General features: G+C 31.4%; 2 protein-coding genes across 5 annotated transcripts; both read left to right on the top strand.

The window, feature by feature from the left end:
• The first annotated feature begins 7,931 nt into the window (after positions 1-7,931).
• On the top strand, positions 7,932-16,987 carry LOC127704950 (ETS homologous factor-like). 4 transcript variants are annotated; one of them, XM_052209192.1, is made up of 5 exons: positions 7,932-8,097; positions 13,432-13,621; positions 14,342-14,452; positions 15,381-15,573; positions 16,061-16,987. In XM_052209192.1, exons 1-5 carry the CDS (start codon positions 8,035-8,037, stop codon positions 16,143-16,145), a joined length of 642 nt encoding a protein of 213 aa, XP_052065152.1. In that variant the 5' UTR covers positions 7,932-8,034; the 3' UTR covers positions 16,146-16,987. The 4 variants fall into 4 exon arrangements, with proteins under 4 accessions (XP_052065152.1, XP_052065154.1, XP_052065153.1 ...); XM_052209194.1 differs by lacking the exon at positions 7,932-8,097 and adding an exon at positions 8,155-8,259; XM_052209193.1 differs by lacking the exon at positions 7,932-8,097 and adding an exon at positions 8,167-8,418.
• A 26,513-nt stretch (positions 16,988-43,500) lies between these two features.
• Positions 43,501-51,319, top strand: LOC127705434 (ETS homologous factor-like). The gene is made up of 5 exons (XM_052209747.1): positions 43,501-43,640; positions 44,703-44,840; positions 46,506-46,622; positions 50,078-50,270; positions 51,165-51,319. Exons 1-5 carry the CDS (start codon positions 43,547-43,549, stop codon positions 51,244-51,246), a joined length of 624 nt encoding a protein of 207 aa, XP_052065707.1. The 5' UTR covers positions 43,501-43,546; the 3' UTR covers positions 51,247-51,319.
• The last annotated feature ends 9,629 nt before the right edge of the window (positions 51,320-60,948 follow it).

The raw sequence follows: 60,948 nt of genomic DNA on the forward strand, positions 1-60,948 counted from the left end.
AACTTGGATTTCCTTTACAAAGATTAATTGAGTTCCTCAAGCTTCTCTTCAGAGAATGCTACTTTAACAGTATCATAATATTTTCTAAGATGTTTAAACAAAAGACGAAAAATGACAGCTGCTTGTTTGAAGATTGAATTATAAGCGATAATGAGTCTTTTTACTTAAAGTGATATATTTAGTTCGAGTGTTCAGTACGCACTCAGTACATTTGTAATACAATTTTTTTGTTTTTGTTTACTGTTGTATATGACTGTTTGTATACAACGCATGCTCATCAATATCATTATTATATAATGTATTTTAATCTGATTTTCATCCTATTATATGCTTATGAAATGTTACCAATGCTATAGTTGATTTTGTCCAAAATAATGTTGTTAGATTGCGTTCTAAGTATAAAGACGTCCAGAGACTTCAAAACAATTCACCGCTAGGATTGAACAACAAAATCGGTTCAACACACCAAAACTTTTTTTTTTAAATTAAAGACGATCTATAAATCTTCTCTCTATCTCGTAATTAAATTTACCGGCTTTTTTGATTTTAGTATAACGGAACTGTTATTGAACCAATGCACATATATATAAACGCCTAAAAAGTGTACACAACAATACCAATAACAAAAAAGGAACTATAAATGTAATTATTTATAAATATTTCGGATAACAGATATCCTTCATCAGTAAATATGATTGTGATGTTGAATGAATCATATATCAGTCTACTTAGATTAAACTATAACAATCTTGAAATTTATTTTAGGGTTGCGGAAACAAACGATGTCTGACTTGCAAACAAATATTGGTTACCCAGACTTTTAACAGTCACTCCACTGGTACAGAATACACCATATTTTGAAATGTTAATTGCAAGACTACAAATGCTGTGTATCTCCTACAGTGTAAATGTGGTAAACAGTATGTTGGCGAGTCAGAACAGCCGTTTCACAAACGAATGAACGGTTATCGTAGCGACTACCAATGCAAGCAAGACCTCCCTCTCAGTCGACATTTGAGATCCCCTGGCCACACTAAGGCAGATCTCACTCGACTGACCATTACAATCATTGACCACAACTCTGCTTGGTCTAGGGAGGATAGACTCACTCGGGAAAGATTTTGGATAAGAAAATTAACAACTTTGGCACCAAATGGGATAAATGAAAAGATGCAGTTCGACTCCATGCAGTGCTTCACATTTGGGTTATATTACTTATTATTACAGTCTCTGTTTCTATCTCTTTACCTTACTCATCTCTAAAATAAATCTGTTGAATATACCAATTTAAATTGCTTAATTTTTTGAGGGATGTAAAAGTACCAAGCCACGTTCAACTAGTTAACCTTAGTCAAAATTTATTATTATATTTTAACGGCCGTTTGTTTGCGATGTTTAAATACACAGACTCTGTTGTAACTACTCTACCGTTGTCAAATTTGAAATATTTACAAATTTAGATCGTTCAGTGCTGTTTATTTGGAATTCTTATTGACGCAATCGTTATTGTAACATCATAACTGTCGTCTGTTAAAACTTTAGAATTTTGCTAGTTCATATCGATCTAGCGCCCTCGTGGGAAAAATCGTTGACAATTATTCAGACGTTTTATATATATATATATATTCATATTAAATTTAGTCCTCTGCGCACGGGTTTTTGCATTTATTATGACTCCATACAATATAATCAACGCAAAATATTTGCTCCTGTTATTGTAGCAGAGTGATTATTTATGCTTCATAAATTATGTAATTTGCACTTTGGAAATCATTGATTTATATTAAAAATCTACTTATCAAATTCTTATTGGAGTCTTAGTTTTATTATTTCACTCTTGCAAAGTATTGTTACTAAAGGATATTTATCCTTTAAGATTTGATTTAGTATATAATTTACGTATTGAGTAATATTACTCATTCATATTCATGAGGGTTGAAATTGAACTCCTGTTTTGATTGGTTCTTAGTTATTGGCGGTTAAATTGAGTTTTTCCTTTGTGCTCTTTGTGTAGAATTTACCTGGACATTGGTCAGTGAAAGACGTCCATTTATTTATCCAGATGTTATAACTTAGAAACCATATTTACAGATTGTATATTACTAGATTCAGCTTTATAGTTTTGTAGACATGACTAGTAAGTTGCACATTATTCTTTATTAACATTTTGACACGAATTAATAGATTTGGTTAACTTTCCTATTTTCGAGTAAATACTCTTCAGATCGCATGTTTATAACACCGGGATGAAAGATTTGAATGAGCGTATTTTGGTAAAGAAGTTAGGTCATATTTTTATAGAGTAATGTAATATTTGCCGCTGATCATAGCGTAATTATGTAATGTTTAGAGATATCGTAATAACAGTATTTTACGAATACTGCATGTAGAAAAATGGCGGCATGTATGATAAATTAGAGTATATTGTGAAAAGAATATTCGAGTTACATGTTTGCGTAATGCTATTTTTATATAGACGAATTGAATACAATTGTCATGTGTTTAGTATTTTATATAATTACTAAGAGTCTGTTCTTATTATTGTATTTTGGTTTTCAGGACTCTGATGTAGATTACTTGTTTATACTTTGTGCCAAATTCCTAATTTACTGGAGAACTCACTCCACAAGTGGTAAGCGCATAATTTGTAGTTTGTGTACTTTTTTATACTATAGAAATAATAGTAAGTCATGGATTATCATTATTTACTTTGACGATTTGCGAATTTTTAGCAAACCAGTTGTATAGAATTTATATGTTGATATTCAGACATAGTAAATACTTTTTGAATGTTGTAATATTTGTAAAGTTTAATTGTAAACTTTCATGTACTTGCGAGAAGTAATTTTAAGGATACATCTAACTCTTTTTTGGTTGTAAACACGATGAAACTGATTAGCGTTATATTTAAATGTCGGTCACAGAAACCGGTTTATTAAAGTACATGTGACATGTGATGTACATTTCACTACACAATTGAATGAATGAACATTCCATAGTAAATGTGTATCTACTGTTTATAGTAACACTATTATATTAGAAATTGTTTAAACTGAATTAAAATTGTCTGTGTTATAATATGTGTATAATATATTCTATGTGACATGAACTATCATTAATGTTTATAATTTTGTTATTTCAGAGTTTTTATTCTCTGGTAATAAACCATCCGAACTCTAGAAAGTCTTCTGTTATTTATACCGAAAGAGACCCCTTTCACATTATTGATGATCGAAAATGTTCGGGTCTTGGTGCCGAAGTTTCATCTCTTTATTCAATCCTAAATCAAGCAACGTCTGTGATTATCCCAAGTTTTTTTATGAGGTCGTTACTCGGTCTTTAGTTTTCCAAGGAGTGTTATGTGAAATTGTATGTTTTGTTGTTTTTCTTTTTTTGACATGGAATTGTCAGCTACGCTCGACTTATGAATTTTGAACGTACTCTTGGGATCTTCTGCTTCTTTTTTAAAGACATTTTACAAAAATGGGAAATGCCTATATGTGTCGTAAGCATTTGAACGTTTTAAGCTATGGGTGATATCCGCTTTTTCCTGTTATTGCAATCTTAGTTTTATTTTTAATTCAAATTTTGGTGCTGATACCAAATATTTCGTTAAAAATATTCTTCATGTTCTTAACTTTTTGAACCAGGGGATTTTGAATTTAAGATTTGGTTTTGACGCTTGTCTATTTTAGAAGGACAAATGCTGCCATTGAGATATTCTTCACGTTTTGTGTTGAGTAAAACTACTCCACATCGAGTATTTATCGTTTGAAAAATTAAATAAGCGAAACACAATTATAATTTGGTTGCTTTCCGACTTTCGTGCATTGCAGTTTCAATTAAAAGGGTCCTTGGTGGCCGAGTGTTCTAACCAACAATAAAAACTCTCCGCCACGAAATAGTTCTATAGTGCTGAAAGTGTCGTTAAACACCAATCAATCAATCAACCAATTGAAAACAAAATACTTATATTATTCTATTTCTTTATTTTCTGTAAAAAGACTGAAGTTAGCCTGCATTATTGTCTGCAAGCGTTAATTTTAATGGTAATGTCAGGGAAAACCACGTTGTAAGCAAAATTGTTTTTTTTATTTATTCATATAGACTTTTTTCATATTGTTGTATAATAAATGTAGTAAGTAAGCAAATTAAAGAAGGAGGGACTTTCACCAAAGAAATTCAAAATACAGACTAAAATCATAGTTAAGTTTTCAATAGTAAAACTATTTCAAAATGTTTGTTGATACGGCACTTTTTGGAATTGCATTATGCATGATATAATGATTATACGTAATTTAAAATAAAATGTACATTTAAAACAAATAATTTGTTTAATTTATTCAATCGTAGAAAGATAGTTTTTTACACTTTAAAATCTTTTTTTACAATGCATTTATTGATGTCAACTTAACAGCTACGTTTAATTCAGCAAAAATGATTCAAAAAGAATATGTAAAAATAAACAAATCACTGCATCACTTTCTTCTTGCTACAACAATTTAAAGGCGTAAAATTCAACAACAGACGGCATATGAAAAAATATAATATTGAAAATTTTCACCTGATTTCGTTTTGACCTAAAATATAGGTAAAGGTTATTGGAAATTTTTAAATCTATTTTAAGATCTATTTTGACATTATTATACCCTGTAATCAAAATCGTAACGATATTCATAATTCATAAAATAATTAAAATAAAGCGTCTGACCTTTCGGCGCCTTTAAAAACAATTAAAACAAACCCACGGTACTAAAAATATGGATAACTTGGAATTTGCACTTTGGGATAGTCTTCAATGTATCCTTTACTTGATACATGTAGTAAACCTTCACGGAAGTCTCTTGTAAAAAGAAACTATACCTCTATTTAGAAAATTTGAAAATTTCATACGTTTTACTAATTACAGAACTTTATTTGTTTCAGGTTTCCTTGTATTGAAGAGTGTATATCTTCATTTTGGTCATACACTCATAATGTAAATTTATAAATGAAAACGAGTTAAATAAAATGAAAAGATAGGGAATAGAAATAATATACAGCATGTCCCCTTTTTATTTACATCTTTTTGTGTCTAATGCAGGACAAGAAACTAAATAAAAGAGAAAAATGAGATGCTATGTATTCATGTATGTGACAACAACCCAACGACACAAATAAATCAAAAGACACGTTCATTTAATGGTCAACCCACGATATTCAACAAAGAGAGGTGGATATACAATATGATAGTATAAGAATACAAATATATAGTTTGATTGTCAATGAAATTCATTGCCCGGCTTTAGCCATACATTTTGTCTATTTTGGTTTATAAGCTCTTAAACTTATTTGTTTGGCTTCGAGTATGACTGAAGAGACATTTATTGTCAAAATGCGCATCTGGTGTAGTAAAATTGTTACCGTTAATGTTATTTTTGTTATATATTATATACATATTATATATATTATATATCAATTTACTTAATGTTAGGTAAGTTATCATTAAACATGCATGCATATGGACGTTTTGACAAATTACTATAATTTTTACAGACCAAAATTTAAAACAAATGGCTTTACTGCAATAGACTTAATATCGTTTTTTCAAAGTACTGAAACAATGCACAACTGATTCACAATTTTCCGAATAAAATTATAAATTGACAAGTTTTAATTGGTCTAAAAAGATAGCTAAAAAGATAGAGGTATATGTTTAAAAATGAGGCGGAGGAAGCCGTGTCTGTTGTTTCTTTAATTTCTAGTTCTGGGGGATATATTAATGGAACCCAATCAGAAAAGTTCGGATTGTTAATGGAAAGTACATCATCAATATATCTGAAAGTGAAATTAAATAACCTGGCTTCTTTGATTATCTTGTTTTTTACAAGTGTCTGAAGGAACCAAGTGGTGTTATAATAGATGTTGAGGAAAGAACTATTCCACAATTGAAATTTTATTTATTGATACATGAAGGATGAAAGATGCCATCGTGGTAAATAATAAATATGGGAATCTCCATGTCTAGCTAAGGAAATACCATAATCATTCGAAAACAATACCAAAAATATATCCCACAAAAGGGTAGGTGCACCACGATATTTTATAATATATTTTTCATAAAGGTGTTTATATAACATAATATCATACTGGTTTATCCTGCAATTTGATTGGTTACCTAAACAGTGGAAATGAGCCCAAATCCCCATGTGAAGAAAAACAAAGATAACAATGATAATGAGTGTTGAAATCTGATACACTCCAGCATAATATAATTGTTGTTCGAACTTCATAGGAGATTGGGCTCATATTCCCTGTCAGTGCCTTATATCCCCTTCGTCTTACGGCTCTGGAGATATAAAACACTAACAGGGAATATGAGCCCATATCCCCGGAGAAGATCCCGATTACCATTTGATATCTTTATCAAATACTAGTCATAGACAGTTAACAGGAATTTGCACAATAGCGGGTTTGATAGAAAGTCCCTACAGTGAGTGATCTATAGATGTTAACTTACATGTCATTTGGTCTTTGTCGAGAGTTCTCTCATTGGCAATTATACCACATCTTCATATTTTTATAAGAAGTTGGAACTACAGAGTGTTCTTTAAAGGACCTTGATATTGATATTTGAAAAGGTTTATTAAATTGATCGTATCTTGCTTAACGTCCTGTGGCAAATATGTCACAACCAGATCAATTAAAAAATAAATACAATAGGTAGGTTCTGCAAAGTAAGTCTACCAGGCTGAAGGGCGAGACAATTGGATTTTCATTGGAAAATCAGGGTTAATGGGAAAGGCGCAGAATTTTTGCCTTGCAACAATTAAGCTCCGGAAAGTCATTGCGTTAAATTCATCATACACGAGGCATGTTATTTAACGTCCCCATACCGACCCAAGGTTACCAAACAAATAGCCAAAATAATATCGTACAAGGAGTGAATAATGACAAATGCAATACCCGTTTTTTAATATACTATATACAATGCGTTTAACATTTGATTTAGGACCATTTTCGTCAAGTAAGTTCCGTTAAAATGGTTTTAATATATACATTTTCAAGGACTTAAACAAATGGCACAAAAGAGGACTGGTGCAAATTATTTGTAGCGCCAATGATTCCTTTTTTGTCAGAAAAGGAGAATGCTGAAAAAAACGTGGTGAACGTCCTATAGATTATATGTTCACATTTAGGTATTCTATGATGTAATTTCTCTTAGATATATAGACAATAACTGTTTACGGTCTTTAATTATCAGCTGTCTTTGTATGAGGCTAAGAAACAGGTGTAATTCGAGCTTCAGATTTTGAAAGAAATCGACAAGACTTAAACGCGGACCGCAATGAGGACACCAAATTGAACTGTGACGTAAACAGTAATTTGACATAACCGTTCGCTCGCAACAGAAGCAGGATTCCAGGAGACTATATAAGTCTAGTATACGTATATCGCTTCGTGTTATCTGTACACCTGTATTAGTATAGTAGAAAGGTCGATTGCAGGATAAAATTAAATATATTCGAATAACGTTTTCAGTATAAATCAAGTGGTGCTATTAAAATTATATTAAAAAAACTCAGAAATCGGTGGCTCTTGGGCTGATATCATAACCTACGGCTGATAATACATCTGTTATGGCAAATATCATGTAATAATCTGCTAATATTGTCTAAAACTGGAACAACGAGATTTATATGAAAGAATTGTACAAATATAAGAAACGAAGGTATGATATATATTTTTTATTTGAAGTATCTTATGCACATTTTATTTTCCCGTCTTTTTAAAATATAGTTACACATATTTCAATGATTTAAATTACATTAATTCAAATGTAGAATCAAGTTATACGTGACGTAATGAAAATTGTCTTTTCACAAGGAAGTAAATTTTATCTGATAAAATTTTTCTAGATTTTATATTTAAATATTTTTGAAATACATTATATGTTTTGTGTGAACCTTTGCTAACATCAGTTGATATTTTTTTCTTCTAATATATAATGTTGAGCATTTATTGAAAGTAGTTGATATTTGAAAACATTTAGATATGGACAAGAAAAATTTAAAAGTTCTCTGGACTTTTTCTTGTATGAGCCCATGCATGAAACAGGTAAGCTTTTATACATACAACATCTATTCACCTTGTTAACACGTGTTTTTTTTTAAACAGTGCTGCTGTAGAATTATAAGGCAAAGTAGGAATTGAAGACGAGCTGCGCATGATCTTTTGTAGGGAAGTACCCAGAGAGAAACCAGGTTTGGGATCAAAACGGTACGAGATTACCTTCTCGTATTAAGTTTTATGAAAAATAATTAGCAAGCATTGTACTTTAAATCCATCGTTATCTAATATCAACGTAAATCTTTATTATCATATGTCGCAGCTATCATAAACACAAGAGGATTATAAAGCATAGTGATATTACATAAGGTAAGTTATGTTAAGATAGTAGGAACTTTTCATCCACCTCCGCCGGTTAAATCTACAGTTAGTCAGTCTGTAAAATATATCAACCCACTTGCCTAAGAAAAATTTCTCTAAATGAAATAAATAAGATGTATAACTCAAATTAGTCTAATACATTTTTGCACCTATCAATTATTTAAAGAGCAACAAGTAAGTTTTTATAGTTTAGTTTTTCTATATCACCGATTTGTCATCTATATTCGCGGGTTAACTCTAGTGAATCAGTTTGTTAAAAATAAAATTTTAGCTATTGTTTTTCTATACCACTGAGTTTTTTTGTACTCATCCTCTTATTTGTTTTATCAACTATTTTATATTCATAAATTGCAAAAGCCACTTCTGAGTGATATTTAATTCAACGAACCGGTAATATTTTTTGAAATGATTATATGAAATAACCAAAATGCATACCTTCAGATTCAAACGCTAATCATCGGATTTACAGATTTTAATTTTGTTGCACTGCAAATATGGGTTTTAAGGTGCAATGTTATTTCTACAAGGTAAATACGCAACATAAAAAGGGAATGATGCGCGAATACAAAACTTTCAGAACAGCTTGTCGTAAAAAAGCTGATAGCCAGGGAATTGAGAGTAATACCCGACGCGACCCTGGGTCACCCCGTGTTAAGGATACTTAGATAAGTTCAACTTGTATTTTAGAATCATGTTCTCTATCAATCGACATTTATCTCTGGAGTTTTTTCATGTATGAGCTGATGCATGAAACAGGTAAGATATTAAACATAGATAATACATCCAGATTCTTAAATACACGAGTTTTGTTTTAAAAGTGCCGATTTAGCATTATAAAGCAAGGAAGGAATTCCAGACAAACTTGCGCGCTCGATCTTTTATAGGGAAGTAACCGGAGAGAAAACCAGGTTTGGGATCAAAACTGCACGAATATACCTTCTCTTTTTAATATTCATACAAAACAAGTAGCAACATTTTACTTTAGATCCTCCGTTATCCTATATTCATGTTTATATCGTAAACATTTGTTGACATATATGTCACCTATCATAAACACAATAGGATTATAAGGCATAGACATATTACAAAAGGTAAGTGATGTAAGAATGGTAGGAACTTTTCTTCCACCTCTGCCGGTTTACACTATAGTTAGTCAGTCTGTAAAATATATCATCCCACCTTCCAGAGAAACAGTGCTATTAATTAAGTAAATAAGAAGTACAATTCAAATGAATGAGTTTAAATGAATTTGTACATGTCAATTAAGAGAAAACAGTAAGTTTTTATAGTTTAGTTTTTTCTTTATCACTGATCTTTCATCCATCTTAGTGGGTTAACTCTTGTTTAGCTGTCAATAAATCAATGTTTTAGCTACTGGTTTTCTATATCACTGAGTTTTTTGTACCCTTTCCTCCTCTAGTTTGTTTTATTGATTTGTTTATATTCTCAAACTGCAAAAGCTATTTTGTCTGATTTTAAAATTAAATTAACTGGTAATATTTTATGAGCAGACTATAGAAAATAATCAAATGCGTACCTTTTAATTGAACTCTAGTCACTGGATTTGCAGATTTAAACTATATTGCACTGTAAATATGGTATTTAAGTCGAAGTGAGAGAATTATTCGACGGGACCCTGGGTGACCCTATGTGAAGGATGCTTAAATCAGTTAAACTTGTTTTAAGAATTATGTTCTCGAAATTAACATCTATCTCTACAGATCATCACTTCTTCACGCCACTTCTGATCTTTGCCACAGCGTTCAGAAATTGTTATTATGTATTCATTTACGCAGCGATTCTTCTTTTGTTCTACAAAAATACTTCTGTGAGGTTTTGTTTATAAAGGATGACTTAGAGACCTTTGTAGTTAGATAAAAAAAGGATTTAAAAAATTTTGTCGTGTTGTTTTAGTCTTTATGAATGGATAACATACTTATGTTTCTGCTTGATTACATTTTATTCGGATCTTAGTTATTGCCGAGATTTTTTAGGAAATACAGTTTCTTACCTCGTTTATTGCATGTATATATTGTACTTTTGTTTGTTCCAAGGTTTTAGAGTTTTTTTCATTTAATTATTGGAGGAATTTCCTTTTAAATCTATAATTATCCATGTAATGAATTAGGAAGGCATAATCGATATCGAATTTGGAGATTGCTTTTAAAGATAAAAGATGTCTAGACTGACATTTTTGTTATTTTTGACTGTGAGAAAGTTATTAACTAAACGTAGTCTATTAATACTAATATCGAAATGCAAAATTATGATATTTTGTACATGTATACTAGTTCGTTTAAAAAAAATCAAAAACACTTAGTCCAAATTTACAAACCTACTGAGGACCGTCTTTCTTTTGTATATTTAGTCCTTCTTCAATCAACATGTTTCTATATTTGTTCATGTTTTGCTTTCAAATTATTTCTCTTGATTAGAATGATGACGTTACTGTTTAAAGAGTGCCTTAGGCGAAGTCGATGCTCTGAATTGTATGAAGACTTCGATATAGACCGAGATATTTTATTAGTGAAAATTTGTTTGCCCCAAAAATGCGTCCTTTTGCGCCACAACTTATTTGCACCAATGCTACGTTTGCACCACTTTGTTTCAAAATACTTAGTATCTTTTGCGCCAATATTAAAGTATAGGATTGCGCCAATTAATCGTAATTAAAAACAATGATTTCCCTGTCCATAAAAAATATATATATATATGTATGTATATATATAATTGATAATCCTATTTCTACGGAACATGATAGAATTATTTGCTCACTTTTAAACCAGTCAATTGAAATGAGGACAAAAGTATTTTTCGTGTATCTAAATATATTCATTAAACCTATTTACAGTCGTAGACTATCGCAATCATTTAATAAAATTAACCTGTTTGTGATCAAAAGTATTCTAACCGTGCTGTGTGATACAGTTGTAATCGATGTCTACTATTAAACTGTTCACAATAAAAAAAAATCATCATGTTCATTTTGTTAGCATTTAAATACAATCTACCTTTAAAATCTTACAAATTTTATAAAGTATTTAAATAAATCTGTTATTTGATAAGTCGGATGTGTTGACCTTATTGTTTACCTGCTCGTTGATTTATCGGTTTAGAGAGCTTACTAGTAGTTGATGTCTTAATATTTCATGCAAAAATGATAACCCAAATAACAAAACAAAAACAACAAAAAAATAAAAGTGAATATTTACAGGTAGAAAATGAAAAATAGATATACAAAGAACATCTGTACGTACTTGAATATGTATATAGTTTATCTATTGAAAATCTAACAACAAATAAATTTCCGGTTGGTATCAAATTAAAAAGTGATACATTGGGTGTACGTAATTATAAGATACAACCAGTGGTGTAAATTGCTATTGTTTCGAGCGGATAACGGGAAATGCTTAATCTTTCCAAAAATAAAGCGCTGTTCTGACCATTAATGAAAAGGGAGATACCTTGTTTGTTTCTTATTTTGAAATTTGATAAAGATACAATATTTCAATGATTTACTAGGAAACACACAATAAAAGAAACAGAACTATTACTACACTTTCAAAACGATAGTTTCTTCCCCCTTATTATATGCTGCTTTTTGTGTTCATCGATGAGTCAAACAATTTTTCATCAAAAGTTAATCAGAAAGCTAAAAATTAAGCATTTTCAAACCTGCAAAAATATTGAAGGGGAGGATGGGGTAGGATTTACATGTAACGGGTACAGCAGATTATTAGATAAGAAGAAAAATAAAATAGCAGTTTCAATTGTCTTTCAAATATAAACCATATCGTAAGGGTTCGTCTATCCCGGGTTAAGGATTGGTCCTCAATGCTCTTCAGCTTTGTACTTGTTTTGGCTTTCGACTTTTTTTGATCTGAGCGTCACTGGTTAGTCTTATTTGTATTGTAGTCCTGTCATGTAATGTTGTCATTTTAATGTAATATTATACATTGCCATAAAAGCGGGAGGTTTGGCTAGCCTCAAAACCAGGTTCAATCCACCATTTTTTTTCTTGAAATGTCCTGTTCCAAGTCAGGAAAATGGCCATTGTTATATTATAGTTCGTTTCTGTGTGTGTTACATTTTAATGTTGTTTTTCTGTTGTGTGGTAGTTCTCCTCTTATATTTTATGTGTTTCCCTCAGTTTTAGTTTGTAACCTTGATTTGTTTTTTTCTCAATAGATTTATGAATTTCGAACAGCGGTATACTACTGTTGTCTTTATTTCAGGTATAAAACCACTAATTCATAGCCCCATTGCTTTCTATGTTAAATTCTGCAATTTCAAGCATTAATGGCTAATTTGACTTAAGTTAAAAAAAAAAGTGGCAGTTATTTCAAGTCAAAACTATACCTTATCCAGACTTGTACTGAAAAATTCAACATACCTTTAATTGCATATTAGAGCGTACTGGTTTCAGGAAGTTTGATAGTACAAAAACAGGTTCTTCTGATCTGAACAACAGGGCAAATGTGCCCTCCTATTGAAATTTTATATACTTCTTTATTATTCAAAAGAAACTTTCAAAAAGGGTTCTACAGTGATTCAAAGTCCTCAAACTTTCATTTGATACCAAAACTACCCAAATATTTCACCTATTTACAAAGATATAGCTTTGCGTAGGAACTATTTTGTTTAAAATATGTACTACTTTCTTGTATGTTCTTTCCGACCGGGCCTGAATTAGTGGTTCTATACCTTAACCTATATTTCAACATTGATTTAGTGGATAAATCCGAGATCACCTTACTTAATTTATGTATTCGGGGGATTCTTGTGTTCTAAATTTTTGAATGGTTAATTTTTGTATTGTCTCGTGCTTCGTCTATAACATGTATTTTCGTGTTTTTTTCTAGATATTTGTAAATGTTGAAACCTTTATATTTCACATATCAATGCAAATGAATATCATTGTTAATAAAAACATTTGATGTTTTCTCTGTATATTTATATTGTTGATTTGTACTATACTTTGCAGTTGTTCTTTTTTTGTAGAGGAAGCTTTTAGATATGGATCAGTGGTCATATCAACTCCCGGTAACATACCAGACAAACACTCACAATTGGCATGGTTTAGAAAATTTGTCTAGTCATCAGGAAGATCAATCAATGAATGATATAGAAGACATTTTAGATTACATTTCAGCTTCTCCAGAGATGGAAATTCCTTCAGAATCCGACAGAGGTATGTTTTCAATTTTAAAATAAATAAAGCAAAGATAATCCTTTTCACCGCGAAAGGAGAAAAAGCATTTATCCCTTCAATCAGTTCAATAATTTTAACAGTTTATTTGGAAAGATATCATTTGAATAAAAAGAGGGGAAATTGACCCTCTGCAGCTCTCTGCATAGGTAAACACGTACTTTAATTTGATGAGATTACAAGTTGTCAGTCAATATATATTTTCAAACTTTACCTCATCTAGACTAAATTATCCAAGCAATGAGTCGTTCGTTTTTGCTTTCTTTGTTGGTATTTCTAATTTTCTGAAGAGCCGTGTGTTGGTGGCTGGTGAAGTACATCTAACTGTTCAATCTTTTTTGGTGTAATACCTGTTATACTTCTTACATATTTTCAAATGGCTATGTTTCTATAAGATCCTCTTAGATAAAAGTAATATTGAATTCTGTTATGTTATTTGCGTAAATGATAATTTACCACTTGCCTTATTACTATTATTTATTTTTCATGAGTAGAATATTTTCATAGAATATATAACCATTAAGGTCAATTAACTGGGCTTTGTCACATATTTTGGTGAAACTTTGCATATAGCTTTGGCTAGTTGAACTTTACCTCAAAATCGAAAAAAGATATCGTCGGCCTTAAAGTAACGCTAAATCAAATGAAAATGAACAGAGTAATTCCCCATTTGTACATACCAACTTCTGTACTGTTTTTTAGACCCTGCAATTCCAACAACTGTCCATGATATATATGACATCAAAACTCAAGAACCAGATAATCATCGGAATACATCGAATAGCAGGAACATTTCAAGACATTGTCGACAAAGTGAGAAATTAAAAAAGTAGAGTAGATGTAGTTCTGTTTTCTTAGCATTACTGTATCAAAGTTATTGAAAATATTTTGGCATTCAGCAAATTATAGTTTTGTGTTATGCATTTTGTACTATTTTGAAATGGCAAATACTTTTCTTTAAGAATAAATTAGTTGAGGAATTTTTCACGATATTAACGGGATAATAATGCATATAAAATGTGGTATGATTGCCAAGGAGACAACTTTCCACTAGAGACCAAATAACGTTGATGTATGCAACAAATATAGATCGCCATACGCTCCTTAAAAAGTGCAAAACCAATACCGCATAGAAAGCTTTAAAGACCTCGACATAACAAAATATAAAACAATTCAAATCAAAAATCTAACAGCCGAATTTGTGTTCAAAATAACAAAAGAAAAAAACCCAAATGGGATACGTACGCAGTTACAAACGACAACCACTAAATTACAGGCACAAAACAATAAATGGTGGGGTTAATCATGACAGCGGGCACCGAACCCTCCCCTTAACCTGGGACAGTGGTGCAACTGCACAACATAAGACAAAACTATACAAAAAACAATAAACAAAAAACGAATATGAGACACACGAACAAACGACAACCACTCAATTACAGGTTCCTGACATTGGACAGACACATATAGAATGTGACGGTGTTAAACATGTTTGCGGGTGCCATTCCCTCCACTAACCTGGGACAGTGGTGTAACAGCACAATATAAGAACAAGGTATACAAATCGTTTGAAAAAGTGTTTGACTGACTCATCAGATCGATACAAAGCAAAACAAAAAAATAACAAAAAAACACTTAAGACACAAAAAATACCGATCTGAGAGTACTCACGGTTACTGAAAGGTAGTTCCAAGCCAATAACAACTGATAAACAAATAATGCATTGTCTTTTTTAATTCAGATGGTAGTATGCGATTATGGCAGTTTCTCCGTGGTCTGTTGTTAAACCCGGCGTTTAATCCTTCTCATATTATGTGGATCAACCGAAGCGCAGGCGAATTTAAAATTGTGAAGAATAAGGAAATAGCACAGATGTGGGGAGATGAAAAGAATAATTCTGGCATGACTTATGAAAAGATGAGTCGTGCAATGAGGTAAAGTATAGAAGCATGAATAACAGGAAATATGTGGCATATGTCAACGAGACAGAAACCAAACGACACAATAAAAAAGCTCAAACGAAATATGCTCATGTGCAAACAATCTTTTAATTAAGAGGAGTGACTAAATAAAAACTCATCGATGATTCCAGGCCTAATTTTTATGTACGCCACACGCGAATTTCGTCTACATCAGACTAATCAGTAAGACTCGAATCAAAACTGTCGGCTTACACATGTGTATCAATTTTGATATTACATATTTTTTGTAAAGTGATACTTTGGTTTATTGAGTAAAATAGATATTAAATTTATTTTTGCGGCAATAATCTGGTTGCAATTTTTTTCTCTACATGCAAACATGGATTTTGAAATTTCTACATTGATATTATATTCTAGATGACTTGATCGTGACATAGTCTACTTAAAAGTACTAAAGGTGTCAACATCTGATAATCCATTTTGTACTTTCTACTTTTAGATATTATTACAAACATGAAATCCTAGAGCCCGTTTTAAACAGAAGACTTGTATACAAGTTTGGACCAATGTCTCATGGGTGGTGAATATTACTAGCATCAAAGATGGACCAGTGTCTCATGTTTTATGACCATTATCGTGATTAAGATTAGATCATTACTTTTTAAAAGTTGAGCAATACAACTATTTACAAAATAAAAAAAAAAAGACATCTAGATTTTTTTCTATAGAATGTGAAAAAAATAATGTTTTAATAATTAAATAAAAAAAGAGACATTAGAAATAACTGAAGCATTTCAAATTTCAAAACAATCCACAAGAAGCTTTTTGAATTATTTAAAAAAAGAAACACGAGTTAGAAACATCCTTTATAAATCGCCTTTTAAAATTTAACAAATTCTGGTTGAAATTGTTTAAAGCGTGATTAAGACATTCTGATTGGCTAAAAACGTTCTAAACAATGGAAATTCAACCAATGACCGGACGTTATTTTAATTTTAGGGTAAAAACAATGTAATTATCCATTGTCTTATAGATTCTGAAACGGTGAATTAAAATTTCAAAATCCAGAATTGTGTTCATTTACAATTAGTTTATGGTTATTCTTACGCATTAAAATATTAAACGCATTCGTAATAAAATGTGTTCATGGTCATCATAACTTCAAAATAAACTTGTATATATATATATCGATATAGTTATTTGTTTTTATCAAATTGTATAACATTTTAATGTATGTAAAATTGAACTATATTTCATGATGTTACGTTATGACATAATATTTTGCAGCTTTCAACAAAATTGTTGTTTTTTTACATTTGTTATAAAGTGTATATATGTATATAGTTGTTAACTTTAAGTAACTTGTTGTTAATGCTTTTGATAAAAATGAATTAAAACTTCTAAAACATAATAAGAAGAAACGAAATTGTTTTATGCTTTTGTCTGTGCAAAAAAGTCATGAATTCTATAACTCTTAAAAATATGCCTTAATCTTACCAAAAAAGGCACCAATAACATGTTTTAAATGTATGTTGGCGTTTGTTTTTGTTACACTTCAGTGTTCCTGTTGTTCCTTTTTTTTTCATATAGTTGATGTGTTTCCATCGGTTTTAGTTTCTAACCCGGATTTGTTTTCTCTTAATCGATTTATGACTTTTGATCACCGGTATACTACTGTTGCCTTTATTTAAAAGTTCTTGCTCGAAACTATTGAAGGAAAAAAAAGTGTAAATCAATTCAAACAGAGACACAACTCCGTTATAGGTTGATGAATTTTTGACAAATCTTTAAATTATAATTTTTACTTGTTTTTGCGTTACGTCATATAAAATTGAGAATGGAAATGGGGAATGTGTCAAAGAGACAACAACCCGATCATAGAGCAGACAACAGCCGAAGGCCACCAATGGGTCTTCAATGCAGCGAGAAACTGCCGCACCCGAAGGCGTCCTTCAGCTGGCCCCTAAACAAATATGTATACTAGTTCAGTGATTATGGACGTCATACTAAACTTAAAATTATACACAGGAAACTAAAACTAAAAATGATACAAGACTAACAAAGGCCAGAGGCTCCTGACTTAGGACAGGCGCAAAAATGCGGCGGGGTTAAACATGTTTTTTGAGATCTCAACCCTCCCCCTATACCTCTAGCCAATGTAGAAAAAACAAACGCACAACAGTACGTACAGTAAAACACTAGTGCTTTTTTACAAATAATTGGTCAAAAGACTAAGGTATCTTGACATTATTGACCCGGATATGAAATACATAAAGAAGTGACTAAAAATAATAGAACAGCTTTGATAATTGTTACGCCAAAAATCTATATAGTGGATTTTATAAACGTTTTTCCACATAACAAACTTAAGTGATTTAACATGTTTTTTTTTATATAAAACATTTAGACCTATAACTTATAAGGTCTGTATCTGCATAATTACAATGTGCAGAAACCGTTCGGAGTTTTTGACACATTGGAAAGAGAGCAACGGGGCTAAGTGCAACTAGTGTTTCGATGAATAGTTTGGTAAGATTTTGATTAATTGTTTATTTATTAGCTGTTCGACATTGTTTGTACTTATATAGCTCCAATAATTTGGTTTTATGTTGTCTTATTTTTTACTCTGGACTTGTTTGATGTAGTCATGATCAGTAAGTATAAAAACATAGACGAATTAAAAAACATGCTATAACTTTTCCTACAATTTTCGAAGTTAAGGATTTTAAAGAAAGCAAATAGATCATTTCGCATAAACATGTAAAAAGTCATAATCAATTGTTTTTGCAACTGTTGAAACACGACGATTGCCACAAGTGGAACAGGGTCTGCTTACCCTTCCGAAGCACCTGAGATAACCCTCTTTTTTTGTTGGGTTCATGATGCTTTGTCTTTAGTTTTCTGTCTAGTGTTTTGTAAGCTTGTTTGTCTTTTCTTCATTTATAGTTTTTGCCATTATTTTAATCCGTCTCTCTGCGACTTATGAGTTAAAATGTCCCTTTTGTATCTTCCTTCTCTTGTTTAAAAACCGTATTTTATTGTCTGAATTACAAATTTTACAAAACATTTTCTCTTCAAATTCTAACGACGACGTAGGTCAGTATGATGAGACTACAGATTTCAACAAAATTACAAAAGGACTATAGGTGTTACTTTTTATCTTGACAGCAAATCCTTCACTTTGTCATATCTATTGTGCTCTTTATAATCTCGTTGAATAAAGGCTGGAATATACAAGATGTAAACATTTTACTCGTACATTATTATTCATAAGATTTTTCTTTACTTATTATCATTATGCCTTTGATAAACTGTTAAAACATCTGCAGGTTGTAAAGACACAGTGAAGATGAATAATGTATTTGAAATCATTTTGAAAGGTTATCTTCTTTCGGACCGTCACAGTTTTTGGTTTATTTATTTGATTTGAATTTTTTAAATGTTTGTATACAATAAAGTAGCTGAAAAGTATGACCATTGGAAGTATAAAACCCAAAATGAACATGCGTTTAAGAAACATTAAGATGTTTCAATAAGTTTTTTCTAGTTACAGTTTTCTTGACACAGATGATAACAAATGTTTCTTTGACATAAAACAAGAATTGCAAATAAAATTATATAAAACAATTGGAATGTTATTTCTATTTCAGATCAATCTGTGTCTATCAAATACAACTTTCTGGAAGTAAGTCCCGTCACGGACAGGCTGGCGAACTGGGTAGGCAAATAATCAAATTAAATCTGTGCCGATACAGTGTTCCAAATGTCCTCCTTTACACCATAACTCATGGTGGTGCTCCTAATGAAAGCAGGTTTATACGTAGTATACACACATACATACAACGAACATTAATATAAATAAGGAGTTGTGTTTTGTTTTGTAAATGAGAAAACTATCGACAGAACAAATGACAAGAGTATGAGGAATTACAGATCACCGTACAGCCTTCAAAAAGGAAAAAACTATCCATAGACCAAATGACAAGAGTATGAACAATTATAGATCACCGTACAGCTTTCAACAAGGAGCATCACTATCAATAGAACAAATGACAAGAGTATGAACAATTACAGATCACTGTAAGCCTTCAACAAGGAGCAAAACTATCGGTAGAAAAAGTGACAAGAGTATAAACAATTAAAGACCACCATACAGCCTTCAAAAAGGAGCAACACTATCGATTGAAAAAATGACAATAGTATGAACAATCACAGATCACCGTATAGCTTTCAAAAAGGAGCAACACTATCGATAGAACAGATGCCAAGAGTATAAACAATTAAAGACCACCATACAGCCTTCAAAAAGGAGCAACACTATCGATTGAAAAAATGACAATAGTATGAACAATCACAGATCATCGTACAGCTTCAAAAAAGGAGCAACACTATCGATAGAACAGATGCCAAGAGTATGAACTATTACAGATTACCGTACAACCTTTAACAAGGAGCAAGCCTTTCGATAGAACAAATGACAAGAGTATGAACATTTAAACATCACCGTACAGCCTTCAAAAAGGAGCAACACTATCGATAAAACAAATGACAAGAGTATGAACAATTACAGATCACCGTACAGCATTCAACAAGGAGCAACACTATCGATAGAACAAATGACAAGAGTATGAACAATTACAGATCACTGTAAGCCTTCAACTAGGAGCAAAACTATCGATAGAACAAATGACAAGAGTATGAACATTTACAAATCACCGTACAGCCTTCAACAAGGAGCAAAACTATCGATAGAACAAATGACAAGAGTATGAACAATTACAGATAACCGTAAGCCTTCAACTAGGAGCAGAACTATCGATAGAACAAATGACAAGAGTATGAACATTTACAGATCACCGTACAACCTTCAACAAGGAGCAAAACTATCGATATAACAAATGAAAAGAATATGAACACTTACAGTTCACCGTATAGCCTTCAACAAGGAGCAACAATATATCCGGTAGTAAGCTATATATGGCTCCGGCATGAGAGATTGTGAAACAATTCAATAGAGAAAACTAACGGCCTAAATTTTTGCTAAAAGCAACACAATATAATTGTAGTAGACACCTACCAACTGCATCAAGTGGATCACCGGTGGCTCCTATCTTAGAGAAATGCCGTTTAAAAGTGGCTAGACTCATCAGGTCGGTACTCAGAACAACAATATAACGACCTAAAAGTGCTCTCATTTACAGAGAGCTAGTTGGAATCCCAATATCAATTGATAAAAATACCTTCGTTTTCCTCTTCTGTTTTTTTATTTGTCCGATATTTTACTAAATAATAAGAATATTTACGAGTCTACATTGTCTATATACTGGATAACAAAATAACCCTCTCTAGACAAACTATGGCACGTAAAAATGGTATTATGCAATAGCTATGCAGAGCACAAATATAAAACAAGTATCTTAATACGACTTTATGTTGTTAGAATTATCTGACATTTGATAGAAATACATGTTGTAAGAGAGACATTAATTCCAGTAAAAAATGTTAATTCTTAAGATAAAAAACAAAATGGCATCAAGCACTTTTATACAGTCACAAATGATGTGACATTTTAAAACAAACACATATTTATGTTATCTCTATTAATTCTATGTTAACAATAGGGATAAGGATCAGGTCAAAGATTAAATGAGTTATTTTTCCACTTATTAAAAAAGGTATATTCATGAGTTTTTATCAAAATTTAATGTATGTGCATTATAGTCATTTCAACGCTGTCATCGATCCAACATGTTCACTTTCATAGTAAATAGAATAGAAAAGAAATGTTTATACCAGCTTTTCATTCTGTAAATATTTATTTTCCTTTTTGTTTCTTCTTAAATTTCAATTGTAATGACGATGATATCGTTTTTTGGAGATATTCAGTAAGCTCCTTTTAATGTGGTATCATTAGTCGCATGCCTGCATAATATTTAAGGTAACAGTTCATAAATGGGCGATTTGGCGGATTGTCATGAAATTTTTGCAAGCAACTTAACATGTGTAACTGCATATGAATATATTTTGGTCTGAGTTTTCGTGGATTTATGTATTGTTAATAATATTGCAATTAACTTGTGGATGTAGAGCGATGTATATCAGATTGACGAAATGCATGATTCTTTATCAACATTATTGAAAACATGTAGCTAGCTTCCAGCAACTGCAGACAATATTTGACACAGTATTAATTAGTTTTGTATTTCTTGTTTATTGCCGTGTACTGATAAAACAAATTTAATTGCACTACAAGTGAATATACCAAGCCAGGGACTTCCTATCAGGATGTAATTGTTTTTAATTTTACGGATTTTGCCTATGAAGGAATTTGCTGATTAAATATCCCCGTCAATCTGTCCTTTATATTACCTCTTGTCTCAATCATGGCGATTAACAACGTTTTGTATGGTGTTCGTACTTTTCAGATATGTTCACCTGTAGATGCTTTTTGTTTTTTTTTTTAAATATTTTTGCATGGTTGCTGTCTCATTTACTTTCACACCATACATTTTTATTTCTCTTTTAAATCTTGATTTTTTTTGTCGCACCTCTGTAAAAAAATAGATATTCGCAATAAACTTTTTAGCAATTGTTAGCTTGATATAAAACCGTAAGACAATATAAGTAGATGCTGATAGCAATACATCCCCTTTCTAGTAAACAACTACCTGTAATGAATATGTTAACATATACCTGTTTGTTGTCGATGTTGTAAATCATCATTGAATTGTATTTAACTGTCAAATTGTAACGAATCTGATATGTATACCTCTGAAACGTGTCAAAGGATATAATGATTAAAGTTTTGATATTTGAAAACAATGAATATGATAGGCCTAAATTGTTAAAGTCCCGTGTTCACCGGGATAAGAGGATGAACGATAATTATTTACAAAATATCTACTTGACGTTCAAATTAAAATTGAAAAATACTTAATATGCATCATATACAAACACTTATAAACACTGATTATCAAAGAAAGAAAAAAAAAAACTTTTGCGGAATGAAGAACACAATGTCATGAATGAATGTTTTCACTAATAACATCAGCATTTTCAGTTAATGGCCTGAAGTTATATACTTTTTAAATCTAAAAATAGAAATATGTCGGATGATTGCTAAAAGGAGCCATTACGGCCTTCAACAATAAACAAAAACCCAAATCGCATAGCAAGCTAATAAAGATCAAATTTTATATATATAAAACAATTCAAACGATAAAACCGATGTTATTTTCAAAACCATAAACGAAAAACAAATATAATCTATAGCAACAAATGACAACCTCAGAATTATAGTCTCTTGAATTGGGACAGGCACAAATAGAATGTACCGAGGTTAAACACGTTATGAATATCATATAAACTATTATCTGTTTCAATTAAATTCGTCAATAAAAAGCAATTTTATGTTTTGTGTCGTATCATTATTGCTTCATATTTTTTTTATAGTTATTGTGGTATCATAAATAGTATTAGACCACATAGGTTTGTTTGAACTATGCTAGGTCACCGATGTGTACGGGAGTTGCACTTTTGTTTTGAAACAAAATAAGATAGTTTATTAAATCTTAGTTGGGGCCGCGGTAGCCGAGTGATCTGAGTAGCCCAACTGATGTATCACTAGCCAGTCAACACTGAGGTTGTGAGTTCGAATCCCGCTCGGGGGACGTACACTCGACTCCAATCTTAGTTGACTAGGATTGTCAGTTTTCCTAACGAAGGTCGGTGGTGCTCTCCGGGCACTTCGTCTTCCTCCACCAAAAAAAACTGACCGCCACAAAATAGCACAATAATGTTGAAAGTCGCGTTAAACACCAACCAATCAATCAATCAATCAATAATTCTTAGTTCAACCATTCTGCATTTTTATATTACATCAGCGTCAGAATAAATGCAGAAACTTTATGTATTGTATTTGTTGCAAAACATAGTTGTTAATGATTATAGGAAAAAAGTAAAATAACAAAAATACCGAACTCCAAGGATATTCAAAACGGGGGTTTCTTTATAAAATGGCAAAATCAAAATCTCAAACACATCTAACGAATGGAAAACAACTGTCATATTCCAGACTTGGTACAGGCATTTCCTTATGCAGAAAATGGTGGATTAAACCTGGTTTTATAGCTAGCTAAACTTCTCACTTGTATAACAGTCGCATAGAATTCCATTATATTGACAACAGTGTGTGAGCAAAACAAACAGACATAATAGGAAAAACGTCAAAAATTGGGGTACTGCAGTCAACATTGTAATATAATCTTAATCACTAGAAAACAAATAACTGTTTCAACAAAGAAACACAAAATGGCATACAGACAAAGTACTAGTATATAAGGAAAATGAAAGACAAAACACAAAATTGACCATAGCACAATGGCGGGATGTATTAGTACCGATCCAAGGCATAAGTATATAATAAAAAATGGATAAACAGTAAAGGTTAAAAATATACAAGGACAACAAGGGTAACTTTAACACGTAATCAAGATGATAAACAACGCTATACTTCAAGACCATCATGTATTATTTGTGAAGTTGTTACGGAATATTTATCAACAAGGTCTTGGTATCTTCCAATGAACTTTTTTAGAAACAGAACGAGACGTTCTTTGACATAACCTTGGCTCATAAACTTTCTGCTCAGACACTGGTGACGTTTTATAAAGTCTGAGTAGCAGCTGCAAGCTCTTGAATACCGAATGAGTTGGGAATTGTATATCCCATATGCAGGTGAAGTTGGTATATTGCTGCTAAGGTGGGGAAAATTTATAATTTCAAAATTAAAATCGTATCGCTTGTCATAGATTCTGGTATTGAGATGACTACTTATGTCAAATTCGAGGTATAAGTCTAAAAATGAGGCGGAGGAAGCCGTGTCTGTTGTTTCTTTAATTTCTAGTTCTGGAGGATATATTAATGGAACCCAATCAGAAAAGTTTGGATTGCTAATGGAAAGATCATCATCAATATACTGAAAATTCAGAAATTATTGCCTGCATTTATTATTGCGATTTTGTCATTTTAGAATAAAATGCGATTTTAATTTTTGCGATATTGAGAGAAGTCCTGTTTAATTCATATAATAATTTCAAAATGCGAGTTTAAATTATTGCATTTATAACCCTGTCGCATTTTTCGCAATAATTTCTGAATTTACAGTATCTATATGTGAAATTAAATAATCGGGCTTCTTTGATCTTCTTGTTTTTGACAAGTGTCTGAAGGAACTCCCACTCATATGAAAATAAGAACATTTGCAAGGAGAGGCAAACAGTTCGTTCCCGTAGTAATGCCGACAACTTGCTGAGAAAGTCTACCTCCAAATTCAACAAATATGGAAATTGTGTACGAATTTCATAATAAGTGAAGAATTTGACCTCATGGAACTGTAATACTTGGATTCGCAAATTGTTCACAATGTTTAGTAGCTTGTATTAGATTATAAAAAACATCATAGTTGTTCCCATCGGTCCAATTTGTCAATTTATTTATCTTTAATTAATACTGTTTGCCAGTGAATTTATACTTTCAGTATTGAAAACAAAATTTCATCACATTTAATAAGAAAGTCTGCAATTTTTTTTAAAACTTATTTCCTTTATTTTCATCCAATGTGACATTGTCTCTCAATTGTTTCGCATAATGGAAGGTATCTACTGTACGATGGTAAAGTATTTTCCTTTTTATAATTTTGTTGTTCGTAAAAAATGTTTAAATTGAATTTGTTTTTTATAATTGCCGCTTCCGCTCTTAATACATATGTAGGAATCTAAAGTGCGATGGGGACACTAAAACGTGATGATCACGCTAAAGTGTGATGGTCTACGCTAAAGTGCGATGGTTTGATACGCTAAAGTGCGATGGTCTATGCTATTCAATGGAACACGCTAAAGTCCGATGCCCCATTACGCTAAAGTGCATTTATCCGCAAAAGTGCGTTTGTACGCAAAAGTATACCGTAAAAGAAAGTGAAAAAGGCACAATACATCAAGTATCAAAGTATTTGATTCGTCCAAATTTAATTTAGAAACTCCTTCTATGTTTGTTTTCCGAAATAATGTACTTGCGTGAAATAAAGCCTATTGTTTTTACTTTCTAATTTGAAATATTCTATAAAACAAATTTTACAACATGGTTCGTCATTTCTTTTTAAAGAGATGGATATACGTCAACTACACAGTAAACTAACGATCAGAGGTGTAGTATCATAATATGATTGCCAATGAGACACCTCTCCATCCAAGACCAAATGTCATAAATGTAAGACACTTTAGGTTACCGCATGGCCTTTAACGCGGAGCATTTGCTCACACCGTATAGTATTCTATGAAGACCAAAGGGCTTCAAAACGACTAGTGTAATGGATTCAAACGAGAGAAATAATGGCCTGATTTACATGCAAAACAATAAACGAAATACAGTAACACACAATTACCACTGAATAACAGATTCATGGTTTGAGACAGGTTCATATAGTATATACTCATATAGTATATACAAGCTGCTGCAATGTAACCATTACACTTTTTTGACAACTATCGTACTTTAAATAAAAATAAGAAGATGTGGTATGATTGACAATGATACAGCTATCCACCCAAAACCAAATGTCGTTGATGTATGCAACTAATAACCGTACGGCCTTCAAAGATGAGCCTTGGCCCAAGCCGCATAGCAAGCTATATAGGGTCACACAATGACCAGCGTAAAACAATTCAATAGAGAAAAACAACGGCTTTATTTATAAAAAAAACAACAAACGAAAAATTAATAGGAACACAATAACAAACGAAAACCATAGCCTGAACCCAATTCCTGTTAAACCATCGCACTTAAGCGTGCTATACCATCGCACTTAAGCGTGCTATACCATCGCACTTAAGCGTGGTATACCATCGCACTTAAGCGTGTTATACAATCGCACTTTAGCGTGTCATACCGTCGCACTTAAGCTTGTCATACCATCGTGTAAAACAATTATCGCATTTTAGCGTTTGATACCATCGCACTTTAGCGTTGACCATCGTACTTTAGCGTGACAATCGCACTTTAGTGTACCATCGCACTTTAGAGTCCTCCATTCCACCGCGTAGGATTTTTAAAGGTTTTTTGTTTTAATGTTTTATATTAAAGGATAAATGAAATTTAGAAATGTGAAACAAATCATATTTGGTTTTGACAGGTACATGACTTGATTTAAATATAAAAAAAATCCCTTTTTTTTCCATCTATACAGAATTTTTCAAAATGACAAGAGATAACACATTCGATTGGAATACAGTTGACCAACAGTTCGGTATATTTTTTTCTCGTTTTGGTTTTCATTTTAGATATACAAATTGATACTTAACACTGAGAAAATATAATTTTTTATTAGTTTTAATTGGCTTTGAACTTGTTTTCAGTAACTGCGAGTACTCTTATATCGGTTCTTTGTGTTAGTTGCTTTTTTTTTGTACTTCGTACCGATCTATGAAGTTAAGCCTTATGTAACTGATTTTTACAGTTTGTTTTTATGTTATGCTGTGACACCATTGTCCCAGGTTAGTCAGAGGCTTAAGCGATCACAAACATGTTTAACCCAGCCACATTATATATGTGTCTATCCCAAGTCAGGAGTCTGTAACTCGGGGATTATCATTGGTTCATATCGGTACTTTATGGTTTTTGTAAATTGTATTGTTATAAATTAGGCCGTTAGTTTGTTTCACATTTTTCATGTCGTGGCCTCTTATAAATAACTAAATTGTATCGGTTTTCTCATTGTTGAAGGCCGTACAGTGACCTATAGGTGCTTATATCCACGTCATTTGAAATAAAGTGGATGGTTGCTCTATTGTCTCTCATTCCACATCTCCTTATTTTAATAAAGGAAGAAAGCTGCAAATGCAATCGGTCGTAGACACAAGTACCTTAATATTAAATTTTAAACTTCAACAAACTTCGAGTATAAACCTTTTTGCCATGACACAAACAGTGTTCAAAATTTTTGATATCATGGATTGGGATGGATAAAAACTATTTAAAGCATAAAAGTTGAAATTGTTTGATTACTTTGCAATTGTATCAACTTTGGAAAATTTACATCAAGATACGACTTGACATCCACCACCAAGAAAAAAACCAAAACAAAACAACAAAGACAAACAAAAAAAAAAATCACCAAAAAATTTCGGTGATGTCACAATTGAAAATGAAAATTTCAATTGCAAAGGATGTTCGGACGTGCTGTCGTAATCAGTTAGCCTCCAAATTGATTTCTTACCAACTTTTAAAGGTTCAAAGTTTTATCCAATCGAATGTTAAAAATGTTTGAAATATGCAAAGTCTCTTGATATTTAAACAACTTTAGGTGCATTGACCTCTAAATGTCTTTTTTCATTGCCTTATATTACGGTTTGATAAATATTTACCAACATTTATTATGAAATAAGCGAACAAAATCACGATATTCATATTCATACTATTTGGGATAACCAGAATTTGATATCGTGACATACTATGGAATTTCAATTAGTTAAAGATTGAAGTATTATAAGCCAATATTTTCTAAGGTAATCTGACCTTTGTTCTACAATAAATATAAAAACTTAAAGGATATATAAATTTTACGCTATATTTTTGTGATTTCCAAATCTATTTAAGACAGATCATTAGATAATGTTAAATGATATTTATTTTATAATTTTTACTGTGTTATTTAAGTTTTATAGCACTAGGAAGAAAATTTCATTGGTCTGATGTAAATGGCAAAAGGAAGCAAAAGGGATTTCTATTCTGAACTTCAAAAAAATTTAAATGTATCATTCATATAAACATTAAAGTGTACCAATTGCACTGCACCAGCTATGCATGTCTATTCAGGAATGTTTAAGCTTATAAGTTGTTTGAATCAATCTTTAATGAGTTTTAACTAATTCATTTTTTTTTTGTAAATTTCTCATATACGCATTTAGATTTTTTACGGAAATCTATTATGTATGAATTTGATACTTTTTTTTTTTTCGGATAATGTATTCTTATATATTACAATTGCACGTTTACTATTGTAAATGAATATAGTTACATCATATGAGTACCATGATTAGATATTTTTTTTCTTGTTCTAAGCTCATGTTTAAGTTCAAATACATTGCTAAACAAACCTCTTGATAAATGACAGCCTTTGTGTTATGGGTTTTTGATTTTTAATTTTTCATAAAGTTCTGGTTGTTTTTGTTGGTTTGTATTCTTGATTTGAATTCACAATGAAATAGTTTACAGATGTTCAAATCTCAAATATTACATACAATATATCATGGTCGACAGATATTGAAGACGTCGGTGATGTTACAAGTGAGATTTTAACTTAGATGAAGACAGTATACCAATGTCTGCAGAAATATGAAACATTCTGAATCGTAAAATCTCTAGATGTAGTAAATAAACTCATCATAGATACCAGGATTAAAATCTTGTACGCCAAACACGTGTTTAGACTACAAAAAACAAAATGAGTTTCTCGCACTCTGCATATACCATCTTGTATTATCAATGTTATCCATACATCAGACATGCTGTAGCTAAGAAGACTTGTAATCAGACCTCATTTGAAAATATCAAATAACCACGTAATATTCAGTAATGGGAAAATATTCCACTCTCGTCCACAAACACCCATCCCAGTAAGTATAATACAATTAGCATGTTCTCATTATGGATATCATCAAAATATTCTTTAAACAATGCTGAGCATAAATGATCTATAACAAAACATTATTTATTTGTCAAAAATTCTATGAATGCCTAAATGTCGTGTAAGATACTTTCTATGGTATATTTTGTTAGGAAATAAATACTAAGTGTTAGATACAGCGATTATAGAGCTTTGAGTCAATGATATATCGAAGTTCCTTAGATTTCCGTAACGTATTCAAAATCAATTGTGTTTTGGTAATACTTGATTTTTTTGCTAGTATAATGGAATAAATGCTAACGGACCTTTGTAGAATGATTACTATGGAATGTAAACAGCTGTGTGTATATTTTGGTTAGCCTTTAATTTCTGACTTGAATATTAATTGTTTATAAAACTATTAATCTTGTTCTTCATATAGATGTAGTCATGAGGATTGATTCTATTAATAATCTTTTTGTCCATGTATTTTGGGGCATAATGGTTGAACGTTTTGTGGTAAAAATATGATGGTTTTAAATATTACTAGAGGTTCACAGTATCTATGTGTTCGGAAAGCTTGCAATCTTGATCTCAAATACATTTTGAATATATATTTCTTTTTTTAGTTTAAAATTTTCTGTTTTATATTTAGTTTTTGTCGTTTTCTAATTTTTGAGTCTTTATTGTGAGAAAACATACGATGAACTGAATGGGTGACTAGCTATGTATATAAAGCGATGCATTTGATCAATGAAACGGAATTCTTTACTTGACCCATTGTATCTCTAATTTTACTGATGTATTTCGTTTCGTTGACATATTTATTTTTTTACATAATTTTGGGACTTTTTAAAAATCATAACCTCAATTTAGTGTATTGACTTTTTTTAACTTATCGTTATTTCCATTCTAAAGATTGACAGTTCTGACATCAAATCATTAACATTTTAAAAAAAGAAAATCCCAATAAAACAAATGTTTCAAAGCTTTTGAGCAATTGATGTATTACTTGTCATTTTTATTATTATTTGATTTAAATTAAACAAAATTGATAAGTATGCATCAAAATATATGTTACATGTCGTGTGAAACTTTCCTATAACGTTTGATATTATTGCGTCAAACCACGACCAGATTTAACCGATGCCTGCCCAAGATAACTATCATCCAAATCATCAGTTATGTATCATATGGACAATATTTGTAAATAAACACATTGACATTATACAAAAATGAATTTAATAAAAAACAAAAAAATCATTACGTTTTGCAAATTGACTTTCCACCAATAGTAGGTTCTAATTATTTTCGAATAATTGCGATTGATTGAAAAAAAAAAAATGTGGAAAAGTTTTTACATACAATAAATCTGGTTTCTACCATAGATTGAATATCCTCTCTCATCCTTTATAAATAAATGTACCAATGAACTCTTATTCTGTGATAATCGAAGTCTTCGTATTGTCTTCAAATACGTTTGGAACGACAAATAAATACATTAACAATATATAAACAATAAGAGCAGAACAAATTAATACCACATAAAAAACTACTATCTACCTATTAAGTTCGGATTTGCATTGCGGGTGATGGATGCATAGCAATATACGCTTACTCTGTCGACACACACGATCTCATTCCTTCTTGAATTCATGCGATTTTTTTATTATTTATACTTTGTTTTGTATCTTCCAACTAGAATGATGAGATTACAACATCTGTAAACTACTGTTGCTTCGAATATAAAACTCTTTCATTTTCTTATTTTTTTAATTGATATAAGTATTTGTATAACCATAGCTAATATCAGATTGGTATCATAAATATATAATACACAGAGGATATGTAATGGTTTACTCTTAAAAACGTTTGATATACCAAAAATTATTGAACAATATTTACGACTATTTTACCTTTTAAAAATTGTAAAAAAATATTGTTACTCAGAGAAAGCATTCAAATCAGTTAGGTATCTCACAAGTGTCACTGGTGAGTGAATATTTATATTGTTTATTTTGCACCTACGGTCTTAAATATGCACCAAGTAAAATCAGAAAATTGACACACATATCTTTGATTCTAATATTCAACTCTTTTCTCGTATATCAAACATTTACCTATTCCTCTTTTTATTATATTGAATACAAGATTTGGTGAATGTTATTAACATTTAAATACGAAATTTATGACAAAATTTGTTATACCAAAGTGTATGACAGATAAAAACTATAAAAATCGTTTTATCATACAATGTCAATGGCAGTTATTTTTGATAATTTGTGGAAGTTATTTGAAGGAAGGATGTCTCAACAAAGTTTATTGACCTTTCATGTACTTTCCTATTGATAACATAACAACTTTCAGATACTATAATCAAATATGAGTTTACTTAAACTTAAAATTCGAACTTGAAATAAAAGATGTCATATAAACAGTAAATACTGACTCATATTTTGACTTACATTTAGAAATCGACAATGAAGGTCAGTTAAAAACAAAACTTTACGAAAAAAGAGATGAATCCAGCTTCCCAATTCTGAAAAGTAAAATAACAAAAATACCGAACCGGAAAATTCAAATCGGAAAGTCACTTATCAAATGGCAAAATCAAAAGCTCAAACACATCAAACGAATGGAAAACAACTGTCATATTCCTGACTTGCATTTGGTACAGGCATTTCATTATGTAAACAATGGTGGATTAAACTGGTTTTATAGCTAGCTAACCTCTCACTTATATTGACAAAAATGTGTGAGCAAAAAACCACCAGACATAATAGGTAAAAATGTCAAAAATTGAGGTATAGCAGTCCATATTGTGTTATAATCCTAATCACTATAAAATCAAATAATTATTTAAACAAAGACAAACAAAATGACATATAGACACTCTATAGACAAAGTACATAAGCAAAAATGAAAGACAAGAATACAAAATTGACCATAGCAAAATAACACAATGGCGGGATGCATAAAGACCGAGCCACGCCAACTATATATTACCAAAAATGGAATAAATATTAAAGGTTAAAAAATATACAAAGACAAATAAAAAGAACACTACGACACGTAATTAAGATGATAAACATCGTCAGTACCTATAATCTATACTTCAAGGCCATCATATATTATTTGTGAAGTTGATACTTTCTATGTATAGCAACAATCCATCAGGACATACACATGCAGTGTACATCGCCTAGTTGATACAAAATTCTAGAGCTTACGTTTTCTATCATAATTTTCTTGATAGAAGGTTATTGCTAACAAGAAAGCTATTGAATCAAAGGTTCCAATTAGCAATGTTTAATTCATACCTTTGAAAGTTTTACGGACGACACCATGACTTGGTGGACCGTTATGGAATATCTGTGTCATAAATGACCACGGATATATTAAAATCAACAATCCCAATGAATTTGTACTTGTAACAGGATATGTTAACCCTCCCGAGCACATTATATTACCACCGGGATTTTATAGGGTTTGTGTTGCTCAGTCTTTAGTTTTCCATGTTTTGTTTTGTAGAGTCTCTGTTTTTCGTTTTTGCCATTACATTGTCAGTTTCTATTCAACTTAAACAAGTTGAATGTGTTTTTCGTATCCTTATCCTCTCTCTTTGTATATGTATGATGAGTTTTTTTGCATATACATATTCAGCTCAAGTTCTTTTCATTTCCCATAAAAAAAAATCGCTGTTGATATAAAGGGAAGTAGGAATATCAATAACAATTACTATAACAAAGAAAAATATGTACAACCTGTATTCAATTTTGGATTGACAAATTAAAGATGTAAAACTGATTAATTCCGACGTCATCCTCACTATGCAAATGTGTTCTTTTAACATCAGTTAACTTCCATCGCCTTAATATTGCGTTCTCATTTGTGTTATTCTTGATTTGTCGATCTGCACAATTAGATACTTTGCTATAATGACGTCTTGTTTTATATAGGTTTATTGCACAAGTGCAACCTAGTTTTACGCACTTGTATATGATTACTAAATCATTTCTACATCACTAGGTCGATGCCTCTGCTGGTGGACTATCAGTCCACGAGGTTATCATCAGATCAGTAGTCAGTATTTCGGTATTGGCATGATTTATAACAAACCTTTCGAAAATTGTCCGTTTTTGAAATTATAAAGAAACTGAGGTTTCAACTCCCTCAGGCAAATCTATAAAAGCGCTTCGGACGCATTAGATTTATAACGAGTTGTTTTCATTTTTAAGAACAGAAACATTTGTGTTGGAGATGATATATTAAGAAAATGTTAGCATCATTTATGTATCGATTACCAAAATAATTCGACTAAGATATTATACCAGCAGGCATTCACACATTAAGATTTTCTAACCCCTGTTACTATTGATGGATCACTTAAGTAAAAAACAAACCGTGAACACTTAGATACTGGAATATACATAAAGTAGTTTGATGAATTTTCAGTTAATGCGCATGATCTTGTAAAAAGTCAAATCTCGTTATTAAAAGTAAATGAAACATGTGGGACTTGACCGCTGTTATATTTTATATTTGCGATTTACTGACTGATTTGCTTTTACAAAGTGACATCTATATCATAAAATCACTTCCAATATCGATCTTTTAACAATTGCAAGTAAACTACCAGAGTAACATAAATTTTACGCTGTTTTTGTAAATAATTACTATCCAATTTATTCAAGATTACTTGTTAGCATATAATGAAGATTGTACATATCGCATTGAATTAAAAACCGACTTTTGCTTTATTTTTAAGAAAAATAAAATTTCATAATAATTTATGTTTTTTATAGGTAATTTGATTTATTTTCAATCTTTTCATAAAAAAAAATTAATTTGTAAAAGACCTATAGTAAAATTTAACCTTTTATGTAGTAGACAATGCTTATGATAAAATATAAAAAAATTCGATATGTTGTCCCTATTCTCACGAATATTGTTTGCAATTTGAAATAAGACCCCGAACACATTATATATTCAGTAAATTTTCCTTTGACAATCACAAAAATGATATCTGCCTTCCGTGTACCCTCATAACACAGTTATTCTATAACGACTATGATCATGATGGCGACAGCTAATCTTTAAAAAGTAGTTCAGATTCACCATTTTGAAACATGTGAACAGTAACCCTGGGAAAAGTCTAATAAAAAACACAAACTCTATAATATTGTGTTAACTTCATATACTGTTCATTGTGAAAGCATGCTAAATACAACGGAAAGGGTAATATTCTAATATCATAAGATAAGTGGGATAGATGGTTTAAACATAATCCCAAAAATATCAAAATTAGTGAAGGTAAAAAGTGTAGAGACTAAAGAAACCTTCTATCTTCTCCTCTTTTTATCAGATTCTTATAAACAGAAAGAGGACAAACTTTTAAAAATGATTGGTTAGTTTGAAATAGAAATACGAACAGACGTCAATGGATTAGTAGTACCTTCATGTTGATGCCAGATCTTCTTTGTACTTGTGATGCGTCACCTCTCGACAATTGTACAAAAGCCGCAGCGCCGGTATAGGTATTTTATCGAAGCATCTAATTTCTTCTGTTCATGAGTTCGTTAGTTCGAAGAGGAGGATTACGAGAAATCTGTATTCAGGTAATGGATAATTACCCATTCTCTACAACAATATTGGAAGTGTTGGATTTGAAGATTACATAACATAATACTTTATCTAGTAAAAATTAAAGACACAAGGTGTATAGCTCTACAATAAAATTGGTATATCAGAATGGCGAACACAAACACTAATGAAGAAGAAAGAGAAGATAACTATATACTATGTAATTCCCATAAAAAACGGAGTTTTCAAGGTGCCCAGGAAGGTTAAGAATATCCTTCTTTCATACGCCATCGGTCGTATTTCCTAGTGAGTAACACCGGAAATAAGTCAAATTTATTTAGGGTCAAAATCGCAATTCAATTAAGAGATCATAGAGCATTCTCAATGAGGTATCTTCGTAATTATTTATGACACACAAAAATTATACTTATCTTTGATCGTTAAATAACAATGAAAGGATATCTGTAAAAAAAAATGTTGTGTAGTTTGAAAATAACCCTGCCTGATCATTATATAAATTAGTGTATCCGCTCTATCGAAAAGTTAAAGACTAAAGCTTTCAGAAGCAAATCAAATTCGATATAACCACGTTTTGTCATAAAAAATTTAATTTAATTATCATTTGATATCTATTGATAGTGTTTTCCTTAGGAGAGAAATTGACCACAAGAACGAAAATGGTCTTTACATTTTAATTACAAAATAATGTTATAAAATCGTAGTATTATAATAACATAGCTAATAACTCTTTGATACATTCTACGCCATACAAAGAATAGATTAATCCGCAAGGAACGCTACCCATCGAAATTCCATTCATCCTTTGGAAAATCTTTCCATAGAGGATGCCAAAGACGTAATTGACAACGACTCCACCATTTTTCAAAATTTTCTCACTCTTTGTTGAAAATAAACCCCGATGTATTCAAGATTTAAGACAACATCTTTCATTTATAATTCTTTTTATCATTACTCATTTAATTTCTCTTTAATCAATTTTAAATTAAAAAAAATCACTGTCTGGTTATAATGTAAATTATGTGTTCAAACAGTTAATTGGAATTTCCTAAAATAATTTTATTGACAAAAACGTCGTAATTTTTTGAACTGAGTGTGCATGGGCAAATCAAACATGAAAGAACTTTTCAGTTTTCAGCAAGGAAATATTTAATGACTGGTCATCATGGTTTTCAAGAGGGAAAGTACCTTGACAAGAAATCCAGTTGAGCGATAAAAAAAATGTTCGATTTAAAACAGTGAAATTTTGCTTTATTGTAGTGCAGATAATGAAAGATAATAATTCGCAAAAAGCAATTAATAAAGAAGTGAAATAATTTATCTAAATAGTACAACCATCAAATTAGAAATTTCCCGTCACAGATTATTAGACCTTTTGATATTGAAATAAAAATGACACAGAAAAGCGCGCCTTATTAAAAAAAAATCTGCCAACTAAGGTCTTGTGTCATTTAATAACGCAACATCCTTCATTATAGATTAGTAAACTTTTTTGGGGCCTTTTATACTTATTGTTAGGTGAGAAGACCGTACTGTGACCTATAATGGTTTACTTTTATAAATTTTGACTTGGATGGAGAGTTGTCTCATTGGCACTCATACCACATCTTCTTATATCTATTGTAAATGTTTCCCCATTTACAAAGATCAGTTTGTCCAAATCATCTCTTATATTCAAAATAAATCTTTTGCAACTTTAACTACTACAATCAAGCGTTGCATGATCTTGCCATTGACGATTTTAGTTTAAATCTTCCATTTGCACCTATACAAGTACCAAAGTAAACAAATCTTGTTTACTGACTTATAACCGACTATCTTGAATGTTCTGAATCTAAACCTTCTGACATGTAACACTATCAATTTGTATTACCATTTTAATGCATTTGTATCGTTGACCCGCCCATATATTTTTGTTCATCAATGATGTTTAATTTCACCTTTTCTAAAAGAGGTGTGGAGATATACACGGTAGATAAATGATTCAGCAACGAGGGCGAATGATTTTAAAATCGTTTGTTTTTGTAGGTTAAATGCTGCTAAATCTTGATTGTCCCTGTAGTATTTTCTGGACTGTCTTTTAGTTTCGTCTATTTTTTTCACTTATAAATTTGTTAACCATGTTTAATTTTTTAATTGAGACAGCCAAACTTGAATTCTTTAAATTTTGCCAGTGTAATTAATACAGACTTTAGCAGTATATTTTCAAATCTTTTTATGTAAATTTAAACTTCATTTTCCTCTTCAAATTTTATTAACAACTTATTTTCTTCGGACTTTCACAGAAGGAACGATTATTTTTGAATTTGTCATAGTTTCATCATAGTTACAGATAAAATATGCTTCAGGCAGATTTTTTTATATCTCGATGACGTTCGTGTCGAGCTGCAGGCGCACATAGTGACCTGAATTCTATATTTCAAAAGAAAATGCCATAAAAAATTAAAGCAAATTCATTAATTCACAAAATCGTCTTCATGTAACATAATTGATCAAAATTTACACAAGCAAAGAATTATATATAAAATAAAAAACACATTGAGTTGTGAAACAGTTTAAACATATACACAAATAATCAACAGCTACATCAATCATTGGCACAGACACATTATTATGTTGTAGAGTCAAATAATTTCAAGAATACTCCATCAACTCTTTCTTTATCTGACAAATCTTAATAACGAAATGTTAGAGAGAAAACTCACGAAAAACGACATACTTGAATTATTGGTTTCGTAAACTCTTTTATTTTATACATCTGGATAATCGTAGAGTAAAATTATCTACAGTTCTTATATATGATAATGCAACTATCGAGTTTTAGTTGTGATGGGAGTTCCAGTGAAAAAAACCCAACCATATTCAAGTTTAAATGATAGCTTTCATAGAGATCTGGGTACATTAGCTACCCTAACGGTAAATATCATCAAACCGAGTGTAATTGAAGATTTTTTTTCGAGTTACAACCAAATACCATATTCATATCGTTTTCGCGATTTGGGTTTGTTTATTATGAAAATAAAAGAGATGTGGCATACCGTAAGTTCATATATGTGCAGTATATTGCCTTCTAATGTAATTTAAATTCATTTTAAATGCATACTGTCATTCATATAGTTCAAATTGATGATATTGATGTAAAAAAACTTCAAATATTCAGTGTTTTTTCAATCCATCCTTTTGATAGCGAGGTACAATAGAACTGACAGTTTATTTTGTACTAATTGAAATGATAAATGGCAGTCGAATAAAAAGAAAATATCGGATGTCGACGTTAACATTCACGATAAAGCGCTGATGGACTATGCATTTTCATTATAGCATGCCACAAAACGCTAGAACCATCAATTAGTTCCTATCATGACAAGAAATCAACAATACCATAGTTGAATAATAATCATTTTTCCGTACCATTTTCTTATTTATATTTTTAAATTTCAGGACAACTTGATTGTTATGAAGCTTTTGTTTGAACATTTGATTATACTGATAAAAATATATCTTGCCAAATATCATAAAAATGATACATACGGTCTTGACCTCATTTTACTAATAAATGAACATTTTTTACCAATCGCTTCGGATTTTTCAAATACAATTTCCGAAAATTCTATGAATTTAAACAAAATGTATTTATTTATAAACTTATATTTTTTGGGGGTAAAATAAAACCCTCGAGTACATCTGATAACCATAAAATGTTGAAATTAATGTTGTAAATTACAATGAAATAATTAAAGATATTTCAAAAATTAACAGGTCTTGTTTAAAATGATTTGCGGCTTCTCCGCTAAACACGCGATATTTAGCAAAGACATGTCGGCTTGGAATCAAAATAATGTGTCAAAATAGGTTGACATGTCTTCCTTTAAAAATGTAACATAAACTTGTGAACTATAAATTTAAAAATACGACTCTGCGTATCGATCTCAGATCCCATTAACACTTTCTTATCCTTATGTGTCAGTAACAGTTGTCACTGGGCATTAAACAACTATTCACCATCATAATCTACCAACACCAAAATGCAAAAATGAGTGTTGCCCATATCAATAAAAAGAGACATGGGTTGATGGAAATTGCAACAGAAACCTATCAATAAAAATAATCATAAAGACAAATAGATGCAAACATACAATCTTAAACAAAATACAGTTGTCTATGCTATATTCCAAGCTCTAAATCATTCTGTGTCTCTAAAAGTTGTTAATAAATTAGACAGAAACTATCAAAGGTCTACCATTCACACCAACATTTCCAAATAACATATATTGATACTGCCCATCTTGGCACATGCGTAAAGTAGTTTGTTTTTGATCTCAGACCTACCCTTTGTAATTTTAATCAGTGGACAAATAATAAAAAAAGAAAATATATAACATACAATAAAATGAGAACAAGCAAAGCATTTAACTCTACAATAATGGTATAATTTCTTCAAAAACGTAAGTTCATCAGATTTTGATAAATAAATACTTAATTCAATGTTATGGCTTAACAAAATATCATTCAAAAAGAAAAAAGAAATTCAATTTTAAACGGTTGAGGATTTAATATCATGAAACAGGTTTTTTGTGATTTAAAGATTCTTTTTCAACTTATGACATTATTACTTTTAAACATAAACATTATGTCACAACGTGGAATCTATGAAAATGTTCATTTCAGTTTCGGGTAATTTACCTTTCAGATGGACAATAGTTATTAAAATATAGGACATGTTGCTTTGGGTTTAGGTCAAGGTGTATTTAAAATATTTCATATGGACTTTCCACTCATTGATGGTTTGTCATATGACCTTGGCCTTTTATTGTTGAATACAGATCTGTATTGCGATGAAATGGGCAAACTAAGCTCGTGATATAGTTGATTAAACTTAAAAGAAGCCTTTGCAAGCGTTTCTGTGGATATCTTTAAAAATAAAACTGTCCACAGAGCTAAACACTTGTAAGTTTTAAATGATATACTTTTTAATATTTTTTTTTCGATATTTTTTAAATTGAATTTAGTATATAGATTATGCAGTCATTAAAAATAACTTTTTATTATACATATGTGGTGTTATTCAAACTAAGGTTTCAACTCCAAAAAGAAAACATTGCATTAAAATGTGTCTTTTCTTAGCATTTTCTGTTCATAGTTTTTGTTATAATTGAAAGTTCTAAAACTACCGGGTTTAGTAGACAAACACATGTGAAGGAGAGGCGAAATATACCAAAGGGACGTTCAAACATAGAAGTCGAAAACTGACAATGCCATGACAAAAAACGAAAAACGACAAAAACACAAAAAGACAAACAACAGTACACATAACACAACATGGAAAACTAAAGACTGCCCACAAAAAAATGGGGATTATCTCAGGTGCTCCGGAAGGGTAAGCAGATCCTGCCTTGTCAAATAGGTAATGACGAGAAATATGTCTGACATAAGTTAATCATAAATGTTTAAGATTTTTTCAAGTATATATTTTTTTGCTGCAATTAAAACTCTGCTTCCTTTTTTGCTATTTCACCCCTTTCTAGATAATTTTCTTTTCACAACAACATATAATCAATCTGAGAAGCTATTGTTTCTAAATTGGTCATTCTAATTTTCTTTACAACAAAAGACTTTTGTCTAACCTTTACTGTATATTCTAATGTAGATAAGATTAATTATTGTTTTAAGGGTTGATTAGAAAAATAATAGCACAAAATAATATAAACATCAATTTTACGTTTTTATCAAATAGTTCGTTTCTATGTATGTTGGCGTTTGTTTTTGTTGCACCTCAGTGTTTCTGTTGTTCCGTTGTTTTTCTTCATATAGATGATGTGTTTCCCTCGGTTTTAGTTTGTAACCCGGATTTGTTTTCTCTATCGATTTATGACTTTTGACAGCGGTATACTACTGTTGCCTTTATTAACGGCAACAGATGTTTAGTACTATTACACATGGAGATTGACTTTGATATTATTTTCACTAGCCGTTTTTGTTTGAGGGAAGTGGGAAGTATAAATATTATCAATCGATTAAATCTTGTGTCAATCAATTTTAAAAAAAATGTTTATTTATATATTTTATTCTCATCAGATATATAAACGAATCAAATTTTGATATATATTTTATATGATATCGTGAGAAACGTGAGAAACATTCTTGTGGTTCTGTCCAATCGGCTACTTCTGCTGCTCATTTGACAATTTACTGACAAGATAATTCTCACAATTATCTAAAATAGGATGTTCTCTTGTATATTTTTTATTCTTGATTTGTTAAATGAATGATCGAAAAGAATTCCTTTGAACATTTATTCAAACTGTATTTAGTGATATTCATTTATTTTAACCTAAACTTGTTTCATTCAGGATTTGGAGATTTTGTTGTATTTAGTTCTTCATCCAGAGAATTAAGAATAGTTTTTTTTCGAAACAGGTTTGTTTAATTATTTTCACATTTCTGCAATAATCAAAAGTTTCAACTTTTATGCGTATTAATGATATTTTAATTCATATGTCCAGTCTTTAAAAGAAGCAGCCCTTCAGATACGGTCGTCCTGAACATGCATTCAATATTTGTCACTGGACGTTAAGCAACCAACAATAAATCAATCAATCAATCAGATACAGAGCTCTTATATAGTAAGACATATTTCAGACGACCAGTCTTGAAACGCACGCAATGTTTTAAGTTAGCTGTCTAAATTATTAAACCTTACAATAAGTACAGGGATAACAGTAGTTTACCGATGTTCAAAACTTATAGATTTATTTGGAATATACGAACCAAAAGAGAAAAAATATGGAGGAATTGCATTACTTCAGACGAAGTAAAAATAGGCAGTGCCGACAGGGTGAGCGTCTCTAGCTATACTTATCGTTATAATTTACGTTTTACACCTTTTCCTTTTTAAAAAGGTATGCGTTATTATAAAGTAAATAAAGGCACTAGTCCGGAAATGAAAGATTAGTCTTTTGTACACCCTTGATCTTTTGATTTTATTAACGGAAGTCCTCTATACACAGACATCACCTGTGGATGTCAAGATTGACAAGCAGAAACGCCTGTCAAAGGTGTTCACTTTCGTTATGTGTTCATTCTGATATTTTCTTTTAAACATTGAAATATTATAAAAATAATGATTGTCTTTTGACTTTTTCGTTCATTTCATTTAAATAATTTAAAAATAAGAAGATGTGGTATGATTGCCAATTAGACAACCGTCCACAACAGACCAAATGAAATAACATAGAAATTAACAACTATAGGTCATCGTATGGCCTTCAACAATGAGCAAAACCCATACCGCATAGTCAGCTATAAAGGCCCCGAAATGAAATATGTAAAACAATTGAACCGAGAAAACTAACTGCCTGATTTATGCACAAACAAATACAAATATGATATACAGCAACAAACGACAACCACTGAATTACAGGCTCCTGACGTGGGACAGGCACATACAGAATGTGGCGAGGGGAAACTAGTTGGAAGGCGCCAACACTCCCCTAACCTGGGACAGTGTTGTAACAGTACAACATAAGAACAAACTATAAAAATAAGTTGAAAAGGGTTTCACTCATCAGATCGACACAAAGCAGAAATACATCTAACAAAAACACAGACCGGACATGGCAGGGTACTTATACATCCCAACAACAAAAAAGACACTAAGTACATATCTGACAGTACTCGCAGTTACTGACAGCTAGTTCAAAGCCAATAACAACTAATAAAAAATCTTAGATTTAAGACTAAAAATTTCTTGTTTCTTCTGCTGTCTTTCGTTTAATTAGAGTCATTCAGGTCATAGCTAATCAATTATGATAATTAAAATATATAATGTCACACTGATTACCCTTTCAGAGGTCCTGGAATCAATCCATCTCTAAATGAATAATTCCTTTCGCTCTCTATCGCATGCATTTTATGATACATGTATAGGTAAAATTCAAGAAAAGCGCTTCGGAGGTTTGTTTTCATTTTTTACATCACTTGGTCGATACTGCTGCTGGTGGACTATTGGTTCTCGAGAGCATAATCAGCTCAGTAGTCATTACCTCGGTCCTGATATGATTTATAGCAAACCTTTCGAAAATTGTTCTTTGATAAATCTATAAATTATTAAGAACTATGGTTTCAATCTACCATTTTCTACATAAGAAAATGCCTGTACCAAATCAGGAATATGACAGTAGTTATCCATTCGTTTGATGTGTTTGAGCTTTTGATTTTGCCATTTGATTAGGGACTTTCCTTTTTGAATTTTCCTCGGAGTTCAGTATTTTTGTGATTTTACTTTTCACAACCCCGCAGGAAATGTTTATCTTACATGGATTATGCTATCATTTTTATGTCCCTTTTGGTTACATAGCTCTTCAACTGTTTCTGCTTTTATATAAACTTGGCTTTCAAATATTCGTCTTTGATGAAGGTAAATCGAGAAAAGCGCTTCAGAAGAATGAAATTTATACAGTGATGTTTTCATTTTTTAAAACACCAAAATATAATATTTGTCGAAACAAAATATTTTAATAGCATGCAAAATACATAAAACAGATAACAGGAAATATTAAACATGCTTGTATTGGGTAACAAATATTTATATTTCTTATATCACGAAGTGGTTATTTTTATACAAATATGTACTGCATGAATAAAATAGTAACATCGTCAACTAATTGTTACAGATTTAACAAGCTGGAATATTGTACAACATTGACGAATAAAACTGTGCCCAACATGTATCATCCAGAGCCTTCAGATTCTACTGTTTGTACGAAGGGATACTTGCAAGGTCCTGGTGATTTTCTAAACGAAGTTGGAGTGCCTGAAGGTAACTTTCAAACCATCTGACCAGTGACCTTACTATTTTCCCAATATGTATTTAATTGGTCCGATCATTCGTTGTAGCAGTAGATAGCATAGAAATTATGTCTTACCGCAGTAATTGATGTATGTGTTAGTGACGAAAGTACTTTACTGTGAAATATAATGCTGCAATGTAAGGTGAAGATAAGGCAGTTGAATAGATTAAATAGAGCAGGATGGATCAATCTTTCTAAACAAACTTAATAAGCTTCATCGTGAAGCGTGTTTATTCAAAAATTGTATTCGGATTAAAATCTTTAGCAATATGAATAACAGTGATGTTGGCTAAATAAAACTTGCACTTACTAGGTGATACGTCCTTTGCGACTGTTTGTTAAATTCTTACAAAATCTAATTTCTTTTTTTAAAACAGTACATAGTAATAAAGTTTTATATGAATAGAATAATTAGAATATTTAAAGTCAGGCAAAAGCTCATGGTTTTATTTCAAGCATAAGCAAATGCCGAATGTATGAAATGTATACCTACATGTATCACAAATATATTGAGTCAATACATACCCAGGACAAACTTCTTTCTAATATCTATGGGATATAGTTTTAATTATTAAAAGTCTGAGCGTCTATTACTTTTAATGTAAAAATAAAAAAACTACTGTGTATAGTGACATATGTCGCAGTTTAAGATCTTCAGATACCATAAAAGTCTTCTGATCTGTAATTTTACTATTGGTGTCCTATTCCCGATTGTAAAATTTTGACCTAATGTGGATTCGCAGTGTAGATGAAACATGATTTCCCCTGTCGGCTCGAATGATTGCTCCTTTTAGAGTTCATACAATTCCTTATATTTTTGTTTCTTTTTGATAGATCTCATTAGATTTTAATTGCACACATTTGTATGTTTTTATTTAAAAATTGGGTAAAATTTTCCTCTGTTTTTTTAAATAGATTTATGATATTTTCATATCGGAAAAACTACTGTTGCCTTAATTCATATATATCTGTTTAACATTGGTATAACATTTTCATATGTATATAATCATTTTGAATAAATATCATTACAGATGGTTATCATGAAGAACCTTCATCGACAACTGATGAAATAGAAAATGGAAATGTCATTTATCTACACGGACTTCCGTATGATATACTAAGCAAAGACGAATCGAAACATTTACACATTTATGCAAAATCGGAGACAGGTTTGTGAAATATCGATTCTGTATCTCGCATGGGAAACATGCTTACAAAATCAAACGAAATTTCTCTTTGGTACTATGCTATCTCATTTGATACGTCTTATGCGTGCGTTTTCCGTTTGCCATAATTATCATGAGTAAAATTTCCGCAAAATGACGGACGTTTTCGCATACGTGGTACTACATGTAGCATATGTTTTATTATGTACGTAAACATGTGTTGCCATTTTTCTTGTTTAGTATAACCCTGACATCATATTCCTTCTGTCTCTTGTGGATATAAGGCTCATTTGCAATCATACAACATCTCCTTATTTTAATACTTACAGTTCATCATGTACAATTCCATTCAAACTAAATCTAGAAATTGTATTTTTTAATTTGTAATTATGAGTTCAATAGGTTAAACAGAAACAAATATTAACAAAATAAAGACACATTCCCAGCACTTCTGTGTTGACATGAATTATCATTGATTTGGTCAAAATTATAAATGTATTGTTCATACCAAACTTTAAAGGTTTCGAAATACTCAGGATTTTCTACTCCAGGATTAACTTAACCGTAATTTGCAAAACCTTTCGGTTTGTTGGTCCGCAATGCTCTTCAACTTCATACTTTATTTGACCTTTTAAACGTTTTTTTATTCGAGCGTCACTGATGAGTGGTATCTGGCGTATCCAATTTTTAATCCTGGTCGCTATGATGAGTTCGTTATCATACTCAACTAATTGACAATATAAATTTATTATTGGTATTTATAATGAAAGAAAACTTTTGATTAAGCAAATTCTTTATAGCCCTCTTTTGATCTCTCTTCAAAAATAGCATAACTCTTTATCATGTTTTTATCAGCAGGATAAGATTTCAAATAAAACAATACCCGACGGTATCTGAAAGTAGAAAATCTTAACAATATCAAATGAATATTTTCATAATAGGTTTAGATGTACTAGTTTTGCATCCCTATCAATAGGAAGAAAAGACTTCCGATCTGAAACTTTACCGGTTGAGTCCTATTTCCTATCGCCACAACTTTGAAAGAGTCTGGATTGGGATGGCGGTTGATGCATATAAAGCATGATAACATTAACCACTCGATGAACCCTGCGTACCCTAGTTTGAACTAATGTGATTCCTGTAGGTTATTTTCTCTCTTAGTTGGTGCACACCAAATGGAATAACGAAATTTGTTAATCGATTTACAACGGTTGCCTCTTACTGATATCAAAATCCTTCATAAGACCATCAAAATGTGGCATCGGCCTTGTAGTATTTTATTGAAGGTTATACCATGCCATATAAGGAAGGAAGTGTGTAATCAAAAACTAACCTTACATTTATAAACAACGAGAAGCTACTGGAAAATTGCTTGCCAACATTAAATATTTAAAAAAAAAATTCTCGAAAATAACATACGTACTAAGCATTTACAAGAAAAAAAGATTAAGATAGGGACTTCAAAGGTCAACAATAACTCACTACTTGTTAGAAAACGCAACAATCTACAAACTCCAATGACAGCTACAACTCGGGGCATTGGTGACTTATGCATACATAGTTTAATGGGTTCCTTCGATATAAATAAGTGGTCATGCTTTTCAAATTTTCATGTATTTTGCACACAGAACTGCATATTGTGATAATATTGATATTTTTCCACTGTAGAACTAGGACCAATTCCGAAAGTCGTACCCTTGTATGCAAATGAAATAAAGGCGGCAGAAGATTTCCAAAAGACGACCAAGCACAAACATATATTTTCATCAAAACATAATCGTCAAAGTAAGTTTAACGATTTTTTCATTGCATTATTATATTAACAAAAATGGCGATTAATCCAAGAAGTTGTTTGATAAATCAAGAGATAATCAAAATTTTCAATGGTATTAAGAAACAAAAATACCGAACTTTCAGGTATATTAAATGAAGTAGTAGTCCATAAAACCAGACAAACAAAAACTCACTACTATATCAATGAGCGGAACGACTGGTACAACTGTGTTATTCCTGGCTTTATACAGGCATTTTCCCAAATAAATTGGGGAGGTAAACCTGTTGTTATAATTAGCTAAGCTACAGTTGTAAATAAATTAAACCTGAAGTCAACTACCTTGTATATGACTTCATTTCATTTTGGTTTGTTTTATTTTATAAAATTTTTACATATTTTATTGGTAAAGACGTTCAATATGTCACGGAAACATCATCCCAACATACGACAATTACAGCTGTTGATGTTTTGAAATTATTTTTATTTTTACATAATAAAATTGCATCGTTAAAATATTTTACCATATTAAACTGGTAACGTATTAAAATTATGCAAAATTTAAGTGATAATACAAAGCGGCATTACTCAATTTTACTTTGAGGTTTGTTTAGAAAGCTAAGAAGACGTTTTGGGAATTCAAAAAGATTCATGTTGTAATCCACAACAATTTGCCTTTTAAAATTCAATAACAGTAATATCTGAGCTGCGTCGGATAGAAATCGACCTTATGCAAGTGCACGTATATATATACATGTATAGACTTTGATTGATTTTGGAATAATCAAATACGAAATAAAAGATGAATTTTGGTCTGTTTTGTAGGGTTCTTATATAAATTTTCAAACAGTTAAAGATTTTGCATAGAGATGTTTTCAACTAAAAATAGCTTCAAAAGATGTATTAATATTCATTTGCATAAGGTCGATTTCTATCCGACGCAGCTCATTTGTATTAAACCAAAGATATGTTTTGAAGACAATCGCAAGTTGCTTTCAAAATTACTTTAGTGCCTTTAATTATTTTGATATATTTTGAACGATTAAATATTTTTATTTGATTGACATTGGGCCAACACAAAATTAAATTAATCACAGCTACACAATAATTAACTCTGTATCACCAGCCCAGTAGTCAGCACATCTGTGTTGACATGAATTTTAAATTAACTGTTTACAAAGCTTAGAATTTTTAAAAATATTAAAATGTTCTACCCCAGGAAAAGATTACAATAGCTGTATTTGGCAAAACCTTTCAGAATTTTTGGTCCTCAATACTCTTCAAATTTGTACTTTATGCGTCCTTCATATACACGGATTTTTCTTACGAGTCCTTACGGATCGTCAAATCGTTGTCAAACACAAGCATCCGTAAATGACTCGCTGGTATCCCTAAATAACTAGTCATAGCTAGCAACAACTAGCACACACTCTTAAGGATACGTGGAAGTTGAGGGAAATTTTTTGACATGTCAAAAATCTTCTTACGATTTTCCACAGATTGATTATTCCGTAAATAACCCGTTACAATCTGTAATTATCGCAAACCGCTCGCAACAACACGTAACCATCCGTAAACTGCTCGCAAGTATTGGTAAATGACTCGTTACAATTTTTTTTAGTGATTTGTGACCGTTAGTTTACGATTTGTTTACGGATTCTTTAAGGATTATTACGACTGCTTACGTGTTGCTAACGATTTCATTCAGGTCTTGTTACGATGGCTTTACCGATTGTTACGAGATATAAGAGCACTTTACGTGTAATAACGCGTACTTTTTGAATAGATACGTATACTTTACATTTTCTTACGTATTGTTTACGGTTTGGTGATAGGTATAAAAGCTGCACAATCGTAATGACTCGTAAATACTCGTAACTTCCTCGTTACCAATCTTAAAACACGTAAACAGTCTTTACTAAACACTTAAAAAGCTATGATGATTCCGTAATATACTCGTGACAATCCGTAACATTCTCGTAAAATGTCCCTTAGTTGCTGGTAGTTATTTTTGACAACTCGTAAATACATCGTAATAACTCGTAGTAAGCCGTAATAAACCGTAACAACACTTAGATTGGTCGTCAAAGTAGGCAAATTGTAAAAATCCGTGAATTGGTGTGATCCGTAAGTATTCGTTAGAAGATACATGTATGTGAAGCGGCATTATTGAAGACGAAACGTGCGTCTGGTGTACATAAGTGTTATCCGGGTATCTATGATGGGTTTGTTTGTACCATGTAAATATAGGTTTAATAACAATAATTAAAAACACGTTTCGGCCTACTGGTGTAGTGTTTATTGTATCTATTTTTTAAACAGGAAGCAGGAAAAATTGCCGCTAGACCTTGATTGTGCCTTTTTCCTGTTATTTAACTACTTCAAGTAAATATGAAAATCGCGAAATTAAATCGCCGCAAAGTGATGTAGAAAGGGATAAACGCGAAATAAATTATCAACGAAAATTAGTTGGTTTACAGTAACTGTGAATCTTCCCAATGTGAATTTAGAATCTAAAAATTAAATACAACAACATTCCAACATTCGGTCTTCAACAATAGGCATGCATCAAATATAAAGCTCTAAATTGCCAAGAGTATAGACGAGAAGGGAATAGGTTTAGCAGAGACTATCAAAAACCTGCCATTATTGACAAATTACCCAAAATGACGTAATACATTAAGAGATTTCTGACTTTGGACATGATAGGCACAAAAACATGTGGCGCGGTTAAGCATATTCGAGATATTTGTCCCTTTGTTTGCTTACCGAAATATGAATGAAATGATTTGCAAGATATACGTCAATGAAACAGCAATACAGCAAATATAAACACAGAAAGATACTTTATATTGAGTGTGATAGTTCGACAGGTGAAGGATAATTGCATGTATATTTATAGTCCATCAGAAATTTATCCTGTTATAGCGGTTTGTAATCAGGTTGCAGCAAATATTAAATTATGAAACTATCTTTTAATCTTTAATGTTTAATTTCATTGATTTATAAACAAACGCATTAAAATAATACATGATTAAATATAAATGGATGAATGAAAACAAACAGAATTAATAATTTTAATTTCATGGAGTTCACAAACTGAACGTTGCAAATGCAAAGTCCAACGGTAAAATTGAACTCTTAAGTATTTTTTGTAAGCTATATTTCTATGCCCCAGCCGTATGCGACGGGGATATTAAGTGTTACCATTGACCGTCCGTCTTTCCGTCTTTCCGTCCGTCCGTCCGTCCAATTTTTGTAACAAAGCTTGAGCGTGGACATTCGTGTCCTCAAACACATTCTTCATATTGTTCCTCGGGTGTTTATATTGTATGGATTTCCTAACCCTTCACTGAGCAACTTTTCATTCGAAGAGTAGTCACAAAAAACGCTTTTAACGATACGAATAAAATATACTTGACTAATATAGAACATTGTGCATTTCATTGATTTACTTCTTTACATCCAGATGGAAACATTCGGTTATGGCAGTTTCTTCTATGCCTTCTGACAAATCTAAAATTTAATCCTTCTCATATCAAATGGACCAACCGGAGTACTGGAGAGTTCAAAATCCTGAGAAGTAAAGATATAGCTCAGATGTGGGGAGAAATGAAGAACAACGATGGCATGACGTATGAAAAGATGAGTCGTGCAATGAGGTAAAATATTTAAATATGTATGACAGTTCTAAACTGATTTGTCAAAATTCCAAGTAGCAAAAAATTAAGGATTCCGTACTGTTATTGACCATTTATACAGCATAAGGATGTAAAGTCAACGATGAAGTTAAAAATGAAATGTGCAAACAGTGGATGATATTTAGTTTCCAGTATTTTAAGACGTCTGATTGTCTTGAGTTGATTGTATTTTGACGTTTAATTATAGCTTTTAATATGTGTGAAACGGTGAATGCTACTAGACGAGCAGGAAGTTCTTCCCCGTCTGAAGCAACTTATAACAAGTTTACTATCGGATTTTGATGAGTTCGTGTTTCTCAAAATTAATTTTTCTCTGTGCAGAGTTAAAAGGACAGTTATTTTAAGCGTTGTTTTCTTTTGCTTGGCATCGTGTTGTCTGTCATTCAACTTGTAATGTTACATTGCTTCTGAATTTTTATGTTTTTACTTTTTTTCAAAGATATTTCTCAAACTTATCATAACCACATGTTTACATAATCTAAAAAAAAAGAAGTATTGTGAATGTTTATATCATAAAAAAACTTAGGAACTCATTTGAAATTAAGGAATTATCTCCCTTGAGCATAGCTTTATCACTTGTTCTGGATAAATCTACATTGTGTCGTTTTTGGTCATAACAGCTATTCAACGTTTGTGTAAGATATATTTTGGTTCGAGCTTTATTTGTCGAAATGCGCATCTGGTGCAGTAAAATGTGTACCTTTTAAAGGTATTATAACATCTATAGTAAATGTACGCGTAACACTTCCAATTTAACTTTTCTTTAGTATATGTGATATTTAATTGTGTATACCAAATGCGATAGCTTTGATAATTAACAATTATTGTTATTAAATCGAAATGGTGTCTTTTCAGGAATTATTATAAGGACAGGATTCTGACACAAGTTCCCCAAAGACTTGTGTACAAGTTTGGACCAATGTCTGACGGATGGTAAACATCCACCAAATATATTTATGTATACGTACACTTCATATGTTCATATTCATGGAAGCAAAACATGACATTAAATGTAGAATATTCTTATAAATTTTGATTTTTTTGGTTGACTATTAAGATTGTAGTGTTCTATAGACTGTTGAAAGCCCTGTAGTTTTTTTTGTGTTTTTCCATGTTTTCCCTTTCTCTCTTCGACTTATTAGTTTTGATTGTCTTCCGCCTCTTTTATGTCAATCATTTTGGATTTATATTCCTTGAATGTTTCGTTTCGAAATCACAACAAACAGAAGGCCTCATTTCAGACGATTCAACAAAAATATCTTAAAAAACAATTAGCAATTCAAACTTTTAAAAATAAAACTAAAAGATGTGCGTTTTAGTCAATGAAACAGTCACCAATCAACACAATACAAACAAGTCTAAACACAGTTTCCAACGATAAACGTGCTCAAACCATATGTGAAACTCTGTATTACTCACTATAATTACAAAGCGAACATACAAAGGTAATAATAGTGTTGTTAGGTCTAGTACCTTGAACACATTAACATATAAGTTAGGCCTATTTGGGTATACACAGTTTTAATCAATAGATAACGACATTCATTTGTTGTTTGTTGACCTTTACAGCGATACAAACACGGTGTTAATTTAAAGAGATGTATTAAATAATAGTCAAGATAACCAAATTTCATGAAAATAACCTTCTCCAAAAAAATCTCATAAAACGCTCTTAGCAACAAATTTGGAAAGCCATGGATTTTTAGATACACGTTTACATGTGAAATGTTATAACCATAAAGTTTAAAGACAAAACCGTATAAGATTATAAAAAAGTTTGTTCGAGGACGAAAGAAAGAAAAAAAATATTAACTTGGAGCTGAGGACAGGGCACTCCAAGTTATTTTTATTAAATTATATACTAGTATACGTATGTAAATAAGTTTATGTTGTTGTTGTTTTTCATTTGTTTTTTTTCGCAAGTATCTTGTTTTACTTATATGACAAGAAAGAAATATTATTTTCTTTAACAAAAATACCAAACTCCAAGGTAAATTCAAAGAGGGGGAAGTCCATAAAAACTGACATAATCAATCGTTATCAACCAACGGAACGAATAGAAAACAACTGTAATTTTCCTGACTTTGTGCAGACATTGTCTTAAGAAGAAAAGGTATTTTTTCAAAACTTTTTTTTTTCTTCTCTAAAGATCGTTTAGCTTATCAGAATGTATGTGATAAATGATAAAGCAGTCATTATATAATGGTTGATGGATGGGAACTGTTTGATGAACAGTGGTAATTGTAACATGCAAATTCAGGAAGGGAACATGTTAAATCTACATAAGTTTGAAACATACATGCTTTGTACTTTACTGAAACGTTGAGTTTGAATTGAACTTACTAGTGTACAAGTTAGCCGTTAACTTGGATATATCATCCCACCATGACATATTAGTATGAGTTCAAAGGGATTAGTCTTTTCACTTACTCCTGAATGTCATGAAGCAGCAAGTAACAATTGTTGTAGCTTAATTCATTTGAGGATGTTCTATTTTGGTTTTGTATGATCAATCAAACACCGTTTTTGTGTATCCCATTTTCATACGAAGAAGTTATTCTAGAGCTCTCTCGTGGATTTCTATATTTAGGTATAGTATTATTCTAAGAAAGTATTCCTAATGTCTTTTGCCTAACGGTTCTAATTCATGACACACCACCAATTACGATTGATCACCAGATTCGTTTTTGTGAAGTGATCAAATTGACGGTTGTCATCAGGGAATAGGAACTGCTTACACTTTTCACTGTTCTTCCTAACTGGTTTTGGTGTCAGTGTTTATCAATCCTTATCTTTCTGTTTAGTGTTTTATAGATATAAGAAGATGTGGTATGAGTGCCAATGAGACAACTCTCTATCCAAGTCAAAATTTATAACAGTAAACCATTATAGGTCAAAGTACGGTCTTTAACACGGAGCCTTGGCTCACACCGAACAGCAAGCTATAAAGGGCCCCAAAAATTACTAGTGTAAAACCATTCAAACGGGAAAACCAACGGTCTAATCTATATAAAAAACGAGAAACGAGAAACACTTATGAACCACATCAACAAACGACAACTACTGAACATCAGATTATGAATTGTTTTGTCTGGTTGTGCTTTTTCATTTTCCTTTTGGTCATGTTTTTCCTGTGTTTTTTTGACTATGTTTTTATTGTCCCTTTGGTTAATCCCCCCCTCTTATAACGGAAACGTTTTAATAAAAATCAATACAAACGTTTTCTGTAGGTTTCTGTTTAATCATAATAACCAGTTTAAGCCCGACATATAATGGGTAGTCATAATTCAGTGTCTCACAGTAAGATGTCGTTCCAAATTCATATTTTTGCTCATCGAAAATTGATTTTAGTATCAGATTTTCTTGTTCTGTCTTCAATGTATCCAAAATTCACACTTTGTTTTAACTCAGGTCGAAGAAGAGCATTTAACACGACACGAGTTCGTGTCCATCATTCCACATGATGACCTCAAGATGCTTATTGTATAATAATTGTACAGTACTGTATTGTTCATGCCCTGTATGTGCATTCAATATTTGCCTCAGAACGTTAAAAAGTCGATCAATCATTTTTTTCGCGTTAATCAAGTCACCCCAGATCACCCCTTACTTTAAGTAGACTTCGTGTTGATCTGTCTTTAGTTGTCTATGTTGTATTTTGTATTTTGTTGTTTGTATTTTGGTCGTTTTTCGTTTTGTCTTTGCATTGTCAGTTCGTTTTTGATTTATGATATCACTTGGGTATCTTCTGCCTCTCTTTTATACATCTTTCTACGTAGCTTCATTACTTTTTTTGTATTAGAAAAACACTTTGAATGTATTATTATTTAACACATATGAGATTTTGATCTGACGCATAATGATTATACTTATTTCGTTGTGTGTTTTTTCGTCTTTTCATGTGTTCATCCACCGAGGGAGTTTAACAGGAAATTATTTAGTACTCATCAGAAACAAACGACAAACCTACATACTTAATGTAATTGAAACTTTGTTTGTGGTTGTCAGTTGTTTATTTTTTTTCCCGTTTTTAATATTACTTACAATTATTACTACAAAAAAGGTTCCATCTCCCTAAGGCAAAGTTGACCTTAGATGAATTTGGCAATTTTTTTTAAGTCATCTTTTGTCAACACATCATTGGCTTTTAAATATTTGGAATTGAGCGTTCATGATGAAACTAAATCCAGGAAATGTCTTCGGACGCACGATAAAGTGTTATTTTTCCTATAGGTAGGAATCTGTGTATTTCACTCGCAACTTGTCTAAACTCGAGAACTTGCCATACAGTGTGATAACTGTTTCTCCCTTTTTTACTATAAGTAGTTCTTTCTTATTGTATCTTATTTGTATTGATTCATTGCCTTTTCTTTGCAATGAAAAAAAGAGAATTTTTTACGTTATTTGTTCCTTTGTAAATATACCCCTAAATATTAAACGTAATTAAATCCGTTTAGGGTTGAAATAGTATAACCTGTACTATTCTGCTACTTAGTGTCAAAAGTTTAACATGGATCCCTTTTGTAATCCTACCAAGTCACTCAAAGGATTATCACCATACATATGTCACGTATTCTTTTGTTTCTCACTTTTCATTTTTACTCAATATTTCGTAACCCCTCTGGCGTTATCTATGCTATATAGACTACGCATTAATAAAATTGTTTCGCATCCTCTATATTTCTCAATTAGAGTTAAATATTTTGATATTCTTTTAATTTCTAATATGTTTTCCATAGTCTTACATTCCTTCTAACCGTATGTTTAAAGGAATAAATTTTTTAGTTTTTAAACATATTTGTTGAATATGCATAATATTGATAGATCCTCGAAGTACACACATGAAATAAAAGATAGAAAACGTTTTTGAAAATTATCCAAGCGGAAGAAAGGAAATCAAATTTAATGCATGCTACTAGTAAAACAGTGCATTAAAACAAAATGAACGACGAGGTTTTTGTAAGCAAACGGAAAGTTTGGAATAAGGTCGTGTCGATTGACCGAATGTGCATTAATAGCCTTAAAAACTGTAAAAAAAAAACTACCCAAGGTTAACTTTTCCTGAGGTAGCTGCATCATTTATCTTTAGATCTTTTTATGTAATTCACACCGCACCTTAGGTAAAACAAGATGATTACCTTAATTTTGAAATGTATGATTATAAAAAAAATGTTGAAACAATATTAAAACTACAATCATTAAATTTGTAATTTGGTAAAAGTTTAATCAATATTTGAAAAGAATGACGGTCAAAAGCAAATTTGTTTAGGAACTGTTTCGTTGTATAAATTACTTAGACTAAATTTCCCTTAAAGGTTTAATGCAAAAAGGAAAGCCGTGTTAAAAGAAGATTCATGAATTATGATGGTTAAACTTTGTGTGTTGCTTGCTTAACATACAGTGGCTGAACTATAACAAAATAGATCAATCAGTACTTCAAACTATTGAAATTATTTCCCTGAACATGCATGTGTACAAAGCCATCACATTTCAAAGAGCCGCGATAGACATCCATATGAACCCCTAATAAATTTCTATACTGTCAGAATTGGAAAATCGAGAGGACAATACTAGGGAAAAAAACTGACTAGAAAAAATGCTCAAACAACAAGCAACGAATACGTGGAATTAGACAACAATACTGTAAACTAATTATGAACAATATGATCGCCCATGACTAAATAGCACCCCCCCCCCAAAAACAAAATCACAGAAAACCACCCAACAACAACACGGAATCGACATAAGTTCCTCGGCGGCTGGTATATCCTGCTCCGCTTCTGCATTTTTACCAGAAAACGAAGCCGGAGCCGACAACTTTTCTGTTCAATGGTATACATAAAATATTTTTGTCTTGAAATATTAAGTTTCTATTTACATCTAACAAAACAAATTAAAAGACATTTGACAGTCATAAATTTAATTGTAATCTAATAGGAATTGTTTATACATGAATATTCTTTGTGATTTCTCTTCCAAAATTTATTATTCTTGGTTGGCTATATTCCGTTGATTTTCTAAGAAAGGTTCTAACCCATAGTCGTATTTGTTTTAGGCAGTCCCTAGTTGTCAACTCTTCAGAACAGATTGGTGGAGACGACCGTTTAGTGTCTACATGCTTGACCAAAGTTTCTGAAAAAATGAAATAAAATATTTCTTTAAAATAAAAAAACGACAAAAGAAACAGAAGATTACTGTCTCCATCACTAGATATATTTTAACTTTCTTTTTCGATTTAGGACACCAGCTTCTTTTATATATATATATATATATATATATGAATTAATTGATCAGCAGATTACCTGTATATTTGTATAAAATGAATATAATATCTAGAACCCTTGTTCATATTTCATTGTAACTAATTTAGCCAGTATTTTGTTAAATGAATTTTGTGTACATTCGTTATATAAAAAAAACAAAAAGTAATTTACAGTTTCAAGTAATAACAGGTAGATACATGGCTTTTGAAGGCTAAAGGATTTAAACCATTTGGGTTTTATTTTTAACTTAAAGGACAAAAAAGTGATACCTTTTCCTGATTCAAAAACATAGGTTCAGTAAAACACAGATTTAAAAAAAAAAGTTGCGGAAGCAAATAGTAAATTTCTACGAACCCTGTTCATGAGTTTGTTGGTATCCGGTTAAAACATGTTCTTCTGAACAAACTTGCTGACAGAATAAGATAGCGATGGACACACTAACTAAAATAACAGTATTCATTTTGTGCTCCAGTGTAAACGCTTCTTATCAAATATTTTCATTTATATATATTATTGTGTATGAGCAATTTGATATCATTAGTCCTTGCGTAAATCACACCTTATTTTTTTACCTAAATCTATTCCAGATGATAATCCTTTGTAAATTTTATATCTGATATCAAATCTTTATCATTTTTATGTATCGTTTTCCATTTCTCTAATGTCACTTTATTGTTATATAGTACATTGTATTGTTCCTCGACTGGACCCAATGCTTGTAGATGCCTTTGTACTTTCGTCAAACTAGTGAGCAAACATGAAAATGCAAATTAAAAAAAAAAAAAAAAAAAAAAACACACACGCACAAACACTTGTGTACAGACTTCATTTGTGTCCACGAGAAAAATGAAAAATAAAAATAGACAAAGAACAACAAAATCTTCATATGTTAAAAATGAAAAAAAAAAAAAAAACAATCGTATATCAAAAATGATTGATTTATACTATCAAAGTGGATTAATATTTACAATTTGATTTAAAAAAAAAGGGGGGCCGGGGAAGATACCAAGTGAGAACCATAAGTCTCAAAAATACAGAAAAAATAACATGGCTGAAAGGAGAAGACGAATTGAAAACATCGGTACAAGGATATCATTCGTAAATATAAATCAACATGCAGACATCTTATGCGTTCAGGTATTTCACATCCCATCTTTTATGGTAATATTCTATACAAAGCACAAAAATGTCGCCATTCACCTAAAAAAGCTAACCAAACCTTTAAACAGACTTTGGATGTTTTAGATAAATCACGTGCTTTTGATGGTCCTTTTGATTCGGTTGACAGTTTTGAATTGTCCTCTCTTTATACTACACTTCCACACAATCTTATCAAACAAAATTTTCCCTATCTAATTAAATGGTCGTTTGGTAAATCTGGTTGCAAATTTATTTGCTGCAACTCATATACAGCCTTCTCCTCCAATGAGGAAGGTAAATATGCTAGATATACTTACTGGAGGTGAGACGAGATGATTAAAGCACTAAATTTTCTCCTTGACAACATTTACGTTTCGGCAATAAAATTTATCGACAGATTGTAGGTATTCCTATGGGAACCAATTGTGCCCCTTTAATAGCAGACTTGTTCCTTTACTGTTATGAATCACAGTGTATGGCTAAACTCAGTAACGACCCGTCTAAATTCCATTTAATTGATATATTCAACAACACTTACCGTTATCTTGATGATATTTTTTCGTTAAATAATCAAGAATTCTCTGACTATACTGCTGAAATTTACCCAAAGGAACTTACTTTAAATAAATCTAATATAAACAGCAATAACTGTCCTTTCCTAGATTTAGATATTTCAGTATTACACCAGAAACTCTACACAAAAATTTACGACAAAAGGGATGATTTTTCTTTCCCTGTTGTTAATTTTCACTTTTTGGACGGTGATGTTCCTTTGGCACCGTCTTACGGTGTTTATATATCCCAACTCGTTCGCTATGCTTTTCTCATTGTTGAAGGCCGTACGGTTGCCTATAATTGCTTACATCCACTTCATTTGAACTTTGGTGGATATTTGTCTCATTGGCAATCATACCACATCTCCTTATTTTTATATTATTCAAAAGGGATATAGTTACGATACTGTTGTCAGGTCATTAAAGATGGCATTTTTTGGAATTAATATTGATTCACTCACATGGTCTTTACATCGGAAATAAACAAATTTATTTTAAAACCAGTTGTTGGCATGATACGGGTTATTCTGTTCTCGCATTATTTATGATGATATGATACTAAACCCTTAACGGGAGGGATTGTGCTTGATTTTCATATGATGCAGACGGTTGGCGCCTGTTAAAACGTTTAAACCTGCTGCTTTGTTTGCACATGTCCTTATTCGGGAACTTGTTTCAGTGGTTGTCGTTTTTTTATGTGGTTCTTAAGTGTTTCTCGTTTCTCGTTTTTTATATAGATTAGACCGTTGGTTTTCCTGTTTTATTTGTTTTACACTAGTCATTGTGGGGCCCTTTATAGCTTGCTGTTCGGTGTGAGCCAAGGCTCCGTGTTGAAGGCCGTACTTTGACCTATAATTGTTTACTTTTTATACATTGTGACTTGGATGGAGAGGTGTCTCATTGGCACTCATACAACAACTTCTTATTTCTATAATTTTTCAATCAGTTTAATTGAGGTCTGGAGCTGGCATGTCAGTAACTGCTAGTAGTTCTTTGTTAATCTGTGTTGCTCATTGTCATTTTGCTTAGTTTCTTCTGTAACCTATTCTAACATCGGACTTCTTTTATCTGAGATTTACTGTGCGTATTGCTGTGTGTTTGTTTATTCCACATTGGCTAGAGGTATAGGGGTGCGGGATTTTCTCGCTGTGTTGAAGACCCATTCATTGGTGGCCTTAGGATGTTTTCTGCTCTCTGTTCGGGTTGTTGTCTCGGCATTGATGCATTCCCCGTTTCCATTCTCAATTTTACATACCATTCTAAAGATCAACAATTGAGACCAGGGGTAAAGGCTAACTAAATGAGACTAGTCTGCAAATGATTTATAAGCATCTGTAATAATTCAATGCAAGATAACACCAACTCTACTGATACATTGTTGCATGTTGTCCACTGTCAAATATTTCATTCAAATTCAATACAAAAATAAAATTAACAAATATATTTTTATAGAGTGTAAAATAAGCCTGGACCGGAACTGGTGAAAGGGCAAATATTAATATAAATATCCCTACAGCAATCCATGTAAAAATACCTATCGAAGATTTGCTTTGAAGTTGCAAACTTCTAACACGTTTCTTGAAATTAACGTTGACAATCAAACTAGATATAACTACCTGCGTATATATACATCCCCCACTGTAAACCGAACACGCCAGCAAAAATGGTCTTATTATCTAACGTAAGAGGTTGAAGCATGCATATTTCAAAATCCAAGCTTATCTTGAGGAATATAGAACTATGTTTATAAGTTAACTCATCATAGATACTACTAGACTTGAATTTTATACGCCAGACGCGCTTTTCGTCTGTTAAACACTCATCAGGGACGCTCCAATTATAAAAGTTCAAAAGGAAAAATAAAGTACGAAGATGAAGAGCATTGAGGACCCAAAATTCCGATAGGTTTTGCCAAATAATTTATAGGATGTGGATCTTGATGAACGCATTGTTATCGCATATTATCACGATGGGACTAAATCAAATAGCAGCTATGATGTGACGAGTGTTTATCATTTTTTTGTTTGTTTTAATGTCATTAACAATTGACTTGAGCTATATAATAAGTAGTCTGTATTAGAAGTAGAGTTTATAATTTTGTTATCTCAAATTCGATATTTTTGACAGAATATCAAGATAGGGTATCAAATATTTACTAGTCTACATTTTTTTAACCCTCTTTAATCGGTCATGATATACTATCTGTCTGGCGTTTGACGTTGTAAGAAAAAGCTATTGTATTTTGAAAACAAATTTATTCATTTTTGTTAGGGATGTCCTTCGATGGAATTTGATCAAAACATGTAAATTTTAAGAATGCCTTCAATAGCAACATGTGGTGTCGAATTACTTTTTAATTTTATGGAAATCTGTACAAATTTGAAACAGTATTTTAATTACTAGTATATGATACATACTTTATCATATTCAATTTCCAGGCGTTTAACAACATGTAAATTTTGACCATGTGAGATAAGACGTCGAAAAGACCAACAAGTCCTCGAAACACTTTATAGCAAACCAAAGACTGAGCAACACGGACCGCACCAAAACTGGGGTGATCTCTGGTACTCCGGAAGGGTAAGTCGATCCTGGTCCATTAGTGGCATCCGGCATGTCACAATCGAAGAAAAGAAGACAGGATTGTGGTTACAAAAATTAGAACATAAAATATCTTTGGTC

The sequence above is a fragment of the Mytilus californianus genome, unplaced genomic scaffold (assembly GCF_021869535.1).
Source record: "Mytilus californianus isolate M0D057914Y unplaced genomic scaffold, xbMytCali1.0.p SCAF_6, whole genome shotgun sequence".
Classification (NCBI taxonomy): domain Eukaryota; kingdom Metazoa; phylum Mollusca; class Bivalvia; order Mytilida; family Mytilidae; genus Mytilus; species Mytilus californianus.

Coding starts and splice junctions, on each gene's coding strand:
- LOC127704950 (XM_052209192.1), top strand. CDS start 8,035: ATGGACAAGAAAAATTTAAAAGTTCTCTGGACTTTTTCTTGTATGAGC. Junction 8,098..13,431: donor TGAGCCCATGCATGAAACAG/GTAAGCTTTTAT, acceptor CTTTTTTTGTAG/AGGAAGCTTTTAGATATGGA. Junction 14,453..15,380: donor TTCAAGACATTGTCGACAAA/GTGAGAAATTAA, acceptor TTTTTAATTCAG/ATGGTAGTATGCGATTATGG.
- LOC127705434 (XM_052209747.1), top strand. CDS start 43,547: ATGTATCATCCAGAGCCTTCAGATTCTACTGTTTGTACGAAGGGATAC. Junction 44,841..46,505: donor TTATGCAAAATCGGAGACAG/GTTTGTGAAATA, acceptor TTTCCACTGTAG/AACTAGGACCAATTCCGAAA. Junction 50,271..51,164: donor AAGATGAGTCGTGCAATGAG/GTAAAATATTTA, acceptor GTGTCTTTTCAG/GAATTATTATAAGGACAGGA.